Raw genomic sequence first — 72,089 nt, 5'->3', positions numbered from 1 at the left:
ATTCGGTGTCCTAACTTGTAGCCGTGAAATATACATTGTGATCTGCTAAAAGAATAACTACAATGTCGCCATCTGAAGCGACCGCAGTGAAATCTGATTCATCTTCTTCCTCCTTTCCTTTTCCTTTCTTGTCGTTCTTCTTACCACGACATTTAGGCTTTTAATGGCCCTTCTTACCACAATTCCAGCATTCAACATCCTTCCTGGTACTCGACTTGCCTCTTGATTTATTTAGGGTCTTCCCGCCCTTTCTGTTCCTTCCTCTCCCCCGTTCTTGTGTCACAAGAGCCTCTTGTTGAGTAGACCCCTGAGACCTCCTCCTTGTCTCCTCATTGAAGAGACAGCTAGTTACCTATTCCATGGATATCTTTCCATCTGATGTGGAGTTACTTAGAGACACCACCAATGTCTCCCAACTGTCAGGCAATGAACAAAGTAATAGCAAAGCCTGTAATTCATCATCCAGGATCATCTTCATAGCGGAGAGTTGGTTCACTATATTACTGTCCTCATTCATGCGCTCGGCCACAGAACCACCATCTTTAAACTTGAGATTCACAAGTCGTCGTATCAAGAAAATCTTATTACCGGCTGTCTTCCTCTCATACAACCCTTGTAATTTTAGCCATAGGCTAGCGGCTGAGGTCTCCATAGACACATGATGGAATACGGAATCGTCCAACCATTGTCTATTAAATCCCACCGCCTTCCAGTCCATCTTCTTCCAATCATCATCAAACATATCATTGGATTTTGCTGATATGCCTAAAATTAAAGAATATAAGTTTTTGCAATAAAGCAAGTCCTCCATCTTAGCCTTCTATATAGTCCAATTGGAACTATTGAGGCTGATCATCCTTGATGAGCCACCTTCCATAATTCAAAACTGATCCCGCTTCGTTCAATAAACTTAGCTTTAATACCACTTTGTTGGGGGCCTTGCACTTAGAATCTAACCTCCCAGAACAAACCAGAATTATGGGATAATAAAGCAATAAAATAAATCAAAACAAAAACCACACCACACAAGAGATTTTTACTTGGAAAACCCTCAAAGAGGTAAAAACCACGGGACCTCGTCCAGATCAATAATTCACTATGAAGTAAAATGTTACAACCTTCTTCACTCACGCAGGAGTGGATAAACAATAAGAGAATAAAAGAAAAATGGAGAGATCTAACCGATTACGAGGACGTAGAAGCACTGAGATATCAAGTGCACAGTAGATCACTTCTATGAGCAGAACCTCCCTTCCACTAGCTTCCCCTCTCTCTCTCTCTCTCTCTCTCTCTCTCTCTCTTTCTCTCTCTCTCTCACACCTTTGATAACCCTAAACCCTTTAGCAAACCCTTGCAAAGCTTTAGGAAACCCTCTTGTATTGCCTAGAAAAGCTGTAACGACCCTAAAATACTAACTAAAATACTAACTAAAAACAACTAACTGACTTAAAACCACCCCGTGATACTAACTAACACAACTAAACAAGAGCTAACTGTCTAACTAAGATAATCAACACTAAATCTCCTAGTGAAAGCTTCTACAAGAGTGGAAACGGGCTTAAAACGATTTATAAACCCCGTTTGAGAACCAGACGACTTAGATCTCACCACAAAGAAATCGAGAATTTCTAAAAAAAATAATAACCGTGGGTGAATAATAATTCCCCAAGGCCATTGTACGGTACCGATCGCCTTATATCAGATCGTGGAGCCCACTTTTAATGGGTGCGTGAGCACAGATCGTGCACTCACGCCGTGCACGAGATTCACCATCGGGTCAAACGATTGTTGACCCGATGAAAACACAGAAATTTCAAGTTTTCAAAAAAAAAACTCTCGCCTATCGTCTGTTCAAAGTGGACCCCATTTGTCGATGCAATCACTGTCCCTCTGAATACAAGAACAAAATCCACACCATCCATCTAATTTGTAGGGTCCCACTGACCACGACCTTGATGAGATTCCAAATTGAAAAGGACCCTCACCGTCTCTGTTAATAACTCAGCAAACGACGCATAAGGACACTGCTGACGAGGAAGCTAAGTCCACATCCACCACACCTCTGACCAATCTGACCGTTAGAAACGGTCGGACGTAGCCCACATACGTGGAGAAAAGCCGCATCAGCCCTACCATTTCTAAAAACGCACCCCTGCTCACCGGAAGGTGGAAAGAATCTTTCCTTATTAGGGAAGACAAATCTTAGTCGATCGTTGGCTTCTGGAAGTTTCTTCCGAGCTGATCTAGGTCGTCCGTATTAGGGCAGCTCAAAATCTTGTAGTAACGCTGAGAATTTGGCGAGATGCGGCATGAACACACGATACCATCTCTCCCGGATCAATGTGATAATCACTAGCTATTACACACCGTCCGGTGGGCCACGTTGACTTCCTGGACACCATCCAACTCTTTTAAACGCATCAGATCAATGGATAAACCGTCCATGGAAAAAACACCATGAATAGCCACCTTCCTCGATCCGACCATGAAATCCACACCCAACACAAGTGTCCCGTTCACCCATCCAAACCGTTCATCTGATGGCCCATCCCACCTATTTTTCATCAGGTACAAATGCCTAAACCCATACATAAGGATTGACACCTTAAGAGAACCGTCCAATCAGCTATCCACGGTTAGCGAAAATATCTCCAAATAATCCTCATGATTAGTCATAGAACCCTCCAGAATTGGAAAGGCTATAAGTAGCCTGATTTTAGGGTGAATCCCAAGGAGAATTAGAGAAAGAAATAGAAAGAGAAGGAAAGACAGAGAGAAAGCGGCCGCTGATGCGTGTTGCAAACCCGGTTGCAACTCGCCTCAGTCCCTCTAATAAGCGAGTCAGCATTGGCCTGATCGCTCTTTTGCTGAGAGAAAGAGAGGAAATAGTAAGAGAGGAGAGAAAACTAAGAGAGAAGTTAGCAAGAGAGAGAGCAGAAGAAAACGTGAATGTGCAACTGCTGGAACCGATTTCCAGTTGTTGCCCAACTCAGTGTCTCCAATCGGCTCTATAGAAGGCGAGTCAGAACCAGTTTCTGACCCGTTTTATTGCTGATTGGGAGTGATTTTTGCAGGGATTGGAACCCTTCCACCTCGCTTTCTGTCGGGTCTATTTTGACCGAGCAGTGTGGCGCAGCGAGTCGGGTAAACTAGTGCGCTCACTGACTCACCTCACCCGCTCCACTCAGGTATAGAAATTTTATTCACCCCCTGACATTACCTTATACCTAGATCATCTGTAATCCAACCCATCGTGTTACTATGGCAGGCCAGAACCCAACTAGGACATTCGGATTGAGCCAATCCCTGATTCTCCTTTGAGCTCGGAGCTAAAACCGCCACGACCAGTCTCATCCAGCACCCCTGACCAGGTAATCTCGCCCATCTCCCTCTGATAAACACAGATTCCAACCGCTCAACTGGCTGGGTTCACAATCAGTCCGACTCAGTCGCTGCTGAGCGATACAACTTAGTGATTTCGGTTCTCCTCTCAATATTACACGCTACTCGTCGTGAGGTCTTATCTGAGTCGACTCTGCCCTCTTTAACAGGCTGACTCGGTCAGTTATTCGACTGAGTTAAAATGACCCCACTCACCTATGTACAATCTGACCAGTGTTAGATTTAATTGGGTCATGAATAGGACCTCATTGTAGGTAAAAACCTTATATCAGCTCAACTCGTTGTTGGTTGAAAAACCTGACTGAGTCGACCCGGTCGTAACCCGTTTGTGTCTTATAACAGTTCATTCGGGTACAAGCAACAACCAGTTCACTGTAAAAGACATCCCAAACAAGAGGAACCCTCAATCAAGGTGAGGAGCATCCCACATAACCTTTTCCTTTCACTAATTTCCATGTGGATTAAATCTCTAATGTATAGAATTTTAGAGAATTATTAATTCCTAGCTATCTTGACTTCCATGGAGTAATCGTTTTAATGCCATATTTCCTTATAATTATGTATATGATGTATTGTCTTATAAACTCCATGCCACATTTATAACTATTTGCCTATGAATATATCTCCATTAGACATAATGAGAAAAGAAAGCTTCCACACTAGATTATTTGTGAATTGTGTAGTGAAACATTACCTTCATGACTTTCTATATTCTCTAATCTCTAATTTAGTTGGCACTATCATATGGATAGTTCTTAAGATATGGCAAATGAGAATTTGTTTACATGTAGTGTACAAAGGGATGATTGGAATTCCATCTTTCATAATTATTACTGATTTGACATGAGACAAAAATTCATCTTGTCATCTTTACATCATGAACATAACTCTAATGAAACGACTTGAGCTTTACAAACTCTTATTTCATTATACATTGTGAGCAATATAAAGAATGTGTATGGGAAGAGTCATTAAGGGATATATAGAAGGTCTCTTAGATAATTCAAATGATATGACCTCACTTGAAAATTTACATGACACTTGGTGAGCCCTCCTTTGAATGTAAAGAAATTATGGAAGTCCATATGAAATGCATAGTCGGATATTTCTTATTTGAAAGTTGAAGGTCATTCCTATTCTATCAAAATAATGTATATGAGTGTCATGGTGCATAACATCCACGCATGACATGCGAGCTTTTCCGAGCGTTCATCGTAAGTCACATCTTGTTGGGTTGTTCAAGGTTCTATTACCTAAGTCCAACCATCAAGTATGTGCATTTGCACACTATAGGCCGCTCCTTCTTTACATGAGGCTTTTCCGAGATTTTTATACCTCCTCGGGCATATCCCGGGTATTTTTCCAGGAGGTCATCCTTGGGCGCACTCACCTTCATGGCCTTTTTCAAGTAGTTTACCTATTGCGGGCGGTCTTTTATTTTGATAGCTGGATGTGCATACCCAGATCTGTGACTTGAACATAAATTCATACATTCATGCAAACGCATATGTATTTGTATTGCCCTATGAATTAGATATGAATTATTAATCTATTTTGGAATGATGTGTTATGGTTGAATCTATGAGAAAAATTTCCACTGAGTTTTCACTGACTCAATCATGCGGTTGCACCAAATAGATACAGGTATGACGGAGAGAAATGGTGCTTATGACGACACCCCTGGCGCAGCAGAAGAGGAGTACGGAGAGGAAGGACAGTATGTCGACACGGTTGAGTCGTTGGAGCTCAACTGATGACATATGATTTATTTACTTTCATGCTTTCAGACATTATTTTAGTTTTGCTTGCTTTGGAAATTATAATTAAAAATCCCTTGCTGTGGGATCTAGCGTTACTTGCTTTACTTCATACTTTTATTCACGTATGTTGAACCCTTTTGTTAGCTTATACAGTGGTTATATCTTGTTGCTATGAATGGTGTTGACAATTAGGTGAATGGTAATTTTATTTCATGACGTAACCCTCGGGTTCTCGTGCTCGAGTGATCATCCTCGGGTTATGAGAATAAGGGTGTTACGAAAGCCCTAGGCACCCCTATTTATAGTTTAGGAAACGTCCTTCTACACTTAATTGCGAAAGGCCTCAGATTTTCGTAATCCGCACAAGATCCGGACTCAAATCTGCGTAAGCTCGACTGGTCGAGCCGAGTCCTCGACCGGTCGAGCACCTCAGATAAAATAATCAGATGGTCGTTAGACTTTGAGTCGAGCCCCACTCGACCAGTCGAGCGCCAGCCACGACCGGTCGAGCGAGACTCACGACCGGTCGAGTCCTGGGAGGAAATCTCATCAAGTTGCACACATGGGACCCTTAGAAGATGGGCAATGGCACTTGTAACAGCTATGTAAGAGCACTTTGTAGAGAGCTTATTTCTTCTTAATTTCTTCAATTTCCTATAAATGATGCTTTTTAAGCATAGGCAAAGTAACAAAGATTTAAAAATAAAAATAAAAATTGGGAAATTAAAGTGAAATGAAAACAACATTTTAAAAAATTTATAAAACAAACCGCGAAACCATTTTGAAAATCAAACTTATGTACTTTACGATTCAACAAATCCAAACAGGCCCTAAATGCTCCAGAAAAATTAATTGCCCTTAGCTACTCATGTGATACGTGCAATGGAATTTCGCATTTTAAGCTAATTTTGCCAATGGGAGTTTGAATCATCTCCTTGTCCACATTTCGATGAATGATCCCAACAGCTCAATTGGGCTCAACTTGACTCGATATGGTTCTCATTTCCGGGCACATCCAAACAAGCCCATGGCAAACTTAGAAAGTGAAGGACCCTGTTCTAATTTTGAGGTCAGGTCTAGTGCATACATTTCGACAGGGCCCACCAGACATTTTTGCGAAGAGTTTTGTCTCTCCAGAAGCTTGCATGAATCTACAGCTCATTTAAAAGTTTTCAAGCTTTTTGCCTGTTCGTCTAGATCACCTTTGATGTGGGGTTATCCATCATGTTGGCCTGCGTTTAATGTGGACTGTCCATCATGTAGGTCCCAACTTTGAAGTGGACCATTCATTAAGTGGGGCCCGCATTGGATGTGGGTCATTCACGATTAGGGGTCAACCTTCGATGTGAACTGTCCTCATGTGGAGCCCACCTTGATATGGGTCATCTATTATGTGGGGCCCACCATCAATGTTATTGTCCATCTTATGAGGCCCATCTTAAATATCCACGGCTCATCATGTGGAGCTCACCTTTGATGTGGATCGTCCATCATGTGGGGGCCCACCTTAGATGTGGGCCATTTATCATTGGTACATTTGATGTGGACCGTCCATTATGCAGGACCCACCTTGATGTGGGTCATCTATCAAGTAGGGCCGACTATTTAAATATATTTTCCATCATGTGGAGCCCACCTTCAATGTCCAATGCCCATCATGTGGAGCCTACTTTCAACGAGGTTCGTCCATTATGCAGAGCCTACCTTGGATGTGGGCCATTCATCATTTGGGACCGGCCTTTGATGCAACTGCCCATCATGTGGGGCCTCTTTTGATACAGTCCATCCACCATGTAGAAAAGTTAAACATTAAAAAGGATGCATGTCGAACATCTACCCCATCAGTCAAATGCACCATTCCATGTGGGCCAGGGGCTTAAAAATCAAGTCAATCCATGACTTTGTGGGCCACACCACATGCAAAAGTTGAGAGGGGTTTTCCTCCATTAAAACATTCATAATCATTTGTGGGGCCCACCGAGTTATGTTACACAAATCCAGCCCATCCATTATGTGTGTCCCACTTGGATGAGGGGTCAGACCAATTTTCAAATGCATCCAAATTTTACGTGGACCCTACCAAGTGCTTTTATATGTTTTAGGCATGTCTTCACATGATTTTAGATGATATGAACCACCTGAGTTCTATAGACAACTGATTTTTGGGATATCCCATAATTTAAAGGTAACCCATCAAACGCATGGTGTTGATGTTCAACACCCATCATGGTGGGGCCCACAGCTCGACCTCTTGGAAAGTTTCCATGAGCTCGATCGCATAAAACTTTTATATATATATATATATATATATATATATATATATATATATATAACTCAGGGTATCCAAATGGGCCCATTTGGATATCATGGAATGAGTTACTTTTTCCACTTACAATAGTAGATAAGTTTGGTTCACTGCCAATTATAAATAACTTTTTTACCTAAAGGTACTTCATCACTTCATTTAATAAGTAGAAATCGAGATAGGTTAATTAAGGCATAAGTAACTTTAAGTAACTTAAAGTCCCTTAAATGCCTTTACTTTTACATTAAAGCCCCCTCCCATACTCTTCAACAGTTGCAAGAAATTTTTTCCCTTGGCTGCTCATATCATATGTGCAATGGAAATTCCCATTTTGAGCTACTTTTGCTACTCCCCTTCCACATTTCAATGAATGCACCCAACAGCTAAATTGCGCGGAACTTGATTCGATACGGTTCTCATTTTGGGGCACATCCAAACAAGCCCCCGGCAAAAAGTGACGATCCCCATTCTCATTTTGAAGTTAGGTCTACTACATACATTCCGACACGGCCCCACCAGACTTTTTCACATAGAGTTTTTGTGTCTCCCAAAGCTTGCCTTAATTTAGGCTTCATTTGAACGTTTCCAAGCTTTTGCTTGTTTGGGTCACAAGTAAAAATTTTGCTTATCTTCCGAAAAAAAATGTTAGTGTCATCCAAGCCATCCGTCGTTGGGTTGGTATCATTGATCAGATCCCTAACACAAAAATCAGGTGGGCCACATTTTATGAAATAGAAAAACATGGCCTAGTTTTCATGCCATGCATTTATTTATAAGATTATGTCCAATGTGATGAGTGGGCCAGCATGATTTTTGGGCTAAGACACCTAGATGGTCGGTCCCATCTGATGGACAGCTTAGATCTCACACCCTTATACCTGTAGCAATAGGTCGGTCTGGATGTAATCTAACAAACCTTACATTGATATCTTCATCTCTAAAATGCAAGTGGCTAATTACAAACCTTACATTGATATCTTCATCTCTAAAATGCAAGTGGTTAATTGCATGGGGATTCAAACTGTTCATTCAGTGGGACTGATGAAAGTTGTGGACCATTTCCCATCAAGTGGGCCATCCAACATTTTAAAAAATGGGCCTTGATCAACGGCCCAAATTCAGGGCCCATATTTAGTGGGCTTTCCAGGTTTAATTGGGCTGGGCCTGACTTATACGTCATCAATCCAAGATTCTCACATTATGACCTTACTACAAATAAAATTACGAGAGATGAGTAGGGGTGCGTTTGGTTGCTCCAAATATCATGAAATTTCCTGATATTTGGTGCAACCAAATGCACCTTAAATGATAAATACATGTTAAAAGTAGCAGTCAAAAATTTTACAGCAATCCTAACCAGCCAAATGATTTCTATTAAATGAATGGTTAAAAGTAAATTTAGAAGCGTCGTAGATTTGAAGAGAAATTTCAACTTGGGCTGATTTTTTCACAACCGTACATTGGTTCGGTTAATTTCAGCCCACCTGACAAGTGGACTTATCTGATTTTTATGTTAGGAAATCTACATGGTGGTAGACTTCTGATGGACGGCTTGGATATTGCAGATGTCTGCCACGCTGATATATCTGGTGGCGTGTGCATTAGCTGACTTGATCACACGTGTGCATTAGGTTCAACATATGTTTCATGGCCTACAACATGAAAAATCCCTCTGGCGGAGTGATCCAATCCATCCACTTGGGCTTCTCATCTGCACCATCCATTTGTCAGGCCACGCATTGGATGATTAGAATGCTCTAACAAACGTGATTCATTAGAACTATAAGCAATCGATGATGGCTCGAATTGTTGGTCGGGCCTTTTTTCATAAAGAAATGATCTTGACCGTCCATCTTATAGGCTATTAATTGGATGGGCAGAATAGTTCCATTGGTGTGGTTTTTACATGGTTGCCATGAGATGTGTGTTAAAGCTAATGGACGGTCTAGATCCATTGAACGAATTGCCCAAGTATAACCTTAGTGTGACAAGAGCATTGGATCATTTCTCTCTATGACGCTGTGCTTGAAAGAATCGGTGACTCGGACGGACTCAATCAGCCCCGGGTCAAGTGCCTGAGTTGTTAAATCGGCCTAACTTGCCCGAGTCAGGGGTGGCTCATGATATTAAACCAGATTGGTTCTCACCATGGCCGAGTCGACTCATCCAAGTCACACCCAAGTCAGTGGGGTTGACGGGACTCAATCGTATCTAGAGGTGGGCATGGGACGACTCAACTTGGCAAACCCGACTCATCAGACTCGTTCAAACCCAACTCGATCCGAATCCAGTGGTTGAGTTGATTCGAACCGAGTAGACTTCATCCAATCTAAACTCAAACCGAGTCAAGTTCATGTCACCCAATAACTCAACTCAACTTGACCTGAAATCCAACTCGGTATTGACTTGACTCAACCTAAAACTTGACTTGTACATATATATTTAAAAAAAACTCAGAATGGACGTTTCAGATCTGAGTTGCCGTGTAGCTGATGGAGAGGTTGCAATTTTGGCAAGTGTACCTAGGTTTTGAATTGTGATTTCAACCCTTAGATACCCGTTGCACCCAACCCAACTCAGTGCCCACTTGAACTAACTCACTCGGTACTTGTGACCGGGTCAGACTCGGTCCAGATTAGTCCAAGCCAGACCCGGACTCAAATCGGGTCGGGCATGCCAAACTTGGTACTAAGTTGGGTCGAGTTCAGATTAGTTCTATTTCAAAACCAGATCGAGTCAGGTCAGCCCTAACTCTGTCCCACTCAACTTGATGCCCAACTCTAACCAGATCTTAAGAATACTCATCTCAAGCTGGTTAAAATTATGGGTGACGACTGGCGACCCACTGCTCAGCCCAATTTGGACTGGGCTCAAAAGAGTAAGGTGGTAATAGTCAAGTTGGGCTCACTAACGTCTCACCCAACTAGAATGAGTCTTAAAACCATGGTTCCACGACATAAAAAACATGGCTCGCGGTGGCGTTGACTAGGTTCAACCAGATCATAAGAATACTTATCCTAGTCGGACCAGGCTAGGGGTGGCAATAGGAAGCCTGCTGATGAGCCCATATGGACTCGGCTCGCAGGCAATAGGCAGGCTGGATTTAGACCGGGCTTGATCCTATTAACTTAACCCATGGGTCGGGCTTAATCCTACCATGGATTGCTTATTAAATTTTTGGTTGTCGTTTCTACCTTGACCCACCCATGTTCTATCCTACGAATATGTTATTATATTCCTTTATTAGATAACACATGTATCCCGAAAATTGGTAGTTGGTTCTAATTTTTTAGTTGTCCATTTCCTCGTGCATGTGTTGGCACACGTAACTAACATGTGGACTAAAAACATTCACATGAAAAATAAGAATGGGGTGGGTCCCAGCATGATATATGTGTTTTACCTAAATTGTACATCCGTTTTAAATACATTGGGTCATGTTTTACGGCAAAAGTGTAAAAATGAACAAGATCTAAATCTTAAGTGGACCACGCCATAAGAAAACAATGGTCAATGAACGTTGATTATTAAAAACTTTCTAGGGCCTGCTGTAATGTTTATTTTCCATCCAACTTGTTGATTAGGTTATAAAGAACTGGATGAAGAGAAAACACAAATATCAGCTTGATCCATAATCTGTGGTCCTTTTGAAGTTTTTAATGGTGAGCATTCAATCACCACTATTTCTTGTGGTGTGGTCCATCTGAGATTTTGATCTATCTCATTCTTTGGCACATGCCTTAAAATGAGCTGGAGAAATGGATGGACGGTGTGGATGAGGCACACATATCATGGTGGGGCCCACAAAGGACAGTCCAATGGGGATATGATCAATTTTTGGCCAAGTTGGATTGGGCAAGAATCTAACTAAACCATTGGTCTAAACGGTTCATTGGGTCTAGAAAACATTCCATGGGCAACCATAAAAACATCAAACCTATCTAACAAATATTAACCATTCTATCAATGGTCCTTAATATGGGCAGCCAAGATCCTTTTACAAAAAAAAAAAAGGTCCAATCAACAATTTAGTCCATCTAACTATCAGGTCCATCATAGATATCTTATGATCATGAAGAATCACTTTTGTTAGGCAACTGTAACCATCACATCCATGGCTTCAAAAAGGGATGGTTGTAAATAAATAAGACCAAGTCAAGGATGGATTGCATTAGATCAGTGCAAGATTTTCATGTTTTTCATGGTAGCCCATGAAATGAGTTGTAGACTTAATGGACAGTTCAGATCGATTGGTTGGGCTGGTTAAGTGATCCAAAGGTTAGTGCCTGGTATGTACACATACACCATGGAAAACTAAATCTAATCTCTAGTGAGTTTTTAAATGTTGGAAATAGACTTCGACAATGTGCAACATTTATTTATACATTAGGGTCAAGATGATAGGTTTGATGCTATGGATGATCAAATATAAAGGTCTTAATCATGTCCGTATTTCATTCCATGATGATGGGATGGTATAAAATCAAAATCAACAGTTGGATGGGTTCATCTACCCCTGAAGGGTATTCTCATTGGTTGGATTTAGAGTTAATTAAGTATAATGATGTAGTTCACGATATGCATAAGTGTACATACATGTGTACAAAAAGAGATGTAGAAGTAAAACCTACACGTGTGAATGTGCACCCGAGTACCTACTCATGCGTGAAAATTTTCAAAATATTACAACTTATGCACAAAACAATCATGCATTTCTGGTCGTTGCTAGAGGTATTTGATGGGCTAGGCATTATGGACCCGTTTCTTATGGTGAAAACAGTCCAATTTTAGTAGGCCACATCAAGCATGTGAGAAACCGTTAAGAAATGAGTCATAAAATCAAATTAAAATTTTGATTAAAAAATAAAACATTAATGAGTAAAACCAAGCTCATTAAGACCTTTATAAATAGTCTAGATTAGGACATCCAGGGATGGATCCTCATTCCCCCTCTTACGCACGGAGGTGTGTACGGGCGGACATGCTCGGTTAAACGCTTCCAGGTTAGTTTTCCCACTGGCCGAAGGTTGTGTGCACACGGACTTGGCATAAGAGAGCACATTCACACAAAGGATATGAGGAAAGATTTAATATAGCTTCTAATTTTCCTAACTTTTCAATGTGGACTAAACTTTTTGCAAAATGAAACATTATAAGACAAAACTAAAAAAAACAAAGGTTTTTCTTCCCTTTATTTTATATATATATATATATATATATATATATATATATATATATATGAGTCATGCTCCCCTGCGCACCTAAGCATGTGCGCACCTTTGCACACGTGTCATGGGTGTCTAATCTGATCAGTCCATGTGATGCGGAATCCCATGAAACCCCATGTGACAAATTTTCATCTTGATCTAAAATTCTGGTGGGCCATAGCAAAGAGAAATGCAAATCAAGGGAGGAAACTGTTTTCATTTTTCATAGGCCATCAAAGTTTTAGATCAAAGTAAAACTTGGGCCCTGGGGGTTTCATGAGGTGCTTCTTCACATGAACGGTTCAAATTTTGGATCCACATCACGTATGATGGATTCTTAAAAAAGTTCGTATGTAGTACGTACGAACTGGTTCGCAAGTGAGCGCTTTTTTTTTTTCTTTTTTTTTAAATATATATTTTAATAGTGATGGCTATAAAAGAGATATTGGAGATTGTTCCTTCTGATAATGTAAAGGATGTTTATCATCATAATGATTAAAAAGTAACACTTGCTAATTATATCGGGAACTTTTAATAATAATGGTTACTATGAAATAGATATTGGAAACTGTTCCTTTTGACAATGTTAAAGATGTTTATTGTTGTAGCAATGGAAAAGCTAACATTAGCCAATTGCACAACTTAGAAAACTAAAAGATGTGTGTACCTTCAAGGGTGTGGCTTTGGGGAAGTTATTAGTGGAAACAAGGTTGAGATGGCGAAGAATGAATGACGATTTGAAAAGGGAAGACGAGAAGATACCTATAGTTTTAAGAAAGTGCATTAAGAGGTTTGGACACAAAAATTTAATTTGTCCATCTTAGGTTTAGAATAACTTCAAAAACTCTATTTAAAAAGTGGTATTTTAGAAGTACTTTCATGTTATTGCATGTAAGTTATTGAATGGTGAAGAGAAACTTATCAAGTTCAAGCATCAAGATGATATCAATGAAATAAACAAGACTGAAAATGAAGTATCTTGTGACACTTCTAGTATTATCAGAAAGGAGGAGTAAGAAATATGGAGGACGATTTTGAATCCACCAAAGAGTATGATGAGTATGATCATATTGAAATTCCTCTTTTCCTTGTTGAAGATTGAAAATTATAATACATTAAAGAAGTTGATTGAAGAAAGTTTTGAAGACACAAAAAAGTTCTTTCTGATTTTAAAATATTAAAGTGTGTATCCTTAATTTAGAAGATTTTAATTTTTTGAGTTTTGACCACATCAATTTCAACGGGATGGAGAGTAGCAACTTCCTTAAAATTTATAAAAAAGGATAAAGATGAGAAAAGAAAATTTCTACTTAATTTAGAAAGCTTTATGAATATAAAGTTATTATGAACCATTTGGTGTGTAATTGTATTGATGAAAAACTATTTATTAAAATATCAAGATATGATATAATTAGAGAAATTCCAAATTTAGAATCTATTATGAGAGATGTGAAAGTAAAATGAATGCAAGAAGATTAATTTTCAGATTTAAAGAGAATTAAGAATACACTTATTATTTGATACCAAAGGTCAAGATGAAACATGCAATTATGTACAATGTGAGTTTGGTAAGAATGGTGAATGGTGAAATCATCGAATCCAGATAGCAATGGCAATTATTGTAATTGATATGACTTAGGTGGAGCTTGTATTTTTTAAGTCTCTTCACAAAGATGTAAACAAGTTTATGAGATCGCTAATAATTAAAGGTCCCATATACATAAAGAATCCACTACACAAACTAGTGAAAGACATGGTGATTGTGCTTGAGTTTTGCAAATTCAAAGATTGGATAACAAATATTTTTACAAAGGTATTAAATGTAAAAGATTTTCTTAAGATTGATGAGCATGAGAGAGTGTTAAGTTTAAGAAAGACTGTTAGAAGTCAAGTAAACTTGATTTCCAAATCTCGGTACAACTTAGATTAGAATTAGTTATTATTTTCTTTTTTAGGCATGTTTCTACTTTAAGTTTGAGGTTAAGTTGGGCTTTCATTTTTAAGTATAGAGAAATTATAGATAGAGGGTGTAGAGACGCATGGCTTCATCTATTGTACATATGGAGTGAAGGCTAGTTTTACTAGAACTAGGCGTATGGCTCATTAATTCAAGTTATTGTAAGAACTATAGAAGCAGTATTTTCACAACCGATGAAAACTTTTCTATTGGAATACTTTGGCACTTTTTTTTTAAAAAAAAAAATGAATTTGGGATGTCGCCCTTACTCCTTTGTGTGCCACTAATTCGAAACTCTATAATCTTCCAATATTAAAGATTTTTTAGGAAGCCAAACTCTATCATTGTACTTCACAAAAAGTAACTTTGATATCAACAACCACTTTGAACTAATGGTTATAACAATCTAATCAATGCTTAAGAAAATGGATGAGCTATATTTATTATACTAGAGAGGTTCAATTAATATCTGGGCCATCCATCATGTGGGGGCTACCTTTGATTTACAATCCCTACTGAAAATATATTTGATTGAATACTTCTAACCTGCCTATCAATAGCTATAAAAAATAACTATTGATATTGATTAGAATAAGGTCCAATTAGTAATCTAAATCATCTATCATGTTGGCCCTACCTCTGATTGCTTGTCCCATTGAAAAACTTTTTTAATAGATAATCCTATTGCTTAATCAATGGGTATAACATAGATAGCCACATTAAAGGTCCAATTAATGATTTGGACCATCCATTATATGTAAGGCCTACATTTATCCTCCCATCCCTCTTGATTTGAAGAATTTAGCCATCCAATCAATGACTAGGAAAATGAAAAGTCCAAGTTAATTACAATAAAAGTCTAGTCATTAATTTGGATTGTCGTGAAGTAAAGGTGTACCTTTGATTGTCATTTTTTATTATAAGGATATAGAGAGAAGACATTGGATGGGATGTTGGACAGTAATTTACGTTAGCATGCATCATGTTTTATTATTTTTTAAATACTAATTAACATCCAAACAACATTAAATAAAATCAATAAAATAGATAATGACATCCATATAACATTTGTATATAAAATTAAATATCTAGAAGGTTATGGAAATTGCTTTCTTTAAAAATATGTTTAATTTTTTTGCTTTAAATGGACTCAGAATTCCCCTCCAAGCCCAAGAAGCATGGACATGGATGGATGGTTATTAAGAAAATGGCAATCGAAGTTTATTTCACTGTCCATTTTTATTTTTTTTTAATTTTAACATTCTAAATTATAAGAGTTTGGATTTTTTGATGAGTGTGATTTTAGGAAAGTGGCCCATCAAGGGCAAGAACTATCTAATGATCGGTTTGGATCTAGTACAGCTAGATGAGTAAAGCAAAAAAATAAGTAAAAGAAGGACACATGCATGAAACACGAAGTGAACGTAGCATTTCCCAACACAAAATACTTTCTGGAGGGATATTTTTTGGAATTTTACTCTTTTAAATACCATTCCCTAAGTGCTACCCAGTTGCACCAAAGACAGTGCATCCATCACCTTGGGGCCCACCTTGATGTAGGTACTCTAAATCCATGTTGTCCATCCATTTTTACGTATCATTTCAGTGCATGAGCCCAAAAATGAAGATCCAAATATCAGACTAACCATATTACAAAAAACAATAGTGAGTGAACGCCCTACCATTAAATACTTCCTAGGACCCATCCAGCCTGTTGATAAGGTCACGTAAACCTACATGAAAGTAAAAAATAAAAATAAAATATTAGACTTATGTGGTTCATTAATGGCCAATAACTACTATTTCCTATGATATGGTCCACCTAAGAATTGGATTTCCTCCATATTTGGGTACATGCCCTAAAGGGAACAGAAAAAATGGATGGACGGCGTGGATATAGAATACATACATCAAAATGGGCCCCACAGTATTGGCCACACTGTCTTGGGTGAGGTGGGGCCCGCACCTCATCCGCACCCATGAGAAATGATACAGTAAGTCATGCCCACCATAATAGGAAAGAATTGAGGAACTTCAAGGATAGAATTAAGAGATTTTTAAAATTTTTTTTTCTTTGATTGATTTTATGTGCCACTTGTATTTAGTTGACTGGTAGTCTAACCTATTATGAACTCATGTGGGCCACACCACATGAAACAATGGAAGCGGAATGCTTCACCATTGAAACCTTTTCCTAGCCAATCATGATGTTTATATGTTATCCAAATCGTTCGTAGGGTTATTACCACTAAGGTAAAGTGTCGCACAATTATACTTTTTATAAAAATTAAAATAATATAGGTACATATTGTAGGTGTCTGGTTACGGGTAACACATGAATTTTTTTTTAAATTTAAAAATTCAAACATTTTATGTAATGGTTTTCTCTTTCATCTCTATAACCGTTTTTTCTTTAATTTTTTAATTGCCTTGGATGATCATTAAAAAAAGAAAACTATTTTCCATATACATAAACCATAATAGAGTTTGAATCACTGTAAATGAAATAATTGCTTTCTCTCTTTCTTTCTGCCTCATGCTCTCTCCTTTAATTTCCTCGTTCGATTCGGTGATACAACTAAAGTTGAGCATACATATCAGTTGGGTAATTTAAATCTTAAGGATTTTTTCCTCATCTGAGCTGTCACTGCTTATATAAAGCCAAGCTTTACCAAATATAAACAACGGTCTCTGAACACTTTTACATTAACGGATATAATCTTTATACGGTCAAAACAAGTGGATTGGGTAGCAGATTAGGTGAGACCCCTGCTTCACCCAAGATGGTACGGCCATTACCATAAGTTACCGTGTGGCCCACCTTGATGTATGTATTCTGTATCCACACCGTTCATCCATTTTTTCAGATCAATTTTTTATTGTGATTCAAAAAATGAAGAAGATCCGAATCTAAGGTGGACCATAATGATTATCTAAGGTGGACCATAACGATTTATTCTTTAAGTTTTTAATTGACTGAAATGGATGGCCTTTGGCAGGAAGTTCCTGCACTTGTAAGGAATCCTCCACGTCCATCCGTTTTATGAGCTCATTTCAAGATATGAGACGAGAAGTGAGCAGTACCCAACACTCAGGTGAGCCTTGTTAAAGGAAAAAGTGGTAAGGGAAATTCCTACAGTTGAAACCCCAATGAGTCCACGGTGATGTTTAAATGCCATCCATACCATTTATAACATCATTTCTGCTGGAATGAACTGAAAACATATGAAAACATAAATATTAGCAAGATTCAAAAATTCTATGGCCCTTCAACTGTGGATGTTCAATTCTCACATTTTTGGCCCACTTAAAATTCGATCCGGTTCATTTTTAGCCTTATGCCTTAAAATAAACTCAAAAAACTAATAGATAGAATGGATTTCTCACAAACATTAGAGTGAGCCCTACCCGAGTTCTCAACTGAGGATCTTCCTGCGAAAGGCTTTAGGAGGAAATCTCCGTTCTGTCCCACCTGAGAATTAGATCTGCCTCATTATTTTGCTCATCACTTAAAATAAAATTTCAAATGGGATGGACAGCCCTGATAAAACACATAATCACGGTGGGCCCCACAGAGCACCAGGCAGGACCGTCCGTCTCTTGCTAGGTCCCGGTCGGGTATTACCCAAACCCGGCCCAAAAAAAAAAAAAAAGGTTTTTCAGTCATCGAGTGGGCCACAATGTGCCGAACAACGGACGGCCAAAACAACTTTCCCCAATCATCATTTGTTTCTCACAGCTGTGGCCCACCTGAACATCGAAACAATCTGATTTTTCGACAGGAAAATCTAACCTATCACACGTGCGCCGTTTGGCACGTGTGCTTGCCTTTAGACGGGCAGCATCCTCTCGTCCAAAGCCCAGTCACGTCATGACAGAGTCCACGCGAATGGCATCTTCGATATTAACAGAAATCCGAATGTCAATTTTGTCTTCCAAAAACATCCCTCTATGATCACTTTATTCCACGTCACACCAGCAGGAACTCTTAATATTCACGAACAAAAGGAGGGGCATTTCAGGAACTCAACCGTTATAAATTCCCATTCGCTTTTTCACGGTAATCTTGCTCTCGCTCTTGCTGTCGCTCCTCTCCCTCCAACGAACCGTCGTTTTGACTCTGAAATGCCCGTTCCCTCTCCTCGAATACACCTCTCTCATGGATCTTCTTCTCAAATTTCCATACCCTAGAAATCCCACGCCCCAAACCCTAGAATTCCTGTTCTCCGATCTCTTCCACTCACCAACTGTTGCGGGGATGGCCGAGATCGCCTTCGATTTCCTCGTCCCCTCATGGTGGGAGATCAAGATCACCGTTGCCGCGGCGGTGTTGGTTATCGCCATGTACTCGTTCCTCATGAAAGTCTCTTTTGATGGAACTGGAGTCGATCGGACAGGCGTGTGCGAGCTTATTTCGGAATCGGATGATGGAGATCAGGTCTGTTGCTTGGCTTCCTCATACACACTGAAACTGTGGTTTGAATTCGATCAGACCCGCTGCTCGGGTGCGATGATTTTCGTGTGAGAAATTCGATTCGGAAATTCAGTCATTTTTTCCATTTCGGTTCTTTCTTATTAATATTTGTTTTATTTTCTATATTTTGATGCTTATCTTGTCTTTTTTTTTTTTTTAATACTCAAGTTTAGTTATTGGTAGCACAACCGACACTTATATGTGTCTGTCACAAATGTGGCGTTCTGCATCCGAAATCTTAAAAAACATGAAATCTTGAGCCTGCTTTGGATGGCCCATAGCTCAGAAATCAGACTGACTGGTGATCCTAACCCTTGGAAGACTTTCACTGTTCAGTAAGCAGTGCGGCTAATCTTTCTTATCTGTCTTTCACTTTGCATTTGTAGGACACCGATCAGATAGTTATGATATTTCGATCAGTCCAAACTTTGATCTATGGGACCTCCAAGTAGGACCCAGTACCCACTAAATACTGATCTTGTCCACCTTTTGGATGTTTATGGTTTTTGAATGTCGGAAGCAGAAGTTGGTCCCTGTTTGATACATTAGTTTTTACCTCCTCCAATTGGGGTTCCTGTGGGTACCAGTGTTTGTGATATATTGGCTGATATTATCAACTTAAGGGATAAGAATGCATTTAAGAAGATTCGACTAATTGATTATTGCACACTAGCTACCTAAATAGGAGGCTTGGGCCTAGCCCCATGGATCTTGAGCCCAGTTCAACCTGCATCAGTCCTCCTTAGCATGAAAGAACTTGACTCTAGCGAGTTAATAGCCTGATATTGCTTATAGAGGTCAGGATTTGGGTCCTCGAAGTCTATATCTGCGATCCATGTAACATCAGACAGAGAGATCGTCCTTGCCAATGAGTGAGAAACTTCTGGTAACCACCTTGGTGCGTGGAGACAATCTGGTCATCGAGAACATCAATGATCGTATTTGTAGGTGACAAAATGGTCGGAAGTGTAATAACTTGTTCTTCGATACCATCATCAAGATGATGCTCACAATCGACGGAAAGATCTTCCACATTGAAAGTATAACCAATAGGCAAATCTTGCGGGAGATTCAAAACTTAAGCATTGACACTAATATTCTTTATGGTTTTGAATGGTCTTGCATTGTGAGGGTGGAGATTCTTCGACGATTCAGGGGTAACCTTTCAGGATGAATATCAACCAGAGCCATGTCGTTGTCCGCGAATTTTACAAAATGATGTTTTGCATCTGTATGTTGCTTATACCTTAAATCACTTGCGGGGATATTACATTGAACTTCGTCATGCACCTACTGCATATGGCAGATGAAGTCATCGGCTCCTACTCTTGGTCTCAACTCTATGTGTAGAGGAACCAAATCGACTATACCTGCTTCAAAAGGTGACATCCCTGTGGATTTGTTGACTGAGTTATTATAGGTAAATTCAACCATGAGTATTACTAAGTCCCATGTAGCTATATGATCGCAAAAGAGACACTGTAATGACTTGCCTAAGCTACGGTTGACCACTTATGTTTCACCATCGGTCTAAGGGTGGTAGGCACCAGAGAACTGAACCTTGGTCTTCATTACTATTTAACGAGTTTTTTAGAAATAAGTCAAACTTGGTATCACAATTTGACACAATTGTCTTTGGAGGTCCATGAAGACGAACAACCTCATGAAAAAATACTTGAGCATTCTTCAAGGCATCTGCTGTATTTGAACATGGTATGAAATGGGCCATCCTTGAAAATCAGTCAACTACCACAGATATTGAATCAACTTTCGAGCGGTCTTTGGCAAACTAAGGACAAAGTCCATGTTAAGATCTTCCCACGAAGCATGTAGAATCAGCAGTGGTTTATATAGCCCACTATTTTCTTTTGACCCTTAGCCATGGTGTGCCGTAAAGGCCATTACGTAAAGGTAACGGTGGCAATGTTACACGTTACGGGGTCCGTGATGGTCTATTATGGGACAGATACAAGTTTTTCATACTTTTTAATCAACATTACAAGGCAGATACAGGTTTTTCAGAGGTTTTTTTCAATAAATAAATAAGAGAGACCGTAACAGCCATTACGTGGCTGTAACAGCCATTATCCCTCGTATCGTAAAGGTAACGGTGGTGGCCGTTACGGCCACCATTACTGTTACGGAACACCTTGCCCTTAGCGAGTTGACAAACCCTACATAATTAATATATCTTCATGACATTCGATTTTAGTCGAAGCCAAAAGTATCTATCTCCAATTAGGAACCAAACCTTGGAAGAGCATGGATTTGATTTCATGAGATATAAACTCATCTTAATCAATAACATGTTTCCGCACCTGTTTTGTACCATTGCAAACATCACGCTTCTTTCCTTGTTCTTTTCTTTAAACTTCCACATGGTGAACAAATAGGAGTTAGGAAGGCTAGCCAATGTCGTTGATTGGGGGCGAGGGGGGTAGATGAAGGAGGTGACGTAGGTTATAATGGGTGAAAGCAAATCCGATGACCTTGCCATAGGAAAGTATACGTATTAACCTCACCATCGCTTTGTACCTTTCGATTAAAGACTGCAGGTCGACCGAGAAGAATGTGGGCAACATTCATCGGAATTATGTCACACCAAATGTCGTCTTCATAAATGTTGATTTTAAAGGATACCAAACACCATCGACTTACGGGGGTGACAGTGTTATCAACCCACATATTCTTATATGGTTTTGGATGGCTTTTAGTTGGTAATTTGAGCTTCTCAGTTACTTGTGAGATGATGTCCATTGCACTGCCGTCATTGATAATCATATTATATAATCTACCCTAGCATTTTACTCGTGTATGGAAAATTGTGGTCTGTCGTTAGTCTTCCTCTTCCTCCTTGGTGGTGGTGAGGAGGCACGTATGATAAGAGGGGGGCCTTTAACCTCATGTTTCACAACGGTTTCAATGGGGAGGTCTTCTGGTTGTGATGCAGGCTTTACATAGGGTTGTTCCATCTCGGTCATATACTCGTGGCCGCTCAGCTAGTAAGGGTCTTCATTATCACAGTAATGGAGGTCCTGGCTTGCGAACATTCATTGGAGAAGTGTTATATTTGTTCGCAACAGTCAACACTCCGCCGTTCTTGCCAAAGGGGAGGATTAGGACCTCACCCTTTAGTGCCATGTCCCTGCAGTGTTGGATGCCTTTGGTATGAATTCCGTGCTAGAGGTCGTTGTAAAGGTTGTGATTGCCTTACAAGTGGAGTCTGCATTTGTAGGCACAACTGAAAAGGGTATGGAGGTGGTTGGTATCCTTGTGGCAGAGTTTGATTAAGATGTGGATCTAGACCTTTTCTCACATAAGGTTCCTTGGCTAGAGAGCCAAAGTTTCAAAGAGTATATTGTCGCAGTTGCTGTTTAACTTGTCGAAACTTCCGCTGAATATTGTTAATTGACTTGAAATCATACATAACCATTTTACGCTAGATCTCTTGGTTGTACGATAGCGGTTAGTTGTATGCGATTTGTCTCTGCAAACTTACAACAGACAAAAAACCTATTGAACTTCTCAATGTAGTCATCCACTGATAAAGTTCCTTGATTGAATGTCAGGAGTTCCTGAAGGAGGGTCTCTATGTAGTCTGAAAGCAAATACTTACTTTCCAGCTTTTCTTTCATCTCAACCCACTTAGTGATAGTAAGGCAACCCATGATGATTTTATTTTTTTGAGCGATTAGAACAAAATTGCAAGAAATGCCCGAAGCCAAAATATACAAAAAGAAAATGAAAAGGACTATATAGCCTCCCAACAACCTTTGGTTTTTAGCCCAATTGACCGGAAAATGCATTACGGCCTTTGTGGCCACTACCCATTCTATGACATGAGATTTTGCCTTGATAAACACTTCTTGAACTTGACCTAAACAATTTTTGAAAGTTTTATTGTTCCTTTCCAACCATAAGAACCATAAACCCGCTAGCAGAGCAAGATGCCACACTTTTCGAGCCACATTCCCATGAATACCCTCATGCCACATATAAAAAAATTGACCAATGTTATTTGGAAAAACAAGATGCCACACTTTTCGAGCCACATTCCCATGAATACCCTCATGCCACATATAAAAAAATTGACCAATGTTATTTGGAAAAACACATAACTCCAAAAAGGCTGAAGAACTTCCGCCACACCTGTCTTGCAAAGTCGCAATGGATAAAAAGATGATCCACTGTTTCCTAATCTTGAAAGCACATCACACAAACATACGGAAGAATTATCTTTCTTTTCCTAAGATTATCCACTGTCAGAACCTTGCTACACCCTATTAGCCAAGCGAAAGCCGCCACCCTAGAAGGAGCACCATAATGAGAAACTTCCGTTGACGAACTAATCTCAATAATGAAATCACTTCCCTTCAGATACAAATAGAATGATCTAACTAAAAATCTTCCAGATCTATCTTTCAAATACAACATGGAATCCGGTTCAAATAGCATCGGCCTCACCTTGTCAAGGAGGGACAACAAACCAACTAACTCCTTGAGTTTGTCATCATGCAAATTCCTCCTACACAGCGGAGCCCAAATGCATACATCACCTTGAAACAAGAAGCAACTTGCCACTACAATCCCCTCTCCCAATGCCAACCTAGCTACCATCGGAAACACCTCTTGCAAATTTTGCTCCCCCACCCAAATGTCTTCCCAAAACTTGATCTTCAGGCCATTACCTAGAGAGAACCCAACCTCTTATCGGTAATGCTTTGCTACCAGATTCTTGTTGGGCCATTTAGTTTAATCTTGACAAAGGGCACTCTTTGGATATCATCCATGTCTTACCATGCAAAATAATCTTCAAGCGTTGTAATTTAATCAACAAAAGCATTTGCATTAAGACGACCCGTGAAGTCTAAAAATGGAACTTGTGCGTTCTTGGTGATCTTGTCTTTCTTGGGTGTCTCTGTCGGTGTGCCATGGGTAGAGGTGTACACAAGTTGAGCTTGGCATAACTTGACTCGGCTCGGCCACTAGCCGACCCTTGCTCGAACTCGGCTCGGCTCGGTCCTTGAGCCTGACTAGCCAGCTTAACTCGGTTCGGTCAGCAGCTCGGGCTAGTTCGAGCTGAGTTCAAGCCAAGATCGAGCCTTTGCGGCATTTTCTCAAACACATGGAGTGCACCTTCAATTTCTAATGGAATGTAAAGCAGCAACATCGGTTTACAGGTATTTCATCAAACACTTAATAGGCAACATAAAAATCAAGACACAAGGGTGTTTGTTTCATATCCATACCTTCCTTGCCCCCAGCCGACACTTCGTTGAGTCATTTCATCAAACATTTGCTGAGCAACATCAATATCAAAATAATTGAGCCACTGAACTGGTTCGATTCGAGTTCGATTTGAGTTGGGGTTCGATCCAAGTCGAGTCGAGCTCGGGCAAGCTCGAACTCGGCTCGAAATTTGTTCAAGCTAAAAAAATCATCTCGACTCGGCTCGAACTCAATTTCGAACCGAGTCGAATCGAGCTTTTTGGAGTCGAGTTGAGCGAGCTAACCGAGCTAACTCGGTTCGTGTACAGCTCTAGTCATGGGCTCTCTGTGTAAAGAGCTGTTGCAGAAGTCATAAACATACTTTCAAGGACCAATACCATTTTGATTCATCAAAGGTTTTGGCTGAAACTTTGGTTGCGGATTTGGGTTGCTATCAAGATCTCCGATTGAATCAGGTTGCTCTCCATATTGTTCTCCATGTTTTTGGTCAATAGTGGTTTTCAGGCTGGCAACCCTTGCAAATAGCTCAGTGATATCATTGTCTCGTTATTGATTGGTAAGCCTCCCTTGATAGATGTGACCATTACGGGTAGACATTGTATCAGGGGGTGACTCGACAAAGTAATGGACAAAATATAGGGCGGTTTCTAGTTTAGAATAGAAGATTGTTAATGGTCTAAGATTCTAAGTTTTAATGGGTTGGAACAAGGGTGAATGTAGACTGTTAATAGGTTGGATTTTGGGCTGTTAATGGGCTGGATTAAATTAGAATAGGGCTGGTTTCAGGGCCTTTAATGCGCTAGAATGGGGGTTGGATTCTGGGTTGTAATAGGGGCTGGATTTTGGTCTGGAATAGGGCTAATTTTTAGGGCTTTTAATGGGATGGAATAGGGGCTGGATTTTGGGCTTTTAATGGGTTGGATTTGGACTGGAACATGGCTGATTTTTTTTTGGGGCTTTTAATAGGCTGGAATATGGCTGTTTTTTGGGTTTTTAATGGGCTTGGAATGGGGCAATTATTTCCCCAAAGTTTTAATGGGCTAATTTTTGGGGGTAGATGGCTACCAACCAGGGTCTCCCCTTGTTAGTTGGACGTTTGGGCTTGAAAAATAAAAGAAAAAGTGTTTTTTTTTTTTTTTTTTTTTGGGGGGGGGGGGGGGGGAATGATGTAATAAAGAGAATAAAGAAAGATGGATAAATTTGTGATTAAAGAACCTGAAAACAGAATATCGAGATTGTTGTTGATCTAGGGGGGTACGAGGGATAGATGCAATGAAGAGAATAAAAGAAGAGATGCAGAAATTTATGATTAAAGAATCTGAAAACAGAATATAAAGATTGTCGTTGATCCAGGGGGTACGAGGAATAGATGCAATGGGGATAACAAAGGAAGAGGTGCAGAAATTTATGATTAAAGAATATGGAAACATAATATAAAGATTGTTGTTGATCAAGAATTTCAATCCAGCCATTGAAACCGGCTCTGATACCAAACTGGCATAGTTGGTTTATGGGAAGGTTCTGCTCAAATGTAGGCACTTTCAATCTTATCTTGAGAACCACAAATAAAGTAGAACGAGAACAATATAGAAATTTTATTCATGTCAAAGGTGCCTTGAGACTACTCATATAAGGCCCTTAAATAGACTTTTTAGACATACAAAGAAGGTATAGGTTGATAATGTCATTAATGACCAATGTCTTATTACAACAAATGGAAAAGTAATAGAGAGATGCCCAAGGCGTAAGAACACATTTAAGAGGATTTGATTAATTGATTATTGCATAACTAGCAGATTGATTTTACTGGCTAACTACTTAAAACTAGGAGGCTTGGGTTCCTTATTGATGGGCCAGCCATGGGGCCTGGCCCATGGATCTTAGGCCCAGTTCAGTCTGCATTATTTCCACTCGTATGTTTACTAAAATTGCATCCCGTCTAAGTATGTTGGAGTCCGACTAACTTTTGAGTTAAGACCTTTAGATTCTAAAGCATTCCTGCATAGTTCTAGCTTTGTGTTACCGCTTCCCTCATCTCGTGAATCAAAATTATGCCATCTGCAAGAAACATTCACTACAAGACCTCTTCTTGTAAATACCTTGTCAACCCGTCAATAACCCATGCAAAAAAGATATAGGTTCGATGCCGACCTCTGGTGGATAGATGCAATGAAGAGAACAAAAGAAAAGATGCAGAAATTTATGATTAACGAACCTGAAAACAGAATATCGAGATTATTGTTGACCCAGAGGGGACTTCAATCCAGCCGTTGAAACCCGCTCTGATACCAAACTGGCACAGTTGGTTGATGGGAAGGTTCCGCTCAAACGCAGGTACTTTCAATCCAAGCTTGAGAACCAAAAATAAAGTGGAAGGAGAACAATCTAGAAATTTTATTCATTTCAAAGGTGCCTTGAGACTACTCATATAAGGCCCTTACATAGGCTCTTTAGACGTACAAAGAAGGTAGGTTCATAATGTCATTGACAATCAATGACTTATTACAAAAATGGAAAAGTAATAGAGACACGCCCAAAAGGATAAGAATGCATTTAAGAAGATTTGATTGATTAACTACTGCATGGCTAGCTGATTGATTTTCTTATCTAACTACCTAAAAACAGGAGGCATGGGCCTCTGTATTGATGTCCCAATTGTGACGCCTGGGCTTGGGCTTAATGTGAAGGCCTGGCCTATGGATCTTGGGCCCAGTTTAGCCTGCATCATTTGCACTCCTATGTTTACTAAAATTGCATCCCATATAAGTATGTTATAGTCCGACTAACTTAAGAGTTAAGACCTTTAGATTCTAAAGCATTCTTGCATAGTTCTAGGTTTGCGTTACCCCTTCCCTCATCTCATTAATCAAAATTATGCCATATGCAAGAAACATACTCTACAGGACCTCTTCTTGTAAATGCCTTGTCAACTTGTCAATAACCCAGGCAAAAAGATACATGTTCAATGCTGACCTCTGTTTCTTGCAGTAATGGTGAACTCATTTGTCTCTGCACTGGTGGTCTTCAGTGACTCTTCACATTTGTGCACTCCCTTAGACACATCCCTCTCTCTCGGTCATTAAGTTGGCCAACTAATATTGTTTCTTCCATTTTCATGCTCAATGATGAGCCTGCAGCTAGCTGGGCTTTAGTCATAAACTTTTTTGTTATATCTCTCATGGAGTAATTATTCCATTTGTTTGACATGCAGTTCTGCACTTATTTTGTAGATGGGCCAGTTGAAAGGAGATTCACAAAGTACTTCAGCATATGTGATCAAGGTACTTGGATCTTGTGGATTATGCATAAGTATCTTGTATGAATCCAAACACTCTAGTGCCTTACCTATTTCTTCCACACTTAATATTATTTAGGATGGTTTGCTGGTACAAAAGTATTATAGTTCCTTGGCGGTCACTACTTTCTGCTGAAATGAGTTCCTTTTCTAACAAGGCAAGTGCCTTTCGTTCCTTATTTCAGTTGGAACTTTTGGCAGCCAAGAACCTGATTGGAGCAAACTTAAATGGAACGTCAGATCCTTATGCTATTATCACTTGTGGTTCCCAAAAACGGTTTAGGTGATTGCCCCTGCTTGTCCATTTTGTTTTATTGTTGCTTAATATCTTTTCACAGGTATTGCCATCTCTTGTCACTCTCACTTTACTCAACAACTGAAGCTTTTGTGTAGTGGTTGACATGTTGGTCTATTAGTTTATTTTAGTGAGTTATGGTTGCTGTCTTCTGCATAGTAAGATCAAATTAGTAAGTCACCTATTGTGTAGGATATTATACAGTAGTGTTCGTAGTGAGGAAGATTTGCCATCTTCCATGAAGGGAACTCTATCTTGGAGTTTGGATGTCTAGTTTATCTAGGTTTTGGACATATTAGTGAAAAATACGTTAAAAAATAAATGTGTGGAGCAAATACCAGATGGGAAAGGATTGAAGAAACCCTCATACACCAGATTGCAAACAATTAGGGAATGAATATCTAGATGTGGACATATCTGCCATGAAGAATGTGTACTCAGGATTGAAAAGAATTTGAGACTGAATGTCATCAGCTTGTTATAGTTGAATAGAGACCAAGTATACGACGGCTATGTCTTTTATGGAATTTGAGAAACTTCTTATTTTTGGCTTGAGGCAAACATTTTTTTTTTTTTCATGGGAAAAAAATGTATTTATAGGAAAGCTTGAAAATTGGTAGCTAGTTTTCTATTCTTAGAAACTTAACCTGGCATCTTTGAGTTTTAGATGAATGTGGTATCAAGTAGGACTTCAGCATTCTCAAGATCTATGATTCTTCTCCCCCATAAAATTATGGCTGGTGATAGAGTTGAACAGCTATATGTTTGAATACTCAAAAAGACTTGACTCAACTGTGCCGAGTCAACTCAAACTTGATCATATTTCTAGGACTATAGCATTCTCAAGATCTATGATTCTTCTCTCCCTAAAACTATGGCTGGTGATAGTTGAAAGGCGTATGTTTGAAAACTCAAAAAGACTTGACTCAACTTGGCTGAGGCAACTCAGCTTGATCAGATTTCATCAAGTCATTTGTGTGCATGCGCGCGCTTGTGCGCATGTGTCAGCCGCAATAGTCTTTTGCCTTAAATTCTCTTTTGCCTTTTTTCTCTTTCTCACTCTTCTCTCTCTGTGTGTGTATGTGTTAGTCATTCACATTAGCTTTTGCCCTAAACTCTTTTTTTTTTTCCTCTTCCACAATCTTCTCTCCCTTTCACACTTCTCCTTTCTCCCTTTCTACTGTAAGTTAGGTGGTAGCATGGTTCAAAATCTCGTTTCAGCTCGCTTGGAACTGAGTTCAAGTTGCATTGCTGAAGCTGACAAGACTTGTCTCAGATGGGGCCAGTAGGGAAATTGAGTCCAGAATCTTAAAAGAAAATATCTTAAGATCTGAAATAGAAAAAAAGTTAACACAAATTATAATGAAGATTTTTTAGACACGCCAAAATAGGTAAACATAGTACTAATTTCGTATACTAGAAGGTCCTGGATGCCAATATGGCAAACCTTGGTCGGTTGATTCTCAATACCATATTGAGTATGAATGGTAGCTCGAACCCACATGCACTGATGTGGTAAGTTTATGAGAATTCAAGAAAGAAACATATGTATCATTAATTTTTTAAAGATTTTGCATAGTTTGTCTTGTCTATTCTGGACATACTTTTAGTTTTCTTATCTTTTTCAGATTTATATGCACCCATTTTCCCATGCAACCAAGTATGATTTTTTTTTGATAGCTAATGCAACTATGCCTCCAAACATGAATCGCTAAACTCCCTTCAAAATACTTGATGCCTATTTCTTCTATTTGTCCACTTGGCATCTAATTTCTTGCAACTAATTCACTTTATATTTTAGTTATATCAAAAAAATAAATAAATTTGGCTACAGCCTATATGTGGCAAGTTTTCAGTATTAGCTTGCCTAAGATTTCATCTCTTCTTGTTTATGCAGTTCCATGGTTCCTGGTTCGAGAAACCCAATGTGGGGAGAGGAGTTCAATTTTTTTGTTGATGAGCTTCCTGTTCAGGTAGCTATAGGTGTATTTGCTTCTGACATAGCTGGGTGTTTACATGCAAAATCATATTGAAAATGAATTTTGTATTATTTTTTTATTTTGCATTGAAATGCTTCAATGGATTTTATTTCATTCCTTGTCTATTCATTAGTTTTGATTTTGTCTTCATCACATGGGTTGGTGTCATTTTTATTATTCTATAGATTGCATTTATGAATTTAACAACAATAGCAAACATAGACCTTTTATGACCATTACTACATTGATTTAGCCAGTCTTTTATGCGATATTTTTAGTATATCTTTCCTTATAAACGACATGAATATGAGGCTGTTTTTTATTTTTATTTTTATTTTTATTGTTATGCAATAAGTTTGTGAAGCCACCCAAAAAAAAAAAAGAGTAAAAAAGAATGCAGAAGGCTAAATAACCTACTTCAATTTGTGGTTAGTGAGGCTAAATAACTTTCTTGAAGTGCTAAAAAATGCTTACTACTTGGAAAAGAAAATCGAATAGCAACTGGGTGCATAAATTTCGAGTTGTAGAAACTTCCATGGTCAACATATTGTGATCACCATTATAGCATTGACGAGCTATTTGCGATTGACTTTACAATTTTATTTCACCAATTCTTTGTATCCAAGCCCTATCCTTGGTAAATGAACATGTCCCTTCTCACCACCTCGATTTGTATTCTTTTAGGTCTTCATCTCGTCATCTCTTTCAGTCCTTAAACCTAATCAGTGTTCCCCTCCTTACCAAAGCCGGCTTTTCCCTTTGATGTACATGACCGAATCATCTCAATCTGCTCTCTATGATTTTCTCTCATTAGGACTAATTCGAGGCTACTTCATAAGACTTTGTTCTTAATTATATCCCTTCTAGAATCTCATCATGTATTCATGTTGCCATCAAAGTGCTGAACACTACCCCATCTAGTGTAATCGATCAATTATCTGCATTATGATAAGTTCCCTTAAATTTTACAGGCATGTGACAATGACACGATACTCTAGTGGAACACCTCCAATCCATCTACTTGCTCTAATTTTGTTGGACGCATTCCCATTGATCTCTCCATCCTTTCGAATCGTAGATCCTAGGTAAAACCAGATAGTTTGAGGAATCTCCCGAACATGGATTTTAACTAGACCTACACATTTGAAATTATTTTTGTGAGCAACACAGAGAATTTTATTAAAGGAAAAAAAAAAAAAAAAAAAGAAGATAAAGAAGAACGATCTGCATCGAGGCAATGTATGAGTCCCCTTTGCAAAGATTAGCTTTATGTACTTCTTCGCAATAAGGTCAATAATAAACTTTTCCTCTCTTGGGACTGAATTAAAAAAATAAAAGTAAATTGTAGAAGACCTTCAATGCATTCTAATGTCATTTAGAGTGAAACCTAATGACTATGTGCATAATGCCTTCCATCATGCCCATGTGATTGTTGAAGAGTCTCCTTCTACAATAGGCATGCCTTGGAAGTGATTTAGAATAGCTTGATCCTGATTTTAATCGCCCAAGTTCAGCTCTATTAGAGTTTTCGCCACCCCACTAGACCTGAGATGCAAAGGACGATATCGTTTATCTTATCTCTAATGATCCCTTCAATACTCAATTCCCTAGAGTTGCCAAGCTATCATTAATATTGAGTTTCCCATTGTCCGGTGGTGGGGGAAGCCCATCTCGAAGTGTTTAATGGATCTTACTTATGCTCTTCAGGACACCCTCTCCATTTGTGAAGAAGCTCTGCCAACGACAAGGGAGTTTCGTAGAAGAGACCCAAATGGTACACTGGGAGGCTATATAGACCTCAATGTGGGTGATCAAGGAAGGTAGATATGATTCTTTACCCTTGAAAATTCTTGCATTTCTTTCTATATTCCCCATGGCTGGCCCCTCTTCCAACTGGACATTAAAAGTACATTTCTTTATGGTGATCTCATAGGGAGGGATGAAAGATCTATATGGAGTAATTAGTTGGATTCGTTGCTTAGGAGGAGTCAGACAAGGTGTGTAAACTGAGAAAAGTGATCTATGGGTTAAAGCAGTCTCCACGTACATGGTTTGATATATTCAGTAAAGTTGTGATGAACTATGGTGTTATTCAAAGTCATGCAGATCATTCTGTCTTTGTACAGAAAGGCGCTTTTGGTTTTATTGTGTTAATGGTATATGTTGATGATGATATTATTGTTAAAGGAAATGATGATAGGGGGATTGAGGAGTTGAAGAAATCTTCAGAGGCATTTTCTCATAAAAGATTTGGGTCATCTTTGATACTTCTTGGGTATGGAGGTTGGTAGGTCGAAGGAAGGAATTAATTTATCCCAATGGAAATGCGTTTTCGATGCTCATAGAGACAAGTTTTATTGGTACTAAGCTAGTTGATACACCAGTGGATCCAAGTTACAAACTTTTAGTGATCAAGGAGATATATTTGAAAACCCAAGGAGGTATAAAAGATTGGCTAGGAAGCTCATCCATTTAACTATTACTTAACCAAACATATGTTATACTGTGATTGTGGTGAGCTAGTTTATGAACTCTCCATGAGTACCACCAATGGATGTGGTCGTTTAAAATCTGCGGTATCTAAAAGGAGCACCGAGCCAGGGAGTTTTGTACAGACGAAAAATCATCTTCATGTCATCAAGTATTTTGATGCGGACTGAGCAGGCTCTTTGATAGATAGGTGGTCTACTACCCGGTACTATAAGTTTGTGGGAGAAAATCTAGTCACATGGAAGAGTAAGAAACAGGGCGTTGTGGCCTAATCAAGTGCTTAAACAAAATATAGAGCAATGGCTTACACTACCTATAAGCTAATGTGGATCAAGAAACTATTGTACGAAATGGGGTTTGTCATTAATCTACTTATGCGGTTGTTTTGTGATAATTATATGACATCTTACATTGCAAACAATCCAGTCTATCATGAAAGAACTAAATATGTCACTTTATACATGAGGTCTCCATTGGTGAAATCTCTACCCCATGTCCGGTCTCCGGATCAACTTGCTGATCTATTCAACAAGGCTCTACCTCACAGTCAATCTATATGTATATATTCGAAGATTGACATCGACAACATCTATGCTCTAGCTTGAGGGGGAGTGTTAATGCATGAGAAATATGGGTTGTACAACTGTACAGCCCACCTTGCACCTTCTCTTGTCTATTCTTTAGTTAAAATTGTGGATTAAGAGTTAGGATCTTTGGTTAGGACTTGCGAGAAATATTTGCTTTTCTTAATTGAGGTATATTTTAGTTTTTCACTTGCTCATTATTAATATACCAAGGAGGAGAGGGGATGTCCAGCCCTAGTTTACAATTCTATAGTATTCAAGAGTCAAGACATCTTCCTTGAACTCTCCTTTTATATGAGAGAGCTCATATAGAGAAACATATCACCAAGAGGAATCTCTGAGTCATCATTCTTAGCTAAAGCCTCACGTTATGACTATTCCTACTGAAGTTGCATTCCAAATTCTCTTTTCTGTTTTGTGGGCTTTTAAATCTTTAGTCTTCCTCCAAAACTCTAATTTAGCATTTTTGCCCTCTAGTTCCAGCACCACATCATCATCAAATGACATGCATGAGAACTTATCATGGATGATAGCTGTTAATTCATCCATTACAAATGCAAAGAGATGATGCGGACCTTTGAGGAGGACCTGCTGCCATCAGGAACTCATTTGCTTTTTACTGGTAGGAACTCATTTATCTCACCATAAGGCTGTCTCACTCTTGTAACATTACCCACATACATGCTTTAATGATGTCAATACATTTCCTTCGGACCAAGTCTTCCTTGTAACCCACTGCATAACTTCCTTAGGTACCCCATCGTATACTGTCTACAAGTCAATAGAAACCATGTGTAGATACTTCCTCCTTTCCTTTTGAACAGTAACAATAACCTTATTTTCTTCTCCTTTTGAATGAAAATTATTTCATTAGAAACAACAGAAGGAAACAAACAGACATGGACCCCAACTTGAACGGATCGATGATAACAAATCGTCAAATCTATACAAGGAATCCCCCACCCCACAAATTTCCTCGATTCATCCAGATAACACCCAGTGAAGGCCTTTGAACCCGCTGCCCAATGAAGAACTCTAATCCTAGCCTTCTTGAATAAATCAGTTTGTGATTCTGATTTGTCCCATTTTTTTTCAGCTGGCTCTGCACCCCTTTTATATGATCAACCTGTAGAATAATTCCACATAATTGATAATTGTGCCCAAAATAAGAGGATAAAGCCACATAGGATAAAAATAATGGTGCTACAATTGCTAGAGAACATGCTAATGAGGAACAATTAATACCAAAACCTTACGATGACTGCAATCAATCATTCATGTTTATAGTTTGTACAAATGGCTACAGATTAGAGCCTTGTACATAAATCATCAGTGATGCTGGAAAGCCAAGTTATAAACTCTATTGGTTACTTAATTGATGCCAAAACTAATAAAGAATTCTATTGGCTCATAGAGAACATTTCATTAAACTCTCTCTCTAAAGAGAGAACCAACTAAAGAGGTCAAATCCCAACAAACAAAGAATATTCAACTAAGAACCAAAGAACATCTAAACCAACTATACCTCTCAAAATACCTTGTGTACGGCCCTCTTTACACAACATATGGCTCTGTGTGGTTGCGTGCGTGCGTGCGTGTGTGTGAAGTTGTGAACCATGATTTGTTTATTTGGCCATGCGATTTATCCTACGGGCCCCACTTGGCAATCAGACAATAGATTTGGTCCACACCTGCCATCAGCGAGTGACCAAAATGAACTGATGCACCAATTTGGTAGAGGAAGCCTTGAAGAATCAAAGATGATAACTTGTTTCTCTGGCTCACAGACCAGAAGTTATTCATGGCTTCCTTTGATGTCTTTTATTTCATTGTTTCTAATCTCAAGGTGTGGATTTTTTTTAGAAGGTAAGGCTTAGATGGGTGTGTGTATATGAAGTCACAAAATATTGTAGTATCAAAAATAATAAATGTCCTCTACACCATAAACAGATGAATATGATTAGCAGGCTTGGAATAAATTATTTTCTAGGTAATTGTCTTGTTACGTAAAATAAGTCAAGATAACTTGCTCAACTTGACAGTTTGAAAAGACCTCGACTGGTTACTTCCTCAATCCAGTGAGGGATTTAATCAAGCTTTCTTTTAACCATGGGAGTCCTTTTAAGCCCTTGTGGAGTATGTGGATTGATCATTAATTTGGACTTTATAGGCATCTAATTTGGCCTTTCCAGACAATCCGCCTTTCTATCTATAGAGAATGGTAGTTGCATCCTACAAAGAGGCCTAGCATGATTCATTTTTGAAGTTCATATGACGAGTGCATGCATAATTAGTAATTTAAACCCTATACTGTGTAATTATTTATCTGGTTCAAAGTTCGGGCCTTGGAGGCACTGATTTGACAGCATACCTTGGGGTGCAGCTCGGTAAAATGTGGGTTTCAAGCTTGCAGCTCAATGGTAGACATGATGTGTTTCAACATTGAGGTCTTGGGTTCGAGCCCATCTTACTTATAAAAAAGTGTGTTTAAATTCTTGTAATGCTTGTCATGCAGTTCAGATCAATTTGATCTGTTTTCTAATCCTATTTGTAGATTAAGGTTACAATATATGACTGGGATATAGTATGGAAAAGCGCAGTTCTTGGATCTGTGACTGTTCCAGTTGAAGGTGAAGATCAAGCTGGAGCAGTCTGGTACATGCTGGATACATCAGGGCAGGTACATCTACTGAAGCAGTTCTATTATATGCTTGGAGTTCTTCTCTAAGATTTTCTCATAGTGAACATGTATTTTTTTTTTTTTTTTGTTTCTCAGGTTTGTCTTCATATTAAATCAATTAAACTCCCTGTGAGTTCCTCTAGGTAATTGCTTGTTTAACCCAAAATGCCCATGCAACTTAAGTTGAACGAAAGTAATTCAGTTAATTTGTGTCCAGACATTGCGGCTGAGAATGCCAATTTCATCATTAAGAACTATGTCATTTCCCTTACATGCACAGCCACAAGTTAATGTATATATCCATAACATAGTTTTAAAACTTGTCTAATTGACTCAAAACTCAACTGAGTTTATTCGATTGGATTTCAAGTTGGCTTGATGAGAAACTTGAGTAGATCACTTTTTTTCGTGTCTCGTCAAGTCTTATTGAGTTAACTGGAGTTGATTTTTTTTTTCTTTGTTTTCTAATTTCTTTTCATATTTTTATTAATTAATGCATTTATATTTTAAAATTACCTAACTATCGAGTTTTTATTTTTAGAGCTCGAATTTAGGGCCTTATCTTTAAGTCAATTTGACCAGATGGCATTCAAGTTGAGTTGAGTTTTTGGGTTTTTGAATCATGGTTTATATATGGAACTCAGTGCACTGTTGGGAATGTGAATTTACTTGTAAGAGAGGCACATTGAAAAGTACTCCTATGGAGCATCATATTATAAAAGAGAGTGCACATTCCTTGTATACCATATTGTACTTTTTTTTTCCCTTGTAGATAAGAATCATCCATATTTGGAATATGTATAGTTGTGCTGCAGACATTTTGAAGTTGTAATGTAAGCAATGTAATCTATATATGGGGCGGTCTCTCACAATGGGATGACACATGCCCAGATCTTTCTCTCTTCTCTCTTGCTATCCTTCCGTATTCTGTAGAGAGTTGTAAAATTGGGTCTAAATGTTTCCGTCCAAATTCCCTACCCATCCAAAACTCTTATTAACCAAAATTGAAAGCTAAAACTCCAACCAGCTTAGGACCAATTAATGAGTGGCATGTGGCCACGAAAAGTGAAAAAGAGAGATGTCAAAGTGGACGTTACTTTGTCACCCTTGAACCTATGCATGCCAACACTTCTTTTTAATTTCTTCCCAATTTTATCCTATATACGAGAACAAGAATTCGTTTTCGGTGTATCTTTCAAAAAATTTTAAAAAAAATTCATTTTCGGGGGATTGCTAAGCATCCCCATGCCACTCCATGTGTTGGTCTAGCATATCCCAGCTGTCCATCAGATGGGTCCAAGGTATTCCATAATGGTAACAGTGGCCATTACGGCCACCACCTTTGCCTTTACGATACAAGCCGTAATGGCCGTTACGGTGCCCATAACAGCCGTTATGGTCTCCTTTTTTATTGAAAAAAACCCTGAAAAACTTGTATATGCCTTGTAATGGACCATTACGGGTCATTTTTTTTTTTCATAAACAGCCATTATGACCCCGTAACATGTAACGGTTGCCACCGTTATGTTTACATGACAGTTGCCACTGTTACCTTTACGTAACGGGTGCCACCATTACCTTTACGTAACGGCTTTTAAGGCCCTGTAATGGCCGTTACGGCATAACGTGGATGGGTCTGACCATTTAGATGATCTAGACCCAACATCAGCTTGATCCATTCTTCAGGTGTGTTATAAACTTATAATAATGTTTGAAAAACATTCCCAATTTTTCAGCCATCCATTTGTGCTGTAACTATTGGTTGACTTGGGAAGTGGACTCGTCTAATTATTGCTCCAAATTGGAGTGCAAAATGAGCCAGGTCAACCTAATGGGCCATTGGACCCGATCTGCAAACTAGTGGGTCTTGGTCCAAATTTTAGACCTATGGGGTGGGTTTTGGTCCAAAATTTTGACCCGAATTACTAAATGGGTCGGGTCCAGGTCCTCTCAATATCAACTTGACCCCACCCAAATCCGACTAAGTTTTAAATGGGTCCAATTTGAGTATACTAAAATGGACCCAACCCAAACCTGACCTAGACCTAGACCTAGACTTGACCTAGACTAAAGAAAAATAGTTCAACTATGTACGCGGGTTTTTTGTTTTCCTTTCAGCTAGACTATAGCAATAGTTCACCACCTTTCCTAAAAACACAGTTACCCATCCACTACTTGTGTGACAATCTTGGGCCATGCACGATGGAGAATATCATAAACATCACATTTATTGAACTACCCTGACCATCTAATAATTTGCATGGTCCAAGATGGGCCATGCAAAATGGAGAATATGCCAAAAATCACACTAATTGAACTCCCCTGACTGTTTGATTTTATTTACTGAATTTGTACCATTGACCATTTTATCTTTTATCATTAAAATGGATTGTCATCACTAATTGGATGGTATGAAACATTTATTTATGTGAAAACTCAAAATTGTAATTTCTATACCTATCGCAGACTTGACTCACTAAACTAATGGGTTGGCCATTTTTTACTTTGATCCGATCTAGATCTGACTCGAATTTTAATGGGTTGTCTGGCCCAAAATTTCGAGCCAATCTTAATTGGGTTAGGTTGCCCCCCCGCGGTCCCGACCTGATCCGGTGCATTTGCACCCATAGTGCCAAGGTGTACTTGCGATGGGCCCCACCCAATGGATGATTTGGATAATTTATTTGTTAGCCATGACAACACATGGGGTGTTGTGTAGATAGGTTTTCTTGTACCATGTATGATCTCCGTGAAGCACCTAGTGTGATAATATCATAATTGATCATCTATAGGTAACAGAAACCCAACTTGATGGTGCAGAACCTTCTTTTCTGCTAACATGCCACTTGCATGAGATATTTGTACCATGAAAGTCCACCATGACAATCACTCGTCTAAAATTAGAGTGATCTAGTCACCCAATTGGTGAACCTTGTATGTTGATTTAAACCATTGGTTGTCCATTCATCTCAACATTGTGGCCCATCTGTTGAGTGAATCTACCTGATTTTTGTGCAAGGCGATCTTCATGGTAGGGCCTATGATTTTCCTGGTATGAATGTTCTACACAAGGGGCACATTGGCCGAAAAGATGGTATGGCACCACTGTGTCACCGCTTGTAGGTAGGGCCTATGATTTTCTTGGTACGAATGTTCTACACAAGGGGCACGTTGGCCGGAAAGATGGTATGGCACCACTGTGTCACCACCTGTAGGTGGTCTCTTCTCCATAATACGAGAAAACTCTAGATTCCTATGATAGTAAACTACCATTTTAAAATGGTGGGGGCCTCATCCATCATACGAATGGCATAGTTGTAAGGTAGCCTCAACTGTCTAAATTATGAAGTCATACGCATGGCATAATTGTAAGGTAGTCTCAACTGTCCAAATTATGAATTCAATGGTGGCTGGAGCATAATCCCAAATCACATTGAGGTGTGGTAGTAGCCATCCAACTTTAATCATTGAATTTGGAAATTTTGGATAGCTCACTATTTTACTTTTAACCATCCATTATAGCCACCTATTGAATGGTTGTGATCCATGACTGAGTCATCCATATCAGATCCAATGTTGTCAAAATCGTTATCATATCGCAAATCGTAGTAGGGGTTGAATCGTATCGAATCACAAAATGTATCATAAGATTTTTTTTTTTATAATTTTCTTTAAAAATTGGAAAAAAAATGAAAAATATAAATAAATCAGATTTTTTTAGAAACACGTCTTCCTTTTGCCATCATTGTGCACCAAGTAATACCATATCATGATAGTTTTAAAGGGTTTTTATTCCTTTATTTTTTTGTCTTCCAAGAAATTTCCTTTAAAAAATACAAAGGTCATTTAATGATTTATGTTCTTGTTAATCATGGTGGAAAAGAGGCCTTTGATACTTTGTAGACCGACTAAAAAAGATTTTTTTAATTTCTAAATGTCATTCCAAAATACATAAAAGTGAGAATGATCATTACCATCCATAAAAACGTTACAGGTAAGTCATACATCTATTTGGTGTTTCAACTAGTTGAAGAAGTAAGAAATCACAAAAAAGGCTACATGATTTAATGTTGAAGAGAATATTTATTATTTGATCACTTACAAAGAACAAATAAAATAATTTACATTTTCTAAACGATTCTTAAAGCTCCCACCAATTTAAAAACATAAAATGAAACCAAGTGAAGCTTAAAATAGAAGAGAACAAGTATGATTTGAATCGTAAATCATAGGATTCAAATCATAGAATTGTAGTATTCATATAAAAAGGGATTCAAGATTGGGATTCAAATCATTTTCTTAAGATTCGACTAAACTCATATATCGTAAATTGTAGGATTTTGACAACATGTTCATATCATATCCATATTGGCCTTTTACAATATGTGATGCATGGTCGTATTGGCCTCGGGGAAAAAAAGGGGCCATGTTGGCTTGTATTGGCCGATACAGGGTGTATCAACATCGATACATGTTTGATGTGGGCCGACATGTGCTGATATTGCCATGAAGGCACAAATTTGAAAATTTCTTTTTCAAAATATTCTCAAATTTCCTCTTCTTTTTCATTTCAACCATAGCAAAAGCTTAGAAAGTCATTTTGGACTAGATCCAAACCTATTTTGGGGATCAAAATAAAAGACTTCAGCAGGATTAAAAGAATTGAAGTGGAATGGACCATTATGGGAAAAAAATAGAAAAAAAGAGTTCATCTTCCTTTTGTTGTATTTCAGTATAATAGGCCGTAATATACCAAATCATACTTGATTTGTGTTCAATTAGGGATTGGTTGAGTTTAAACAGGTCAACCTGATAGACAACATTCTTACTGAGAATGGTCCGACATAGATTTGAATACATGTTCAAAACATCGAAAAGATGATAGATCTTTTAATATCTCACTTTGCCTTTTCTTTTTCTTTTTTCCTTTGATATTTTCCGTAATCTTTTGCCTAAAAAAAATTCAACCAATACAAGGCCAATACCGATATGCGAAGCCTGTACCGTATCATTTTTCCAAAACCATGCTTCGGATTGCTCAATAAGATTGATTGTCAGGTTATGGACTATCCACAATATGCCCCACAATTTGAATGGTCTGAATACCTGTACGATATGTGAGGAAGACGAGTTCCCACCAAAATGGTTGTCACATACCATGGGAGTCTTGTCCTACAAGAAAGAAGTTCATTTCACCAATGTTGCAACTTAGGGTTAACATTGGAATAGAGAAAACATCTCCTTGAATCATAAATTTTCCAAAACCACCTGTCTTCTTTTATTTGTTTATTTAAAAGGTTACAAGCAAATGGGTGCCTTGTTGCAGGTCCCAATGAGGAAGGGTACATGGGTGATATGTTTATGTTAACTGCCTTTTTTGAAGTCAACCAAAACTGTAGGGCTAAAACCATGGTTTCCTCAATCATGTAGCATACAGGCAAATGTTTATGATGAAATAAATCACTCATCCTGTGGCCCCACCATGGATTGGCCACTACCAAAAATTCCCTTTACCATCTGATGATAGAAACTTAAATGTCCAATTAGTGAATTTTTCCTGATGAATGTGAAACATCACATGGGTGAATATGTTTAGTCCAAGTGCTGCTTTTTGAAGTTGACCAAAATTTTAGGGATAAACAGTGGTTTCCACAATCATTTAGCATAGTTGCAAATGCCTATAATGAATCACTCATCCTGTGGCCCCACCATGGATTGGCCACTGACAAAATTCCCTTAACCGTCTGATGATACAATCCTAAATGTCTAATTCATTAACTTCTCCTGTTGAATTACAAAATTTATCTTAGTGTCCATTTACGTAACAGTGACTGTAAAACTAGGATTGTCCAATCTGTGTGATTTTTGGTTGTGGCTTATTCATGGTTGGACACACTAAAGGAATGGTTTGAATCTTGTCGATGCCTTCCATGTGGAGGCTATGCAATAGGAGGATAGTAACCATGCTTGTAGGGGTACAGTAATTGACCCCACAGATATTCATTTTGGGTTGAAGAAGTAAATGGAGGGAGGGAAGGAATTACCTGAAGGAAGAAATAAGTCGAAGTTGAAGTAAGCTGGAGAGTCATTGTAGGGCAGGGAGGGACGGAATAACCCCGAGGAATAAATAAGTTGAAGTAAATGGAGGTGAGACTTCAAATAACCAGAGGAGCGATCATTCAAATGCTCTTCTCATTTATATTCACCCTTAAAAGTTTGCACATGTACCTTATAAAATTCTCATAAAGTTGAAATAAATGGAGGTGAGACGTAACCAGAGGAATGATCATTGAAATGCTCTCCTCATTTATATTCACCCTAAAAGTTTGCACATGTACCTTATACAATTCTCATAATGGTGAAACTTAGAAGGAATGAATAGTCAGAAGTTCTCCTCATTTATATTCACCCTATTTCATATCCATTTATTCACATGATTGGGTGTTGTGGGTGGGAAGCAGTTTCATTTGCGCATGTGCACAGATTTTGATTGTTCATTGGCGACGGGTTAAATTTTTGTCTTGATAGCAGTGCATGTTGATTTATTTTGTGTGTCAAATATGCATCTTTCAATAAATAAATTATCAAATTGTTATCATATTGAGGTAAGTAGAGAAAATCAGGTCTTACCATAGTGGTGATGACCTCAGGTATTTGAGTTTGGGACTCGACTTTGTGTTATGATCTAGGAAAATCTGAATTTTCTCTTACAATTTCTAACTGAACCTTCAGCATTTTTTATGTTTATCATGATTGCTGCCCTTTGTTTGTAGTTGATACTGAGATTTCTTTTTAGGGCGAATGGTTTTGCTGGAGCCAATGCTCGGAGAAGGATTTCTTCAGATAAAGAAGGTCCCACAGTAGTTCATCAAAAACCAGGGCCTTTACAAACCATTTTTAATCTTCCACCAGATGAGGCAAGTGTCATGAAACTGTTGAAAGAGAGACGTTTTGGTGATCCAACCAGTGGTCTGATGCATGGAAATTCTTATTTCAGGTTGTTGTCCATAGTTATTCATGTGCACTTGAGAGATCATTCTTGTATCATGGTCGCATGTATGTCTCCGCATGGCATATTTGCTTCCATTCTAATGTGTTTTCTAAGCAAATGAAGGTTAGCCATCCTGCCCATTCATAGATGCCTATTTCTTGTTTTTGTTCAGCTATGTTTCTTTTGTACTCGCATGCTGGAAGAAAGTTTCTTTTGTTGATCGGTTAGATGGGTTTGGCTGACTTGAACCATATAAGGATGCGTTTAAGAACTTATAAATTCTTTTCAGCTCGATCTTTTATGCATTGGAAACTGTGAATTTGGAATTGTGAAACAAAAGATGCTATATGTATTTCGTTTATATTTTGTTAGGCAGCATATGCTATCTAGTTCTAGATTCCTCATTTGCATCTCATTTATTTGAACCAAGAAAAATCACCCCATCTATTTCACGACCCTATATAAGAACCCAGCTATTTGGATCAAAATATGATATATGATCAAACATGACTTCCTTTTGTAAGGTATTCCATTAAATAATAATAATAACAACACGTACATCCTCGTTCATTCCTCTGAAGTATTGGTAGTGTCTGTTGAAGAAATGATGCCCTTTCAGGAAAGTGGCTTTGGGGAATTTGGGTACATACAGGATGCTCTTTTGGGGAAGGTAATTGTGGCTAAGTATGGGGACATAAAGGGTAGAGGAGAGATCATCATTATTCTGGATCATTGGCGCTGAAGATTTGCTTGTCATGTCTTTTTTTATTTTTTTATTTTTTATTTTTTTATAATTTTAAAGAAGAAGATTTTCTTGCAAATGCAGTATGGAATGCAGTTTTCGGAACACATTTGAAAGATGACGAAATACCTCTCCTTGTAGAGATTCTTCATTTCCTCTATGGCATCTACATCCTGTGGGAGGGTTTGTATATGGGAGTGTGGATGGATGATAATTTGTTAATTGGTAGCAACCGACATAATACTTGCATGTGGCCATTTACAAGGTTGGATGATCCTACATTTGGAGCTTTTTATTAACCTCTTTGGTATTGGCTCAGTCTTTCCATACGAGGGAATTGAAATTTTCTCATTGTAGAATTAAAGTTCTGACCACATCAGAAATGACTTTGGAGATGCATTCCATATGCTTATATTTTGGGGTATTGGAGTGAAGGAACAATGTAATCTTATGAGATGTGAAGAATTTGCTTTCCAGAGTGTGGAGAAAATTAAGGTGACTCTTGTCTATTTGGTTCTTTATAAAAAGGAAATTTGGGAAATAGTTTCACTGACATTGATGAAGATGTTTCCAAAGTGTCATGTTTTGTTCCTTCAAAATGATATTTTTCATTATTTTAGCTCAATTATTCAAAAGGATGGGAGATTGCCAAGGATGTTTCCAATAGAATTGGAGTATAGTGGATGAAATGCCTATGGAGTGTTGTGGGATCTTCACATGTGTATGAAATTTGAGAAAAATGTTTATAAGAGGAGCAACCATTCTATATGTGGCTGCTTTTTTTTTTTTTCCCAGTTCGAAGGCATAATCAAATGAGTTGAGATGGAGTGCATATCTGAGAATATTGGGATGGATGTCTGGAACAACAGGAAGGGCAGAATTGATAATGAGGCCATCTGAAGCAACCTAGAAGTCCCAATAAGTGAAAATGATGGTGGACATGTTGAGATGGTATGGTCATGTGCATCAAATTCCAAAGAAGGCTCTAAAGAAGGGAAACAAGTAACCCCCTCCTCCTTGCTTCTTCTCTCATGGGCTTAGATTATCAAATTCAAATGTGGATATTCTTGCAAAGCAAGGAGTTGAGCGCAGAGAGTTGGCCATGGTTGACCTTAGGCAAGTTTCATGATGTCCAATCAGTTTGGAATGGTATTTTGTATTTTTTAAAGCCATTTGATCTGTTGTTGTTTGGGCTTCATCTTTTGTTGTTGTTTGAGTCGTAGTGCTAATAGTATTCTTCCATTAAAAAAGAAAAAACAGAAGGGGAACATTGAGTAGGTTCAGAGCAAGGTATTCCATAACGGTAATGGTGGTTGTAACGGCCACCGTTGTTACTGTCAGCGTTTTAAATATCGATGATATCGGACAATATATCCCACGATATATCTTATATCTCACTTGTACGATACGAAACACACAAGTAGTGGGATATATCCCACACGTTCGATCCGGTGAGCATTTTTTAAAAAAAATTTCGATCCTTCCCCCCCCCCAGATCATGTTTAATCAATGTCAAATTGTTACAAATCCATGATTGTTCATGTTTTGTATGGCATGAAAAATCATGGTTTGGTAACTTCGATTTCGAGATTTGGAGGACCGAGTTGTGAAAAATTGAAAAAAAATCAAAATCAAACATGTATGTAACCTAATCTAGTGATTCTTCTTTTGCTTTTGAATTTATTGCTTGTGTTTCCACACATCTTCTTACATTTATAAATTATATGAGTAGACTTTGAATATACTTGCATCAATCCAGTTAGACAACGCATAGATTAGGACTCCATACAAAGAAAACATATTATTTTGCACTTGTTTTTTGTAATATTTTGATTTATAAGTGTGTTTTGACATCTTTTTTAACAATCACTGAAATTTCGTTGACAAATTTGACCAATTTCCAATGTTTCCCCATGTTTCCAACAACAACGATACATTTCACGATACAACCGATCCCATGCGATAACCGGTACATATCTGTATCCTAAGGTTACAATACGTAACGCGACACCGATATTTTGAACGTTGGTTACTGTTACGATACGGGCCGTAATGGCCCTGTTACGACCATTACGACTTTAAAAAAAAAAAAGAAAAAGAAAAGAAAAGCCTATTGCAGCCCTGTAACGGACCAATACAATCCATTACGGGTAAATTTTTCCATAACTACTGTTATTATCCTGTAACGTGTAACGATTACCTCCGTTACTGTTACATAACCGTTTTGGGATACCTTGGCTCTGAGGGCTTGAAAGGAGGATGAGAGCAAGACCTACAAATATTTAGAGATATAAAGGCCTTTTCACTTCTATGATTTCAGTACTTGTATTGATGCATGTTCACAACCTTGGGATATAGAAACATAACGGATTGCATGGGAATTATCTCATTTATTGGGGAATGCATTGATGTTTGAGAGAAACGTTAGCGAAACATTGGGAAAATGATGGAATTTTTCTATGGTGCTTCTCTAGACGTTAAAAGAGACATGATTACACAATTAGAACTCAAAAAACCACAAAAACAAGTATAAATAATAAGTTTTCTTTGTATAGGGTCTTAAACTATGCACAATGTTTTAAATAGCAAATAGTATGTAGTGTAGCTTTCATTCCTTTGAAGCATGAGGCGTAAGCTACATATTGTGTTACGCACTTGTGCTATATGCTACTTCTAGAATTTTAATCAAGGATGCACCTATTTGCACCAATTTCTTTATTTTTGCACTAAATTAGATTGATTAGTAGTGCAATTTAACAAATTTCATGATATGTGGTGCAACCAACTGCAACCTAAAGTAATAGGAAAGGTTAATGATCAAGTATAAAGGTAAAGGAGCAACGAAACTGATTTAGTTCTATTACTTGCATTATTTTTCCTAAAAGCATTGAAAAGATTAACTAATTTTTATTGAAAATATAAAATATAGCAAAGTCTTGAAAATTAATTGATTTTAATGTTGTAGTGAAAAATAACTTGTAATGTGAGCTATGTAGCGTATTGTGCATGCAAATTATCATGTAGAAGTGGTGATTCTACAGTCCACACCCAATTTCCTTTGGAATGTCAGATTCTGACACCGGGTTTAAATTAAAATGCCCAATATGCTCTACTTTTGGTAAGATTTAAATTTTTTAAGGCTTGAGACAACTTCAAAACCAATGAGAATATTTCTAAATTTTGAGCTTCGATAATTGATCCATCTCTGAGTAGGAGATGTCGTCATCATATTGAAAATGAGAGAAAAATATTACAATTATCTACATCATCTCCTTAATGATACCAGTCAATACCGTCTTTTCTATGAACCCAAGAAAAGATTCAACCACAATGGAGAGAAGGATGAGAGAAAGAGGGTTGCTTGATGGGTGATGCGGCAGGGCAGCTAGCCTTGAAGGAACCTTTTGGAGATCTATTTACTGAGATTGAAAATCAAGGAGAAGATAAAGCCTTGATCCAACGCTGCCACTTTGATCCAAATCCCATAAGATCCAATAGATAAATCAAAAGCTTCAAGTTGACGCAATTGTAAGCTCTTTCCAAATCAACTTTGAATGAAAAACCTGTCACCTTCATACCCTTTCTTCTTGTAGTCGTCTATCAATTCATTACCGGCCCATCTAAAAATGATATTCTCGGAATGAAAGTGCTTTGAGAATCAGATATAATGCTATTGATCACCTTCTTAAGATGAGAGACAAGGATCTCAACAATAGGCTTTTGGCTACTACTGATTAAACTAATTGGTCTGAAATCGTTTACTCCTGCTCACTCTTTCTTCGAAATCAAAGAAATGGAAGATGCACAAGTGATTTGTCAATGACTAGCATAAAATCTCCAAAGATCGCCAAAATATCCTCAAGCAAATCCCATAGTCTCTAAAACAACATTAAGTAGGGAAAATGATCTCATTTCCTGCAAAGGCAAGCACCTTAACTTCTTCAAGAGAAATTATTGTCCAGCATAAGCGCTTGACTGGGCGATAGTGTCGAACACTACACCCCCAATCAAAAGACAACAAGGAAATTCTTTGGAGAACGCTTCACTAAAGAAGCTAGTGATACATTTGCAAATGTCTTCTTTTTGGTCCAAAGTTTAATCCCCACTTTTGGTAACTGAGATGCAATTGACTCTTTGGGCGTTTGCAATCTTATGAAAATTGGCTGAATTGCTATCTCCTTTTATTCATTTATCACGAGACTTATTCCAGAAAAGTTCTCCTCAGCAGCTCTTCCAACTCTTCAAAGATCACCTCTTTTCTTAATAGATCTGCTGCAGACAAAGAACCTGAGTCTTCTTCTATTTTATCTAATGCAACCTATTCCTCTTGTAAATTTAGCTTAGCTATCTTTAGATCCCCAAAGACATTTTTATTCCAAGAAATTAATTTCTCCTTCAAAAGAAGCAACTTGACCAATAGGCAGAAAGAAGCCATACCTGAGATTTGTAATGAAACCCACCATCCCTTACAACATCAACAAAGTCAGGTTGCTCCATCCACATTTATTTGAAACAGAAAGGCAAACGACCCCAAGATTTGAGACTGGAGGAAAGCAAGAGGGGACTATGATCAGATATGATATTCAAGACCGCTTTCTGGTTACCGTTTAGCCTCCAGAAACACCCCTTCCCACAAGGCCAAAATTAAAAAGTGATCTAGATGGCACATCACAATGGACTCTTGTTTGTTAGACCAGGTAAATTTCACACCTTTTTTAAAATGACGATAGGGTGTCCGCGACCTATTTTAAGACGAGACTAATCCTATGATTAGATATGATATTCAAGATCGCTTTCTAGTTACCGTTTGGCCTCCAGAAACACACCTTCCCATGAGGCCAAATTCAGAAAGTGATCTAGATGGCGCATCACGATGGACTCTTGTTTGTTAGACTAGGTAAATTTCACACCTTTTTTTTTTTTAATGAAGACAGGGTGTCCCTGGCCTATTTTAAGGTGAGACTAATCCCAGCGGACACACGCAATCACCCACAAACCACATGCATTTGGTAATCCCAAGGAGGGGAATCATAAATTTCACACCTTGAAGAGGTATATCAATCAAACCCTAAGAATCAATAAATTTGTTGAAGCCTTTGAACCTCCCAACTTCTTACGACTGAATTTGATGACATTAAAGTCCCCAACCATATAGCAGGGAACATTCCAACGGCTTTGAACCCTGTCAAGCTCTTCCCAAAAATCTGACAAACTCTACCGATGTCGAGCTGAACTCCTGAGGTTGATTAGAGGCGCCCTAGCTCTGGATAAGGCCGGTCTTGGATCCATCAGGTGCTCTTGAAGAGGATCCCAATTTTCTAATAGCCTCAGAGACAAGTTCTGATGGGTTTTTTTTTTTTTTTTTTTTTGCTTTCGAGGGGAGGGCCTCTAGGATGCTTTCATCCAATCCTAGTGTCTACCCTAGGTTGTGTTCATATGATAGGTGTGGTCCGAAATCTTTCTGTTGGGACCCACTCGAAAGGCTATAAATTTTCTCATATCAATGAAATCTCAGTGGCATGAGCCCACTTTCTTTATATATATATAAATAAAAATAAATAATAAAAAAAGCTCCTCCCAAAGATCTTATCTTAAGCCTAGATAATTTGGCCCATAAAGCGAAGCCAAACTCCATGAATTACCTCCCACAATTGATTAAAAAGGAATGTTGCAGACCATCTGCCCATTTCCGCATCAATCTTTTTGGGAGAATGCTGATCCCAAATGCCAACAATTCCGCCAAATCTTCCTTTTGACTCTATACAATCCCATCCAAAATTAGGACAACCCCATTACTCTCTGATTTCGACATCCAAAAACTCACCTTCTTGGTTTCTTGAACCACAATGACATCCACCCTTTTTTCTCTTGCCCCTCTTGATGCAGGACATGAAAATTTAAATATGCTATGTAAGATTCCAGGCCTTAGATCAGACTAGTTCAGAAACAATCACACAAAATTCCACATCCCACAAAAAAAGGCAAGCATTCAATAAGGGGAATCTATGCGGGTCCAGGCCTGCACATGTTAGGGTTGGATCAAATAAAGATATAGACCAAACAATGTTTAAAGGAGAGTAAATTCCTCCACACATGCACAAAAATATTTCCCCAATCCAAGGGATTCACAAGTTTCAATTCGGGGAACCCTAGGGTTAGAAAAAGGGGCAAAGAAATTGGAATTTAAGACCATCTAGGGTTAGGATTAAGGGAATTAGGTAAGAGAGGAGAGAATGAACCTGAAGCCAGCCCGCGTGTGTGGACAGCAGGCCAGGCCTGACGCACATCCACTGAGGGTTGTCCGCACGTGCGTGGGGCCTATGAACCCAAAAATCCCCTCCTTGGGTCTGGTCGGCCAAGGCTAGGCTACAAACCCTCCAAGTTTTGGGTCGATCCGATGTACGATTCGTGCGTGGTGCTCCATCGAAGTTTCAACCCTCCTATAGGGCCAGATTCTGGAAATCTACTGTAGGGGAAAGATTAGCTACAAACGTGGGTAGATTTGATGAGGGGATGGTTGTAAAAGATGATGAATATGAAGGGTAGGAGACAGGGGCAATTTGGGATGGGTGTGGCTTCGCACCATGGTAATTCGCCCTTCGAAGAAGGGAGGGTTTCGCACCCAATTGGATTTCTACAACTCAGAGAATTAGAGAAGCAGGAAAACGCAGAATTTTATTCATAATATTCAATGAAAAAAAAACCTACATGAGGTTGTCTACTTATAAGAAAACCCTAAACCTCAAAAGTCGCGCCATGTGTGCACACTAATACTTAGAGACGAAGTAACAAAAATAACAACTAATCAACGCAATCAAAACTGTTCATGATGTTTCTAATAACAATAACCAAAACTCAAAATCCTAGATCATCTAGGGTAGTGAGCCACGATCATGAGATCTAATGTGGGATCCACATGATGATTGGGTTCACTCCAATGATCCATAGCACAACCCCCTAACTAAGAGGTCCTCCATAGATGTCGTCGTCGATCCAGATCGATAGTGGGGCCTTCCTCCTCCTTGAGTATGTGCGTAGGGTGGGGGGCGTGCGTGTGCACATGATCTCCCCATCACCTCTCTAACCACAATTCTTTTCACAGCAGATCTCAGACCTCTAATGTTCCACGGTAGAATTATTGTTGAATAACCAGCATTCATTCCATTACTGCCATGACAAACTCTGCTTTGTTCTGCCTATTACTAATTTAAGATTCCAAGACCATGACTTGACACACACCTACCCACATAAACAAAGTGTATTTTTCTTAATAAAAAATATCTATTTATTTATTTGTTTAGTGTGCACAAATCTAATTGGTATTTGCTATTATAGACATGACTATCAGATGAGTTCCTCTCTGCTTTGATTTATTAAGAACACTCAATTCTTGTGTTTTGATTTCCAAAATAGGCATAAAGCTAGTACCAAAATGACTAGCTTTCCTATATGCTGGAAACAAAAGAAAATACACAAAATTTGAGGAAAAAAAAAGTGAAGAAAGAAAAATTGTCTCTTGTAGTTGTAGGTGTATTGGGCCATGTCACGATACACAGGGGCAAAATGACACCGATACACCTGCCGATATCTGAACTAGCCTCTGTTTTCCCCATTGCATGTGTTGGTACTGGCCAATGCATATCCGATACTCCTGTATCAGCTAATATGATACCAATAATTGGAACCTTCATTCACTTACTGACGCTAGTTCCTTAGATAGGATTGATGGCTAGGTCCTGTCAGGTTGTTGGTCTGTGTCTCTGACATTGAATGTAATGGTGAAACAGGATTCTTGTATGACCCCATTTTGTTGCAATAAGGCTAAGATAATGATGCGAGGATCTGAAATTACCAAACCTGAGGATTTTTTCATTCATATCACATCACTTTTGACAACTTCATGTGTTGTTGGCAATCTTCTTCTTCTTCTTCTTCTTTTCTTTTCTTTTTCTTCTTCTTTTTCATTTCTTTCCTTTTCTTTGTCAAAATTTTGCTTGGGGAGGAATTCCAGTGCTGGCATTGGGTTCTCTTTCAGTGTTATACGGGAGGTTGTGTGTATGTTTTCTTTAGTGTCTGTTAATATAGCTTTTCATTGCATGGAATGGTAGTATCTAATCAAGGATTTCCGTGGAAAACCTTTCCCTGTGATATGCCATGGGACAACCATCATTTAGTCATTCTTCTCTGATATCATCCTCTAAGAGTTCTAGAAAAACCACATGATTGGGCAAGGGGTCTTGCAAACTTTTCTAGTAACTGTTTCATGTAATGTCCTGTTCTCCATGTGATGTTTCATTTACCTTTTCTATTGTATTCTTAATTTGATAGTAATATCAAAGTGGACACTTGTAAATCAAACTATATATCTTTCACTTGTCTTAATTTTTAGCAATACATTTTTACTGTATAAGTGGATGCTCAATTATTGATTCATGGTTTTGACACTCTTCTCATAGAGCGCTTCTGCATACATTTCTGTGTTTAAGAGTGTTCTATTTTCCTTTGATAGGTTATTCTTCGTTTTGAAGATATTCATGAGGTGTGTACTCATTTCACTGAGCTAAACGTTGTCAACTGCTTGATTATTTGAAAGCATTGACAAATCTTACTCTGGTAATGATGCAGATAAAAAGGACCCAACATGCGTTTATTAATCCTGCAATTACTATTATTCTTCGTATGGGTGCTGGTGGGCACGGTGTTCCTCCTTTGGGAAGTCCAGATGGTTAGTGATAAATTTTAATATTGCAAGCTCTCTTGAATTTGTTACACTAAACCATTCTGTTGGAAATAGGCTTGTTTTGTTCTTATGTTTTCTGCTTTTCCTTGTACCATCATAGTCATAATGGGAACTTGACTGCTATCTCAGCCTTTTGAAAATAGAGTTTGGAGTAGTTTACAATTTGGGAATTTCATTAAGCTTTAAAATCAAATGGTTGTTTGTGCTTTACAAAAGCATGCATGAAATTTTTATTATCAGCTATGCTTGTTCCTTACTCTTTAGGGTAACATAGGTGATCATATGACTTACTTGACCTGATTTTTTACTAGAAGAGCCTAAAATAATTTTGGTCATGTTGGAAGTATGAAATTTGTGTAATATGATTTAATCAAAGCCTGCTTGAACCAATTTCAAAATGGAAAACTTTTGGGGCTTGTCCATCTTAGCTTGTTCTTGGTTAGACATGTTTCATTTGAACATAAAACAAGATTCCTTGGGAGACTTTTGGAGGAAATGGATTTCTGTTTGTATCCAACCTATCAGAGGTGATAACTATGGTGGAACTACACAAGTTTAGGGAGGTGGAGATCATAATTAATTGGAATATTGTGATGGACTGGGGAAAAAGGAAAACAAGGGGATTGACATTTGTGAGGTTTGGGGATGATGACACACAACATACCAATCGAAGCAGGAAAATGAAGTATGGGGGTAGAGAGACTGTTGTAAAGAAAGTTCAATTCGAGCTAGAGAGTTGTACAAGGGATGGAAATTTGACCCATCAGAGGGAAGGATGGGAGGTAGGGCATGGACTGAGCAGAGGAATGAAGTGAGTTAGAAAAAAGATGGCATAAGGATTTATTGTATAAATAAATAATATGTTTTCGTATTTCTCTTATGATAATGGAATGGTTACCTGAGATTTGAACCATGAGAATTTGTACACTACATGGGGAGAAACCCTCATTCTACTTCCAATTGAAGAGAAGGTTCCATTATATATAGTGAATTGATACCCTCGCTTCACACAGTTGTTGTGATTAACAATAACAGTGGGAAAGAGGGTTAAGGAGACCTGAAATAGTAAGAATACAATAATGGAAAGAGAAGGTAGGAACAAAGTTCCATGGGTAGAAGAGGTGAGGGGCTCAAAACCAATGAAGGCGGAAGGCTGTTAAAGAAATGCGCGCAAGAGTTTGGAAAGGTGATTGGTGGCTTCTGCAACTAGTAAGTGTTGTTTATCTTGAGGTGGTGTCAACTTGTGAGGATCTTAGATGGGGCCACAAATGTAAAACTTTATGATACTAGGACTGAACTGCTAAAAAATCTGGATTGAAATGGCATAAGAGGAAGATACATTCAAGGTGTTGTGGCGACACAATATCGTCTATGATTCTCTGATTAGAAACTTGTACCACTAGTCCAATTTTAGGAAGGCAGTAGATTATGTAACATGGGTGGGTCTGTAATTTGCTAATTAGCCTAGTCAACTTGGTACTTCCCTTAGTCAGCCAAGCAAGGTCATTATTTTGGTGAATGGGTTGCGAAAGTATGCTCGTGTTAGTTTCAGGCTGACTTAGCTTGGTTGTCACTAAACGAGAGGTAGGATAGAAGCGGATCCCTGAATAATATATATATATATATATATATATTTGGAAGGTTGGGAGGTGTGTTATGGGTGAAATGAGTTGGTCAGAAGTATAAGGTCAACTCGGACATCTGTGCTCATGTAGTCAACCAGCGCCGGTCACGACCAAGGAGCTCCTCAACGGCTGAAGTATCTCCGCTTCCATCAGATGTGGAGCCCTTTCACGGTCCCATTCATTTTCGAGCTGCTGCTTGGAACATCTCTTGGTAAGGGCTCCCAAGGTACGACTTTGCACGAGGCAAGACTCTGAGCTGCTACACTCACGGAAACCCCATCCCGTACAATAAGATGAAGAGGATGATCATCCCCTACGTCATTTCATTTCCACTAAGGAAAGAAGCTCGACCTCGATGCTCGGACACGACACCCAGAGGCAAGTCAGCAGATCGACAATTTACTCATTGTTAAGCTCAACCACGTCTCACTAGAGAATCCAGGTCGGCGAAGTACTCCTCGAGTCGGCCATGTAGGTCACCTCGGCCTCGGCCTTCTATTGCATACTTCTCCTGATCCCGACCATTCAGATCTTATTAAAGACGTCTGCTCGAGATCTCAGTCGAAGATCTCGGAAGACAATCACGACACGCCCGAGATCTGATTCCCTCAACAATACGCACCTGCTAAATAGAGAGATCGCTATCCACGCCACCACCGAGCACCTCCGGTGGTGAAAGGTACACGCAACTCTACGCACTAAAACCCTACACTTTACTAGACCCAGATTCCTTGCCTGACTTAGGCATCAAAGGGTCCCCTGCTGAAGCCAAGGTCTCTTTTGTCTTTTTCGTGTGCAGGTACTCGAAGGTCTAAGAAGGGCTAACTAGATTTCTGCATCAATAGTTTGGCGCCGTCTATGGGAACGACATCGAAAGTCATTCCCATCATCTACAGTGATTCAACAATGGCGAAAGGGAGAAAGAAAGCCCAGACTGCTGCTGCTGCACCCAGTCCTGTGCTACCAGAACAGTCTGTTGACCCTCGGGACTCATCTTCCCAACAAGGTCTCATCTTCTCAAACATTGGCAGGTTTCAGCAAGATACAAGATCCTTGAAGGAGTACTTTATTCTTTGGGGTATGTGGCATGAGTTGGACCTTTACCATTCATAGAGTTGTACACGAACTGAGTTAGCTCGCTCGACTCGACTCGAAAAAGCTCGATTCGACTCGGTTTCAGTTTCGAACCGAGTCGAGCAAATTTTTTGAGCTCGAAAAAATTTCGAGCCGAGTTCGAGCTTGCCCGAGCTCGACTCGACTCGGATCGAACCCCAACTCGGATCAAACCAGTTCGGTGACTCGGTTATTTTGATATTGATGTTGCTCAGCAAGTGTTTGATGAAATGACTCAACGAAGTGTCGGCTAGTGGCGAGGAAGATATGGATATGAAACAAATGTCCTTGTATCTTGATTTTTTATGTTGCCTACTAAGTCTTTGATGAAATACCTGTAAATCGATGCTGCTGCTTTACATTCCGTGAGAAATTGAAGGTGCACTCCATGTGTTTGAGAAAATGCCACAGAGGCTTGATCTTGGCTTGAACTCAACTCGAACTGGCCCGAGTTGCTAACTAAACCGAACCAAGCTGGCTAGTCAAGCTTGAGGACCGAGCCGAGCCGAGCTCGAGCTGGGGTCATTTACTGGCCAAGCCGAGTCTAGCTATGCCAAGCTCGACTTGGTTCGACTCGTGTACACCTCTAAGACTATGAGCACATTTGGAAGCAGCGTAAAGAAACCCAAAGTATGCATTTCTTTCTAGGCTCAACCTTGATTATCATGGTGTTCGAAGACAAATTATTGTCATGAATCCGCTTCCCTCTTTAACAACTATCTATGCAATGTGTCAAAGAGTCACTACATCATTCACCTCTCCTTTTGTTTCCCCGAATTGATCTGCATATGCTGTTGAGGATCGGTCTTTATTCCAACATGACACTAGAGTTCCTACAGAGTGCTTAAGGACGTGGATGTGATTCTGGATTGAGTGCTCGAGGCAAGGGCCATGGTGTTGATTGAGGAGGATGTGGTAGTTGTGGCCGCAGTGGACGAGGATGTGGACGTGATGGTCCTTGCTATTGCACTCACTGTGGGGGTACTAGCCACCCTGTCAATTATTGATGAGACCTTGTTGGTCGCCCATGTTAGGTAGTTGTATCCGTGGCTGGTGGTGTCTCTATTAGTTTTGAGCAGACTTTAGATCCGACTGCAGCAAAGAAGTCTACCTCAGGTGATTATGTTCTTTTGTCTCTGAGGTTTATGATGCCTTGATGTGATTACATGTGCATGAAGTCCCTAACTCTTCCAGAGCCACTATAACCCAGTTAGATATTGCTATTCATATGGCCTCTCCTCCTTCCTAGGTCATCGACTTTGGAGTTACCTCAAACATGACTTGTAAGCGCAATATGTTTAGCTCCTATCTCCCTTCTATCCAGTTGCACTCAGTCACTGTTGATGATGGAAACTAAACTCCGGTATTTGCATTTGATGCCATCAAGCTCTCTCCTACTATGATCTTGTCCTTCGTTTTGCATGTTCCTAGTTTCCCTCTCAATCTCTTAACTGTTAGTTCTTACGGAATCCTTAAATTGTTCAATAACTTTCTTCCCCTCTCACTGTGTTTCAGGACCTCTAGATGTAATAGCATCTAGTGCCTTGTCCTTAGATAAGGAGCTTGTGTCCCAATGGCATTGTCGTTTAAGGCATCCATTCGTGTTTAGGTTAAAACTTTTGTTTCCTTCGATATTTGTATCTAAACCTTTGAACTGTGAAACTTGCAAGCTCTTTAAATATCATTAGACTATGTTTCCTCCTAGTTTATCTGAGAGGAAACCCATGCTATTCGAGTTGGTCCACTCGGATGTTTGGGGCCTAGCTCCAGTTACCTCACTTTTTTATATATAAATATTTTGTTACATTTATTGATGATTGCACATAGATGACCTAGGTTTATCTCTTAAAATCCAAAGGTGAAGTTTTTGATATTTTTAAGCTCTTTTACAATGAAGTGTCAACCAATTTCAATGCCCCACAAAAACTTTACATTCTGATAATGGGAGCGAGTATATGTTGAATGTTTTTTTGTCTTTCTTGTAGGATCATGGTTCCTTGTCCCGTACAACATATCCTCACACCCTTCAACAAAATGGTGTAGCTGAGCGAAAGAACCATCTCTTGCTTGAAGTTACTCGTACGCTCCTACTTGGTCCAAAACGAATCTTCCAAAATGACTTTAGGATGATGCCTTATTGTTGTTTTTCTGATTAATCGCATTCTATCTCGAATATTGTCACACAAGTCTTCATTTGAAATCTTGCTCCCATAGGACAAACCATTCCCGTTACCCCCTAAAGTTTTTGGGTGTACATGCTTCGTTCAAACTCTTGATGGGAGCAATGATACGTTGAGTCCTCGGGCCATAACGTGTGTTTTCTTAGGTTACGCTGGGTCTCAAAGGGGGTATAATTGTTATGATCCTCTACTCGTAGAAGGTATCTGTCTATAGATGTCACCTTCTTTGAAGAGATTCCATACTTTTCTGCTGAGGGGAGATCTCCGAACAATCCTTTTGCTAGGGGAGGTTATACAGTCTGATTTTATACCTCTTCTAGTTGTTTGTCCCATTAATGATGTGGTGTCACCCCCATCTATTCCAAAGCCGATTCTTGTGTATCATCAATGAACTAAAACTTCTACTGATCACCCACTTACCAGTTCGTCCGCTTTTGTTGGTGGTTTAGGTATAAGCTCTCACCCTCATACTCATGATGATCTTTCCAGCACTTTACGTAAGCCTTCCCGCTCTTGTACAAAGCATCCCATAAGTAATTTTGTCTCCTCCCATCATCTTTCACCTTCTTTTTGGTCTTTTGCAGCTTCCATATCCTCCTATGCTACCCCGTGTAATTTGAGGGAAGCCATGTGTAACCCTGACTAGAATAACGCTATAATGGAAGAAATGCAGGCTTTGAAGAAGAACAATACCTAGGAGCCGGTCTCTTTACCTGAGGGAAAACAAACTGTTGGATGCTGATGGGTTTACACCACCAAGTATCATTTCGATGGTTTTGTCCATCGTTATAAGGCATGATTGGTTGTAAAGGGTTTTACTCAAGCATATGGTGTGGAATATTTTGAGACATTCTCTCTTGTGGCAAAACTTAACTCTATTTGTGTAGTTATCTCTGTGGCTGCAAACTTGTCGTGACCCTTATTTCAATTAGATGTGAAAAATGCTTTCTCACACGGTGATCTTGTTGAAGAGGTATATATAGATCAACCACCAGTTTTTTATTTTATTTTATTTTTTTTATGCCTTACGGCTCTCATGATTCACCCCTTGTGCATCGACTAAAGAAATCAATTTATGGTCTCAAACAATCCCCACGTGCTTGGTTTGACAAGTTCAATAGTACTCTTCCGGACTTTTGATTTATTCGAAGCCAAGCTGATCCTTCTCCGTTCATTTGTCGTCGGCCCATAGGAGTTATGGTTCTCATTGTCTATGTGGATGACACTGTCCTATCTGGAGATGATACAAAGGGAATGATGGATGTTAAATCTTTTCTCAAAACTCGTTTTGAGATCAAAGACCTAGGGACTCTTTGGTACTTCTTGGGGATTGAAGTTGCTTGGTCGAAGTCATGTGTGGTTCTCTCTTAGCGAAAATATACTCGATCTTTTCTCTGAGTTAGGGATTCTAGGATGTAAGCCTGCTGCTACACCTATGGATATTACTATGAAACTCACTCCTGATGATGGTGCTTGCATGTTTGATCCAAGGATGTACCGCCAGTTGGTCGGCCACCTTATTTATCTCACTCTATCACCTGACTGGATCTTTCTTTTGCCGTTGGTGATGTTAGTCAATTCATGCATACCCCTCGCACCACCCATCTAATAGCTGTGTATCATATCCTTGGGTATCTTAAGTCCACCTCAGGTAAGGGTTCACTCTTTTAGCAGCACGAGCATCTTTATCTTTCGGGCTACTCCGATGTTGATTGTGCTAGAAGTCTACATGATCAACGATCTACATCTGGATATCGTACGTTCGTTGGTGACAATCTTGTCACATGGAAGAGTAAGAAGCAGTCCGTTGTTGCGTGCTCTTCCGCTGAAGCTGAGTATAGGGCGATGACTCATGCAACATGTGAACTTGTTTGGCTTCAAACCCTTTTACAAGAACTTGGCTATACTCCTTCAAGTCCCATTCCTTTGCACTATGATAATTAGGTTTACATTCACATTGCCATTAATTCGATGTTTCATGAGCACACGAAGCACATTGAGGTGGACTGTCACTTCATTCAGGAGAAAGTGACTAGCAAGGAAATTATAACTCCTTTTGTTCGCTCTAGGGCCCAATTGGTCGATGTCCTAACCAAGTCTCTCAGTGGGGATGCTCTTCTCTATATTACTAGCAAGTTGGGCATGATTGACATTTATGCTCCAACTTGAGGGGGAGTATAGAAAGATAATACAATAGTGTATGTATATTATGTTAGTGTTAGTGTGTGAGTGCATAGTCTTTTGTGTTCCTCTAGAGTATGTAAGATTGCTCTCTCTTCTAATATAATAGAAGTTGGCGTGTTAGGGTTATGTGGGCTCTAAGACACAACAAGCCCTTTATCTCTCAAACTCTTTTTTCTTCCTCTCTTCTCTCTTCTTCTCTTCTTCTCTCTTCTTCTTCCATTCCCTTCAAAACCGCTCAAATCCATTGAGGATTGGCCCTTTGCTTATTACACGGGAGAGATGTCCAATGTGTGGGCCCCTTAGCCACATGAGGTTCTCTTTAAAACATGGGAAGTGGGTGTAGGCTTTATCAAAATTCCTTACGTGTGTATTTATGCTAAAAAGCAAAAGGGAAAAAAAGTCACGAGTATCTGTTCTTTGGAGAAACACATACCATAAGATCAGTGTAGATAGGAAAAGGAGTTAACAGCTAACACATTCAACAATAAAAGTTGTCAATTCATATCTATAGATCTTGCACAATTCCTTGAAGTGTAGTTTTGTTTGAATCTCGATTCTTTTACCAGTCTAGCTTTGAGTGTTGCAAGTTGCGGGCTTACAAAGGAGGAGGAGATTATGATTTAGAAAGGATATTAACAGATGACGAATTGAAAATGTCATAAAATGTCAGAGACTTGAGGCTTAGTTTGTAGATGTGGGGCCAATGGTTGGTCTATCCAAGCCATTGATCTAATCGGCTCCATCATTTGTGGACCATTCCCCAAAAATCTCCCAAATTGGAAGATCCTAGTCATCGTATCTTTGGTTTTTCCTCTATTGAATGTGGTTCGTTCATACATTTCTTTTTAACCATGCAGTTGCATGCAACAACGGGAATGTTAGAGTCAACAAATTTAGAGGATATTGTGGGAATGGTCCATCCACGATGGGGGCCGTTGGACCAATGGCTTGGATAGACCATCGATCCCCACATCTAGAAACCAAGTTCCAAACAGGCAAGCTCCCTTCTGATAGGGAACTCAGCCTCCAGAGACTATTGTAAAAGTAAAGAAAACTTGTTCTGAACAAGAATTGCTCTTGATTAAGCAATTTTATAAGACAAATTGACTCGGCTGAGTTTTCATGGCTCGGTGGATTGGTCAAGTCAATGCAGAACTTGGCTGATTTGGCTGATTTTTGTATGGGACTGATGCATAAGTATGAATCAGCCTTTTTTTTTTTTCCTGATCTGAGTCAACTCACCAAGTTTTAAACAATGGTCAGAATGAAGTTGAAAATATGATCCTATGTTTTAGGCTATTTTCCTGTAATGCTTTTATTTTGAAATTCTGAATAATTTATTGATAGGTATGCTAGCATGGTTTATTTTCTTACTGACATAAATAAATAAGCTCTCTTTATCCTACTAGAATAGCCATATTACAGTGATGAATACTTTTGATATAATTAGAAAATTGTTTATATGGGTATGATTTCCACTTGTCCATTTCTCAGGTAGAGTCAGATATAAATTTGCATCATTTTGGAACAGAAATCATGCATTAAGAGCTCTACAACGTGCATTAAAGAACTTTCGACACATGGAAGAAGCCGAAAAGAAGGTATATTCCTTTCTTTATTTTCATAATGCATGTTGCCTCAAATATGATTGCTTAGAGACTTGTTTTATCTTAAAAACTGTAAGGGTAATTTGGTGAGCTGATGTTTTATGGATGAGAAAATTAGGAGGTGACATGAAACTTGATGTATATAAGCAGGTTATACAATTATTGCTTCTTCTTCTTCTTTTGTACTCTTGCTCCGGCGGTAGACTCTGAGGAGTTTCAACACCCGGTCAAGGGTTCGAGTATCCATAGGTGGTGAAATCCCACTGTGGCGTGAGTGTGTGGGGTGTGTGTGAAGAAAAAAAAAATCTCTTTAGTTGCCTTTAAAACTTTTAGTAGTGGTGGCCGATGATTTTGAACATATTGCACTCTTACACTATATAGAATTTGCAAATTTTAGCTCTTCAGGGGCCACCGCTTTTTTATTCTTTGAAATCCTTGCCGATTATGTCATTGTTCATATTTAACATGTATTGAAATGTGTGCGTGTTTTCTTTGGTTTCTTTTCAACCTTCTGCAATTTTGGAGCTGGTATTCAATTCATACAGCCTTATGCCTTATGATTTTCAGTTTAGCTTTGCTGATTTAATACTTGGACTGAAGAGATCCATACTATTTCCACTTCTTGTTCTTGATGGAAATGTAGGAGAAGGCACAGTCTGATTTGCGTGCACAGAGCAGCTCTGTAAGAGGTCCCAGAAGGCAGAAAAAAACTCCCGAAGATGATGCTCCCAAGATTGAAAAGTTCCAAGCTTTCATCAAAGAAGAAGTTCTAGTTGGTATTGTCAATGTATGTATCCCTTGTCCTTTACGGTTGAATTGTTGCAAAGAATCAATTTTCTTTCTCATGAGCCCGCTAATTTTTCTCCCCAGGATGTTTTCCCTTGCACAGCTGAGCAGTTCTTTAATATTTTACTAAGTGACGATTCAAAGTTTATACAGGAGTACAGGGCATTACGAAAGGATACTAATCTTAATGTAAGTGGTACAGCAACCTCTAAGATTATATATTTGTGGGGACCTTCTTTGGGTTCAGCAATAATTATTTAACATTGTTGGAATTTTCTAATGGTGTCCCTGCTATCTGTTTGGATCATTGCAATTCTCAGACATGTAGGTTGCTGGTGGGTTTAGTAAATTAGTCTCTTTGCATAACAAAAACCATCCAATTTTCTACCATTATTTCTCTATAGAAAAAGTAGAAGCTTTCTTGTGGCCGTTCGAAGTACCGATATAAACTCATCTCCGAAAATCACGGACATGACCTATTGTTTTGCATCCTTTCTTTCAGAAAATCCCAGGAGCATTTCACATTTGAACAATTATTTTTATTAGCTATTGACCAGAAGATGGAAATATTATTATTAAAAAAAGGCAATGCCTAGTGGTACTCTTTTATGACCCACCATTTTCAAAGTACAGGCAGTTATGTGCTTGCCTTTCTTGAATATGCTGAACATGTGATTCTCGGACTCTTTTGGCTTAAGAGTTATCAAGACCCATATGTCAGCATGTCTATGCATGCATGGGTGGCTGTTTTGTATGTGCGGAGCAAATCCGTACACCTTAGGAATAAATGGTATTAATGTTCTGAGTGATACTTTGAGTGAACTTAGGAGTAGCACCACTAGGTAATAAGATGAGGGAAATTAGACTTAGATGGTTCGGTCACACATGCAATGGAAACCAAGACCCGCACCGGTTACGAGTGAGTTGGTACTAGCTGAAGGCTCTAAAAGAGTAAGTGGAAGGCCAAAAGTACATGGATGGAGGTAGTATGATGCATGATGGAATGATCTAACCTAATATGATGCCATGAAATTAAAAGACAGATTAACTAAAGCAATGGAACGACAAAATAAAGCTAATTTACCATAAATTCAGGAATTTCAGATTCATGACATGTCCAAATTCAAGCCTATGACAGTCCCGCAATGCGAGTCTCATAAATTATTGATTAACCAAGACCTATGGGAGATATATCCCCCATCCTAGCATAGTGTTAATTTTGAATTCAATGGAAATCATGTGTCATATATGAGTTTTAACATGTTAGGGCGGTTTAAAGGCTAGTGAATGTAGGAAATGGGTTTGGGGTATCTAGGCTTAGAGGAATTAAGGTTGGAACATTATGGTTGAGGTTTTGGGTTGGGATTTTAGATTTTGAGTAAAGGGTTTTAGGACTAAAGGGTTTCTAGAATTGGGAATGTGGGTTTCAGGTTGTGGGAGTTAGGAATTTATGATTTGGACAAAGGATTTTTAGATTTTAGGGATTTGGGTTTGGAAAAATTGGAGGTTTTGAAAATTAGGGTTTGAGATTCTAGAATCTAAGTTGGTTTTTGAGTTAGGATTGAAATAAGGGACAATGAATAGAGGGGAATGGAGGTAACGAAGCAAGAGGGACAAGGGAGAAGGGAATCGTTCGTATAGACAACCCACACGTGTGTTCGTACAGTTGTATAGACACAGGTTTGAGCTTGGCGTAGTTTGGGTTAGGGTTTGGCTGGGTAGGGATTTGGATGGTAACAAAAAAAAAGAAAAAAAAAAAAAAGAAAGAAAAAAAAAAACAAGAAGAAGAAGAAGAAGAAGGAAGAAAAGAAGAAGATGAGAGAAGATACCTTGTTGAGAAGAGAGAAAGGTAGAAAAGATAACTAGGGAATTGCTCCCCGTGGTTTCGCACCATCAATCCAATCACGGGAGGGATGATTCTTTTTGCTCAATCTCAAAGGAAAATGAGAGAAATCTCTTTCATTAATAATAACATGCATAATGGCTAGGGTGGGGATGTCCAACTCTTTATTGTCTCAAAAAAGACTTATTACAAAAGACACTTAAAGAATTAAAAGTTGTTCCTAACTCCCTAATCTCAACACAAATATGAGTTCCACCAAAAATAACGAAACATGTAAACAAACTAAACAACTAAACTATTTCATTGCCTATGGGGTCCACGGTCAAGATGTCTGATGATGATAATCCAACTGTCAGAATGATCTACAGTTGAAATCCAAAGGTCTGATCATCATGTCCACTCGATCCAACAGTCCGATGTGTCCATCAAGCTCCTATATGCAATGCATGTGCATCTTGCTAGTGTGGGATCCTCAAATATGCATGAACATGCACATGGAGTTGTCAACGTAGCTAGGAATGTGAATTGGGCCAAGTGGTCCTATGTAATGGTCGTCTAGCCATAAGGAGACCAACTTAGCCCTCCACTGGTATGGTGCTCAAATGTCCTCATCATAGTAAGAATAGACTTGATGACGTATGGTCTAACTAAAGGTATGGCCCTTGATAGAGTGGAATGGCAGCAAAGGATTCATGTAGCTAATCCCAATTAATTGGGATAAGGCTTAGATGGTGATTATGCTCTTAGTGATACTTTGGTAGATTGTAGTGCACAGTGACAGAAATGTACTTCAGCATAAATCAGAACAATATTAGATGAGATATTTGATTTCTGACTGATACCTGTATGCAGTAATCTGATGCTTTCAGTGTTTATGTTTCTGTTGCCTCCAGTTGGGCCAATGGCATGCTGCAGACGAATTTGATGGTCAGGTCAGAGAAATAACCTTCAGAGCACTTTGTAGTAGTCCCATGTGTCCTCCTGACTCTGCCATGACAGAGTGGCAGCATGCTGTTCTGTCAGCTGATAAAAGAACCCTGGTATGTTTATTGACTCAACATTCAGTTCTAGTTGCTAGCTTGTGTGGTTTTCTACTAATGACTCATAGAACTTTGACCTACTATATCCTCCTGTTTCAGGCGTTCGAGACAGTGCAACAGGCACATGATGTTCCATTTGGGTCTTACTTTGAGGTATCTAGAATTTCCTGAGCTAAATTTATCTTGAACTTGTGTCTATTATGCTCTTGAAGTTAATGATTCTGTCAAATTTAGAATTTTTTTCTCCTATCAAATTTACTTTTTTCTTTTAATTGAAAGTGTTATCTATCTATTCTTGAATTCAGAATGTGAAAGGTAAAAGTCATGATGTGACAGCCTTTGGATGCAAGAAGGAAGCACAATTTCAGAAGTCGTGTGTTGTCTTTCTTTGTTTTGTCTTGAAAACTTGCTCAGTAACGATGGCTTAGTTTCGGAAGATAAATAAGCTGGCTGAAATGAAGGGCAAATGCAAGAAGACTGGAGTGTCCATGTCCATCTTCCTATTCACTCCACCTCCCTGCCTAAGCTGTGGTGTCTTGATTTTGGTGGTAAAACATGCTGAGCTGGTTCAGATTTCAGCAAATACATCACAAATTACCATAAATGAGCTAATCTCTAAAATATTAGGCATTTCTTTTTTCTGACAAAAAAAAAAAAACGCTGAACAGGTCTTTACAAGCTTTTGAAGAATTCATCAATATCTTCTATGGATGCACCAATTTTTCACCGTATCTCTGATGATTAGGCAAGAGTGGATGTATGATTTCTAAGATAATGTAATCGACAATTGTTTCTAGCTCTCCATTTATTGTCTTCTCTTGTTCTCTCCTCACATGAAGATCTCAGTTATGGTCTGCCTTTCTAAGTTCTCTTGACTTTTGTCATCTCATTTTTCTTTAACCACCTTAGTTCTATTCTTCAATCGCTTCTTCTCTATTAAACCTTTTCTCTGTCCTAATTTAACCTAGCACATTGCACACCTATAAGATTTTACAAATTTTCTGTTAAGGTTTCTCAATTAGTTGATCCATTCACTCATTTGGCTTGAGGTGGTCTATTCTGAGTTACCTGTTTATGAACATTGTTTTTTTTTTTTTTTAATTTTTTTTTTTATATATAATAGGTAGATGGGAATGGGATTGAACCTGGAACCTCAATATTGAAACACACTGTCTACCAGTTACCAGTGGGCTCAAACCAAATTGGTGGCGACTGCTTAAATTTAGCATATGTTTTACCCTTTATAAGACTTTGACGTTGATGCTCAGATATAGTCATGGATATGAGAATAGATATACTACCACATTTCCCCCAAAATCCAGCGCAAGTATACAGGTATTTCATCCAAGATCCAACACGTTGGTACCATGTGAAGATTATTAGGATTCATGGAAATGGAAAAACCTGGTTTATTAGTATGCGGTTAAAGTGTATCCTATAAGTATCCATGCAGCGTCTAGATCTGGATACCCTTGGCATGTACAAGTAGGTACACGGAGGTGTACATAATTCCTGGTGCCAAGCGCACTGCCAACATAACAAACAGTCTAAAACTGGAAATGGGGCTGGACTCACAGTTTTCTCCATTGTTACCTAATCACCATACCCAACCGCCCAAACCCCCCTTCTCAAACTGTTTTTGTTTTTAGAACAAAAAAGACCACCTCCTTTCCCTTCTTCAAGAATCAGTACGCAGGTAGCATTCTTATTATCTTCCTGCAGATAACTGCTAAAAGCATCTAACTAGTCAGCCCACCCAAAACTGACGACCGCCAGAACCCCACAGGATAAAAGGAAGAAAACAAATGCAAGTAGTGTTGATTGGGTTGTAATGTAATTTGTATTTAGGATGTGCAAATTTATCAACAGCATGTACATAATATATAATACCATGCATACAATATCTAAAACAACAACAACAACAATATTCATCATTTTGTATACAAATTGCACAATCTATTTGCTATTTGTATATAAACTATAGTTCATACACTTAGGGGGCGTTTGGATCATAAGTTACTTAAGATAAGCTACTTATGCCTCAAGTAGCTTATCTTGATTTCTACTTATTAAATTGAAGTGATTAATTAACTTTAAATTTTTAAAAAAAGAAGATATAATTGATTATAAACTCTCTCTCTCTCTCTCTCTCTCTCTCTCTCTCTCTCTCTCTCTCTCTCTATGCGAACATATTCTTTTGATTTGTGTTAGTGGGTGATTCAATCCGCACTTGGGTTGACAGTTTTTGTCCTCTCAAGATTTTGTACTGCACATATCGCATTTATATGAAGATCCAAACTGTTCTTTCATCATATGGATGTATGCATCTACCATAGACCGAAAGTCGTGGTGATTGGACAATCTTAATATTCTTAGAAAAATTGTCATGCAGAAAACTTAATTGATTGTGGTGATAATGTGACCTTTATTATCCGATCACTATTATTTTTGGTCTCTAACACATTCATGCTTGTCTTGTCCCAGATGAATTAACAGTTTTGCTCATCATACACATCTCATGTAAATTCATCCTCCTTGGCCACAACACACCCTCCTTGGCCACAACACACACACAGCAGCAGCAGCAGCAGCAGCGCACACTTAGATTTGCATGAACACTGACCCCAGCAATGTCGGTGCTGTTTCAGGTTCACTGTAGATGGTTTTTAGAAACAAAGTCTGAATCTTCTTGTGCTATAGATGTAAAAGTGGGTAAGTTTCCTTTCTCCTTGCCTCCAACTTCATCTCATCATTGTCACTATCATTATCATTTATTTATTTTTTGTTGTTGCGAGTATTCTTTTAATATAAATTTAGGCTTCTTGCCATTGGCTGAGACCTTGGTTGAATATTGGGCACTTTAATACTGTCAAGTAAATGACTGAGTGATGCATCAAATCATTAATCGTATCATGCTATCATGTCACGCACATGCTGCACCTTCTCATTGCGTTTATATATGATACTTGACTACAAAAATAAATATGTAAAGCAATTATTAGACTTTTTCATAGTTTGGATTCTCTAGCATAAAAAATTAGGTTATCATTGTGAGAGGAATATGAGATCTCCACGTGATATCCAATAAACCTCTGAAAATGGAATCAATGGGAATCGAGCAACCGTTCGTATGTGCTAAGGCTACAACAAGCCACCGTAATTGAAGATTCGGACACTTTGAGGACAAAGGACCATATATTAGGACTAATAATGCCATCATGTAGGAAGGATAGCTTCCTAGTTTTTCCTTTTAATCAAGGTTTTTCCCAAGGGATGGAATTAAAGGCCTATGCCAAACCACAACCTTGACTGTAATATGTTCCCAAAAATTAATGAAAGCCACTCAGCAGGGCACATTTATTGGGTTTACTATTTGCTTTCACAAACAGAATAACAAACGCTCTTGTGTGGTGATTCTTTTTTTGCTTCTTCTTTTTTTTTTTTTTCTTTTTTTTTTTTTCTGTTCTTCTTTTATTTGTTTTGTAATTTATTTTTTTTAAAAAAAAAGGGGACCGAATCAATTATTGGTTCGCCTATGTATTAGAAAATATCATTTGTTTATGTCCACACACACACACACACACACACACACACACACACACACACACATATATATATCTCCTCCACAATTCCACTGAATTCTGGCTGAGTCGAACTTGGAAATATCAGTAGGATTTCTGAGTAGATTCTGAATTTTTAACATAAACTCTTATTATATTTTGTTTTTGTAAGCATCTAATGGCGGGTAGTTGTGGTTTCAAACAATACTGAATTTGCAGACCTGTTGCAGGTGTACATTTCAAGAAATGGTGTGTGATGCAATCTAAGATAAGGACTGGCACTGTCAATGAGGTCTGTATATCCTAAGGAATCACTGCATCATTTCTCTTCTAATTCATTTTCCTGCTAAAAGTGTTTAACCACTCTCACTCGTACTGGTCAGCATTTGTTATCCTAGTGCATAAGTCAGTGTTGAGCTTTCTTGCCCCAAACATCCATCTCCTGGCATTCCCAATAAAAGAAGTAATACAATATAAACTGTCTCCCAAGTCCTATCGTTATTCACATCGTAGCTTTCGAGAAGTGCATAGTTGTATCGCTGCTCATATCCATTTCTGTGCACCATTTTTTTTCCTTTGGTTGGTTCTCCAAGCCGCAACACCCATCACCAAATCAGCAGGATTCAATCCCAGGTCTTCCTTTGGAGAGGGCACACACTAATCAACTTGACTCTCAAGCTGGAAGCAATGTTAGGTTATTATATTTGTATTTTCTGTGGTAGCAGATTTGCCAAATATTTTTCTTTGCAGATGGTTTTCCTTGGATACTCAAAACTGAAAGGAAATTTATAGGATGGCTATAAGACCAGCTGTGTGCTTTACAGGAAAGAATGTTGGGCAGTGAAGGAGCAATATACTCATTGTATGTGTAGCCGAAATCAGGATGTTGAGATGGATGAGTAGCAAGACGAGGGATAGAATTATAAATTAATGCATTCAAGAGAATTTAAGAGTAGCACCTCCACCAATAGGTAATAAGACGAAGGAAAGTAGACTTTTAGATGGTTTGGTCATATGCAACAGAGACAAGAACCATACCAGTTAGGAGTGGGTACAAATTGAAGGCTCTAAAAGGGCAAGGGGAAGGCTCAAAAGCACGTGGGCAGAGGTAGTAAGAAAAAGACTTGATGACCTATGCTCTAACTGAAGTTAGGGCCCTTGATAGAGTGGAATGGTGGAAAAGGATTCATGTGGCCAACAGCAATTAGTTAGGATAAGCCTTCGATGATGGTGATGGTTTTCCTTGGATCTGGCTGTTTCCTTTTCTTTACTTGGTAGCTAGTGTGCATGAGTTGACTAACTTTGGCATTGATTTCTTGGAGACATTAGAATATTCTTTCGATGCTCTCCTGTCGTTGGAGTGCTCCCATCTTCTTGTTTCACTGTCGGGAAAGGAGATCTTGTTGCAACACAGAGATCGCCTTTACTTGAAGATTCCTCTCTTTTGTCTGCAAACTAAGCTCATAAGGTTCCATCCTTCTAGAATCTCGGCAGTACTTTTCCTGCACTGTTCTGTTACTCACTACATAACAGATCTCTTAACAATCTGTACCAGATTTCTAACTTCCCAAAGCTTGGAATTTCTTGATTTCAAGAAGACTGATGTGTTCACTGAACCACAGCAACACTTTACTGTGTGTTCACTGAACCACAGCAACACTTTACTGGAAGTTATTAGCATTTTATTTTCTTGTTGGAGTTTTCCAGCAGCTAAAGGCTTAAAATTAGTAGAACCAGTATGAGTGGTGTTTGGAATGCAACTTTAGTAGGCACTGTTATAGAAGTGACAAGCTTTATTTTAATGGCTAGTGTATAAAATCCAATTTCCCATATATTGTCAAACTGTTATACATCTCTACTACATTATTCGTGTGCTGCAGTACAAGAAGGAAGTCGAGCTGATGTTAGAAGTGGCCCGCTCCTATCTCAAGGCGAAGGCTTCCAGTAAAGAAACTGATAATGCTGCAGCCCCTACTCCGGCTTCAACCCAAGGCAGCTAAAAATCATACAGCATTCTCAGCTCAGGTGTGCGGATATGTCCTTCCCAGTCCTTGTGCTTCTTTGTAACAATATCAAGAAATGGATGGTGCCTTCTAATTATAGGGCCCCATATGGCTTCATGCGGTAGAAATTTTGATCTCGTGCTGTATGTGCTACCTTCCCTTTTTGCAAGAGAACCAGCAGCGTGTTCTTAATCATATCTGTGATGCATTTTTTTTTTCCTGTATCATTGCCTTTCTCACAACATTTATGCAGAAGGTCAACTTGCATGCTTCCAAGCAACAATCTATTGCTGATATGTTTTTCTTTTGGAGAATCCGATGGTTTTCCAACATCGTGGAACATGCCGTGTGGCAGCTACAGGTTGCTGCAGTGCTTGAATATGCCCACAATGCTGCGGACGCTTTCATGTGATAGCTTATTCCCCCTTCTGACTGACTACAAGAGAGTGAGTAGTAGTCGTATTGGAGTATAGGTAGATAAGTAGACAGGTTTTGGTCACCTAGAAGAATGAGAGGTAGGGCTGTAAATGGTCAGATCAGTGGGTCAATGGGTCAATCTTGTTGAATCAGGATCCAAACCATCACAAACAAAAGTCGGTCTCAACCCTAGTTCCATTCGGCCCTGCTTGATCCATCGTGTCATCATGTCCACTGAACCCGTGTGTAAAAGCATTACTTTGGGCTGTATATGGGTCACTTCAGTATAGACCTGGATACAAGCCAAATATTAATCAGATCCCATGAGCCAGACTGACATCCAACCCAATAGGACTTGGAATCCACGTGGTGGGCCTTACAATTGGTGGGGTTAGCTATCATGGACTTGGTAATTCCATAGCCCCTGATGTTTGCATGACACTTAGGGGGCGTTTGGATCGTAAGTTGCTTAAGTTACTTATACCACAAGTAACTTAGTTTCTGTTTATTAAGAAGATAAGTATGTTTGGTAAACAACATACTTATCGGCTTCTCCTCTCTTTCATCCCTCTTGTGCCTCTCTTCAGCAACTTAAGAAAAGTAGAAAAGCTATAAAAAAAAATTTATTTTATTTTATTTTATTTTATAAAAAAGCTAGTGAAGTACTTCTTAAGTAAAAAAGTTACTTATAACTAATCATGGACTAAACTTATTTGAAATAAGTTACTTATCTACTGCTGTAAGTAGAAAAAGTAACTTATTTGGTGGTATCCAAACGGGCCCTTAGTGGAATGCTCCAAACCTTACTCAAAGTTAAAACATTTGGCTATGATGCTGGAAGATCACAAAAGTGGAGAGAGAGAGAGAGAGAGAGAGACTTTTGAATAGGTTGCATCAGTGGTTTGGATTATGTCATTTAGACCTACACATGGCTTCTTTGGCCTATGTATTGTGAACACGGTTGTGGAGCCTGGCAAATATTCTTTTTCCTTTTAAAGACTCAATAACATGTGGTTAAGACAGGTTTAGGTGATTGTCCTCTTTTGTGGGGAATGATTTTATGCAGCTAGTTCCCACACGGTTATGGTTTAAACATGCTCAAAATATTTCCAATGTTGTATTGGGTTTTGGTCAAAATCAAGATGGATCGCGAGGCTGTAACCTCAGTCCCATCCCTCCCAATCGCTCATAGGCAAGTTGAGTTGCATTGTGTTAGCTCTCTTTTTCCGAGTTTCAGTTGTATATAAACTAACTAGAGGAAGTAGCAAGGAGAGAAAAACCACTTGTTTTAGGAGGCGAGAAAAAAGCAGAGGGAAAGTATGCCTAATTTGGAAGTTTGCTGCTGCTGCACAAAAGTGGCTGGGAGAAGCGGTTTAAATCCAAGCCCATTTGTTTATATGGGTAAATCTAAGTAGTTGGCTTGTAAGCATGCAGATTTTCAAAACTTCCATTAATACCCAATATCTATCTTGAAATTCTGCATTTTTATGTACCACAAAATCACAGTGTCTGTTAGCTCTTGGCATTATATATGGCAGAAATACTCATTTTTGATTTGATTTCTAAGCTTGTGAAAGAGAATAAATTCAACGTAGAAGATT

At 38.8% G+C, this 72,089-nt stretch overlaps 1 protein-coding gene and 1 long non-coding RNA gene across 2 annotated transcripts; both read left to right on the top strand.

Annotated features, from left to right (window-relative positions):
* Nucleotides 1-18,714: 18,714 nt before the first annotated feature.
* Nucleotides 18,715-70,268, top strand: LOC131246408 (BAG-associated GRAM protein 1). The gene is made up of 18 exons (XM_058246515.1): nt 18,715-19,069; nt 27,565-27,615; nt 27,815-27,912; nt 29,822-29,897; nt 35,532-35,657; nt 35,754-35,800; nt 42,454-42,574; nt 42,655-42,771; nt 51,900-51,929; nt 52,016-52,115; nt 60,727-60,833; nt 61,483-61,626; nt 61,710-61,814; nt 64,362-64,508; nt 64,608-64,661; nt 67,157-67,220; nt 68,299-68,360; nt 69,949-70,268. Exons 1-18 carry the CDS (start codon nt 18,791-18,793, stop codon nt 70,066-70,068), a joined length of 1,848 nt encoding a protein of 615 aa, XP_058102498.1. The 5' UTR covers nt 18,715-18,790; the 3' UTR covers nt 70,069-70,268.
* Nucleotides 42,782-44,851, top strand: LOC131246409 (uncharacterized). Its single transcript, XR_009171364.1, has 2 exons — nt 42,782-44,245; nt 44,282-44,851. It is a non-coding gene; the product is annotated as an uncharacterized LOC131246409 (long non-coding RNA).
* Nucleotides 70,269-72,089: the final 1,821 nt, after the last annotated feature.

This window comes from Magnolia sinica, chromosome 5 (assembly GCF_029962835.1).
Source record: "Magnolia sinica isolate HGM2019 chromosome 5, MsV1, whole genome shotgun sequence".
Classification (NCBI taxonomy): Eukaryota; Viridiplantae; Streptophyta; class Magnoliopsida; order Magnoliales; family Magnoliaceae; genus Magnolia; species Magnolia sinica.
This window is presented reverse-complemented; position numbering and strand designations above follow the sequence as displayed.

Bases quoted from the DNA above. Each gene is read 5' to 3' on its own strand.
- LOC131246408 (XM_058246515.1), top strand. From the start codon at position 18,791: ATGGATCTTCTTCTCAAATTTCCATACCCTAGAAATCCCACGCCCCAA. The intron at 52,116-60,726 runs GTTAGTGATAAA...TCCATTTCTCAG, and splicing joins TCCTTTGGGAAGTCCAGATG to GTAGAGTCAGATATAAATTT. The intron at 64,509-64,607 runs GTATGTTTATTG...CTCCTGTTTCAG, and splicing joins CAGCTGATAAAAGAACCCTG to GCGTTCGAGACAGTGCAACA.